The 54,098-nt window shown below is 43.2% G+C and overlaps 2 protein-coding genes across 2 annotated transcripts; one reads left to right on the forward strand and one right to left on the reverse strand.

Annotated features, from left to right (window-relative positions):
- Positions 1-5,528: 5,528 nt before the first annotated feature.
- Positions 5,529-39,553, forward strand: EIF2AK3 (eukaryotic translation initiation factor 2 alpha kinase 3). Its single transcript, XM_033169071.1, has 17 exons — positions 5,529-5,678; positions 12,174-12,303; positions 16,979-17,173; positions 19,651-19,781; positions 21,266-21,500; positions 21,718-21,880; positions 23,131-23,268; positions 24,633-24,755; positions 26,447-26,667; positions 27,778-27,890; positions 29,269-29,391; positions 29,782-29,931; positions 31,433-32,207; positions 33,833-34,000; positions 35,493-35,594; positions 37,324-37,386; positions 38,510-39,553. Exons 3-17 carry the CDS (start codon positions 16,994-16,996, stop codon positions 38,672-38,674), a joined length of 2,850 nt encoding a protein of 949 aa, XP_033024962.1. The 5' UTR covers positions 5,529-5,678; positions 12,174-12,303; positions 16,979-16,993; the 3' UTR covers positions 38,675-39,553.
- An 883-nt stretch (positions 39,554-40,436) lies between these two features.
- LOC117057982 (histamine H2 receptor-like) lies at positions 40,437-41,817 on the reverse strand. Its single transcript, XM_033168820.1, has 2 exons — positions 41,729-41,817; positions 40,437-41,161 (listed from the first exon to the last, which is right to left on the reverse strand). The coding sequence occupies exons 1-2, from the start codon at positions 41,815-41,817 to the stop codon at positions 40,498-40,500; spliced, it is 753 nt and encodes a 250-aa protein (XP_033024711.1). The 3' UTR covers positions 40,437-40,497.
- Positions 41,818-54,098: the final 12,281 nt, after the last annotated feature.

A 54,098-nucleotide genomic window follows, 5' to 3' on the forward strand; every position in this document is an offset into this window, starting at 1 on the left:
GCAGCAGTTGATGGGTTTTTAGGTTGGTTTTTTTTTACTGCCTCACTCCCGCAACATATATAACACTCTAAAAGTTTTTTTTTAATTCTTTCTTGTCAAATACAATGGGGAGAAAGGTTATTGCTCTACCCCATTCCCTGCAATCCTTCCTCCCCCCCACACGCCAATTGCAGGAAATGTTCCATTGTCTTATCAAAAATGTGAATACAGCCCCCGAAGTTGTAGTCACCCCCATTAATTTTTTTATTTAATAAAATTCCTCGGTTGTAATATCTATATTTATATACATCTCAAAACGATTTACAAAAAAAAACTCCCAATAAAAATCTTGGGGGGGGGGGAATCAGCAATTTTTTTGTGTTCAGTCGTTCAGTCGTGTCCGACTCTTCGTGACCCCATGGACCAGAGCACGCCAGGCACGCCTATCCTTCACTGCCTCCCGCAGTTTGGCCAAACTCATGTTAGTAGCTTCGAGAATACTGTCCAACCATCTCATCCTCTGTCGTCCCCTTCTCCTTGTGCCCTCAATCTTTCCCAACATCAGGGTCTTTTCTAAGGAGTCTTCTCTTCTCATGAGGTGGCCAAAGTACTGGAGCCTCAACTTCAGGATCTGTCCTTCTAGTGAGCACTCAGGGCCGATTTCCTTGAGAATGGATAGGTTTGATCTTCTTGCAGTCCATGGGACTCTCAAGAGTCTCCTCCAGCACCATAATTCAAAAGCATCAATTCCTCTCCCCCATGCTTTTTAATATCTATATGAAGCCGCTGGGAGAGATCATCAGGGGGTTTGGGCTGGGTGTTCATCAGTATGCGGATGATACCCAGCTCTACCTCTCTTTTAAATCAGAACCAGTGAAGGCCGTGAAGGTCCTGTGTGAGTGCCTGGAGGCGGTTGGAGGATGGATGGCGGCTAACAGATTGAGGTTGAATCCTGACAAGACAGAAGTACTGTTTTTGGGGGACAGGAGGAGGGCAGGTGTGGAGGATTCCCTGGTCCTGAATGGGGTAACTGTGCCCCTGAAGGACCAGGTGCGCAGCCTGGGAGTCATTTTGGACTCACAGCTGTCCATGGAAGCGCAGGTTAATTCTGTATCCAGGGCAGCTGTCTACCAGCTCCACCTGGTACGCAGGCTGAGACCCTACCTGCCCGCGGACTGTCTCACCAAAGTGGTGCATGCTCTGGTTATCTCCTGCTTGGACTACTGCAATGCGCTCTATGTGGGGCTACCTTTGAAGGTGACCCGGAAACTGCAATTAATCCAAAATGCGGCAGCTAGACTGGTGACTGGGAGTGGCCGCCGAGACCACATAACACCGGTCCTGAGAGATCTGCATTGGCTCCCAGTACGTTTCCGAGCACAATTCAAAGTGTTGGTGCTGACCTTTAAAGCCCTAAATGGCCTCGGTCCTGTATACCTGAAGGAGCGTCTCCACCCCCATCATTCAGCCCGGACACTGAGATCCAGCGCCGAGGGCCTTCTGTCGGTTCCCTCACTGCGAGAAGCAAAACTACAGGGAACCAGGCAGAGGGCCTTCTCGGTAGTGGCGCCCGCCCTGTGGAACGCCCTCCCATCACAGGTCAGGGAAATAAACAACTACCTGACATTCAGAAAAAACCTGAAGGCAGCCCTTTTTAGGGAAGTTTTTAATGTTTGATATTTTTGTATTTGGTTTCTGTTGGAAGCCGCCCAGAGTGGCTGGGGAAATCCAGCCAGATGGGCGGGGTACAAATAATAAATATTATTATTATTATTATTATTATTCGGCGATCAGCCTTCTTGATGGTCCAGCTCTCACTTCCGTACATTACTACTGGAAAAACCATAGCTTTAACTATACGGACCTTTGTCGGCAAGGTGATGTCTTTGCTTTTTAAGATGCTGTCTAGGTTTGTCATTGCTTTTCTCCCAAGAAGCAGGCGTCTTCTAATTTCGTGACTGCTGTCACCATCTGCAGTGATCATGGAACCCAAGAAAGTGAAATCTCTCACTGCCTCCATTTCTTCCCCTTCTATTTGCCAGGAGGTGATGGGACCAGTGGCCATGATCTTAGTTTTGTTGATGTTGAGCTTCAGACCATATTTTGCGCTTTCCTCTTTCACCCTCATTAAAAGGTTCTTCAATTCCTCCTCACTTTCTGCCATCAAGGTTGTATCATCAGCATATCTGAGGTTGTTGATATTTTTTCCGGCAATCTTAATTCCGGTTTGGGATTCATCCAGCCCAGCCTTTCGCATGATGAATTCTGCATATAAGTTAAATAAGCAGGGGGACAATATACAGCCTTGTCGTACTCCTTTCCCAATTTTGAACCAATCAGTTATTCCACATCCAGTTCTAACTGTAGCTTCTTGTCCCACATACAGATTTCTCAGGAGATGGATGAGGTGATCAGGCACTCCCATTTCTTTAAGAACTTGCCATAGTTTGCTGTGGTCGACACAGTCAAATGCTTTTGCGTAGTCAATGAAGCAGAAGTAGATGTTTTTCTGGAACTCTCTAGCTTTCTCCATAATCCAGCGCATGTTTGCAATTTGGTCTCTGGTTCCTCTGCCCCTTCGAAATCCAGCTTGCACTTCTGGGAGTTCTCGGTCCACGTACTGCTTAAGCCTGCCTTGTAGAATTTTAAGCATAACCTTGCTAGCGTGTGAAATGAGTGCAATTGTGCGGTAGTTAGAGCATTCTTTGGCACTGCCCTTCTTTGGGATTGGGATGTAAACTGATCTTCTCCAATCCTCTGGCCACCGCTGAGTTTTCCAAACTTGTTGGCATATTGAGTGTAGCACCTTAACAGCATCATCTTTTAGGATTTTAAATAGTTCAGCTGGAATATCATCACTTCCACTGGCCTTGTTGTTAGCAAGGCTTTCTAAGGCCCATTTGACTTCACTCTCCAGGATGTCTGGCTCAAGGTCAGCAACCACACTACCTGGGGTGTATGAGACCTCTATATCTTTCTGGTATAGTTCCTCTGTGTATTCTTGCCACCTCTTCTTGATGTCTTCTGCTTCTGTTAGGTCCTTTCCACTTTTGTCCTTAATTGTGGTAATCTTTGTACGAAATGTTCCTTTCATATCTCCAATTTTCTTGAACAGATCTCTGGTTTTTCCCATTCTGTTAGTTTCCTCTATTTCTTTGCATTGTTCGTTTAGAAAGGCCCTCTTGTCTCTCCTTGCTATTCTTTGGAAATCTGCATTCAATTTCCTGTATCTTTCACTATCTCCCTCGCATTTTGCTTGCCTTCTCTCCCCCGCTATTTTTAAGGCCTCATTGGACAGCCACTTTGCTTTCTTGCATTTCTTTTTCATTGGGATGGTTTTCGTTGCTGCCTCCTGTATAATGTTACGAGCCTCCATCCACAGTTCTTCAGGCACTCTATCCACCAAATCTAAGTCCTTAAACCTGTTTTTCACTTCAACTGTGTATTCATAAGGAATTTGATTTAGATTGTATCTTACTGGCCCAGTGGTTTTTCCTACTTTCTTCAGTTTAAGCTGGAATTTTGCTATAAGAAGCTGATGATCAGAGCCACAGTCAGCTCCAGGTCTTGTTTTTGCTGAGTGTATAGAGCTTCTCCATCTTTGGCTGCAGAGAATATAATCAATCTGATTTCGATGTTGCCCATCTGGTGATGTCCATGTGTAGAGTCGTCTCTTGTGTTGTTGGAAAAGAGTGTTTGTGATGACCAGCTTGTTCTCTTGACAGAACTCTATTAGCCTTTGCCCTGCTTCATTTTGAACTCCAAGGCCAAACTTGCCAGTTGTTCCTTTTATCTCTTGACTCCCTACTTTAGCATTCCAATCCCCTATAATGAGAAGAACATCCTTCTTTGGTGTCATTTCTATAAGGTGTTGTAAGTCTTCATAGAATTGGTCAATTTCAGTTTCTTCAGCACTGGAAGTTGGTGCATAAACTTGGATTACTGTGATGTTAAAAGGACTGCCTTGGATTCGTATCGAGATCAATCTATCATTTTTGAAATTGCATCCCAGTACAGCTTTCGCCACTCTTTTGTTGACTATGAGAGCCACTCCATTTCTTTTACGGGATTCCTGCCCGCAGTAGTAGATATGATAGTCATCTGAACTGAATTCGCCCATTCCCGTCCATTTTAGTTCACTGATGCCTAGGATGTCAATGTTTATTCTTGCCATCTCATTTTTGACCACATCCAGCTTACCAAGGTTCATGGTTCTTACATTCCAGGTTCCTATGCAATACTTTTCTTTACAGCATTGGACTTTCCTTTCGCTTCCTTTCGAATCAGCAATACCGGTACTTTAAAACATACACAAGTTAAAATACTAAAACGGATTAAAATTACAGTACCTAAGTATCTGGGCGTGCTTGCCTAAACAGGATTGTTTTCAGTAAGACTTGATCTCAATAGGCAGGGAGTTCCAAAGTGTAGGCCACCACCAAATTGTGCATTCAGGGAGTCCCCAAAGCCTGGCCTAATTATAAAACAGGGCACTTAATTTTTATATCTTTGCTGCTGGGATTAATGTTCATGTAATGTAGCACCTTATCATTGTTATTATTTATTATATATTCTGAGCTGCTGCCTTGGGCGCGTGCGAAAGAAGCATTCAGATTCCACACGGCACATTCGCGATGCTTTTACCCTTTGCAAAAACCAGCATGGCTAAGCGCTCTACTGCGGCGGCCCCTTTAAGACGCGAACTCCCTTGACGCCCTCTGCACTGGGGAGCGTGGTCCACATTCAGAATCGGCCACGTAGGAAGCATTGGCGTAGCCCAATCAGGAAGGGGCGGGAAAAAAGCAGCAGCCAGTCTCTGAGCTCCACCAACCGCCACCGCAGTCCAATCAGAGAGCGCAAACCCAATAGCAGAGGGGGCGGGGAGGGCAGGTTACTTAAACCAACCATTGGGAAACATGGGAAAGTGAGCTCTTTTAATTGGCGGGGGAGATTTGTGGTGTCGTCCCTGCCATTGGCTCGGATTGAACCGTGTTGACAAAACATCGCGCGTCGCTTCTCCTTTTTCCGGTTTGGGGGCGGGAACAAAATGCGTCCAGACCTCCGATTGGACGAGCGCGCAAAAACGATAGCTTTCCTCACTAATGAAACCGAAGGCTGCGGGGTTGGGGGGAAAGCGAGCTCGGTTTCTGTAAAACAAAGCGCGCTGGTAACGTGGCCGAGGAAGAGGCGGGGATTGGTTAAAGGCGGGCTCGCGGGTAGTGTGTATGTGTGTGTAGGCAAGTTGAGTTGCGTCGCTCGAGCTCGCGCGTGCGCAGTGGCGAGCTCCGACTTCTGTGGTAAAACCGACCGAGCCCTTCTCGGCGGTGGGTCTGGCTTCCTATCCCCGAAGCATAACGGTGTTGCTGAGGCGACCGGAGCGGGGAGGGCCGCTCCATGCCAGGGCCGCGAGGCCCGAGCGCTCGGCCTCTTCCTGCCGCCGCCGCCGCCGCCCTGGTGCTCCTGTGGCTGCTGCCGCTCTGCGTCCCCGTGAGGGGGGCGGCAGCAGCGGCGTTTCTGGATGAGGACAGCCGGCCAGGACTAGGGCTCGGCGGGGCTGCCGCCGCTGCGCTCCCGTTGGCGGCCGACGTGACGGTGGAGGACGATGAGACCGGCGGCGAAGTGGCTCAGGCGGCGGCCTTCACCTCCGGGGAGCAGGAGGATGAAGGGGCGGAAACGCCCGCTCGGGGCGGCAGCTGCAGGTGAGGCGCCGGAGTGGGTCGGGGACCTTGGCAGAGGCCTGGATCCGGTTGCCTTGCTTCCGCGATCCCTTCTCCATTGCTAGCCACGGACCAGTCTCCTGTTGTTGTTGTTGTTGTTGTTGTCAATCATCTCGCTCTTGTCCCAAGCGCCCTTCATGATGCAGGAATCCAGCTAGAAGAGAGGCTTTATAATGTCTTGGTTTTTTTTTTTTTTAAACCACCTCCCCTTCTCTTCCTCCAAGAATTATTATTATTATTTATTATAATTTATTAAATTTGTACGCAGCCCTTCATCCGCAGACCTCAGGGCGGTTCACAGCATAACAATAAAACACGAAATGCATAAGAACAACAAAAGGAAGCAAGAACCCCCCCCTGCCCCTCCCACACTTGGTTCTTCTGCAACCCTGCCCCCCAACCTCGTTTTTGTGTTCCTGCAGTTAACACACCATTGAGGTGGGCTAAGTGTGGAATGGGCTGGCCTGAGGTATTCATCTCAGTTACCCTTCCCTGGTTTGAAACTGGCCTGACTCTCCAGAAATCCAGTCACCCTGAGTATAAGAACAACCTGCTGCTACTCCACCATCCTTTTTATTATTTATTTGTTTTTAAGTTTTAAAACGACACATGAAAACCCCACCATCCTGTTCTCACTGCGCTGCAACTTGATAGGGTTTGGGGGCTTCATCGCCCCTCTTCTGTTGGTGGCCGTTTCTGTGTGCAAACCAGACTGCTGGAAAGTCACAGGTGGGCGTTTATTTGGCCCTTGATCAGTGGGATAGGTGCTTGGGGTTGCATGCCCGGTGGGTGTGGCCTGAGGTGAGGGTGAGCGTGTCTTGGACATGTACACAATTGCTCATACACACACACAAACCTGGTTTTTCCTTGCTGGGGTGGAGACTAGCAGGCCTATGGCCTCTCCAGCAGGAAAAGAAGTGCCCTTTGAATGCACTTTCCTTATTGCAGTCACACAAAATTTTGGCAGTTGGGGCAGCTTGGGTCCCTGCATGGGCTGTTACTTGCCCACATGCTGTGTTCAGGGATAGATATAATTTTCTCTAAGTATTGTAATCTCGAAGGGTGGTATTTTTCATCTTTCAGATTACCTACCTACCTCTGTGTGTGTTAGGAGACAAAGCTGCCTTCTTATGTCGACCTATTTGCAGAGATGCAAAAGTCTGTGTGATGCCTTACAGCATTCAATTCCTTCCTGTTTCTGAGAGCTTTATGTATAGTTTAGTGAGATTGTTCCTTCCTGCTCTGTATTGGTACATTCCTTATGTTCTGTGTTATATTTGGCAAACTATACATTTGATCACACCAGTAACAAAGTGTTAAGTGAATGGTTTCCCAGTAGATCCATTGAGGGTGATGAGTATGTTGAAGTTACAGGTAGGTAGCCGTGTTGGTCTGCCATAGTCAAAACAAAATAGAAAATAGAAAATTCCTTCCAGCAGCACCTTAGAGACCAACTAAGTTTGTTCTTGGTATGAGCTTTCGTGTGCATGCACACGAAAGCTCATACCAAGAACAAACTTAGTTGGTCTCTAAGGTACTACTGGAAGGTATTTTTTATTTTGAGTATGTTGAAGTTGAAGATAATATTATGTTAGGCATCACTTAGCCCAAAGGCAGATTTTGGAAAGTCCATGCTTGTGCTGAAACCTCCAGAGGCATTAAAATGTTTAAACCGTGATCACAGTCCTCTGTGACTGTAATTTTTGCTTGCCTCTGGTAGTGGTGTGATTTGAAGAATCTTGTGTATGCAAGCCACTGCACAGCCACTAAAAAGTCCTTATAGCTCATTCCTATGCAGACTTACTTTTGAAGAAACTACCATTAAATAGTCATCCCTCTGCTTTCAATACACCTCTCTGTCTCAGAATATTATTCATACAATCTGGCATTCGCATCTGCTTCTTTTGATCTGCTTGAATTCTTTGTCTTAAGTTCAGTACTGTATGTCCAAGAATCAAATTTACCCTTTTCCCATCCCAAAGCTCTCATTTCCTTATATTTGTACAACATCACCATCTACACCATTGAACACCCACAAAGCACTCTTTTTCTTTTCACACCTTTGAAAGTGAAAGACAGGACAGTGGGACAGACTGAAAAGCAGATGTGGCGAAAGCAATAGGGTGATTGAGAGAGGTTTAAGGGGACAAGGGGAAATGAGTGTTCTGGAGGCCTGACACATACATCCTGCCCCCAGTGCAATAATTGATTTTAAGGTACTTGAGATGTCTCAACCCAGGGGCCTCCGCCTCCTATGCATTAGCTTCTGTACCCCCAGCATGAACTCTGGGTCAGAGGCATCCCCTGGGCTTCTGAGCATGGTGACTCTGCTGGCTCCACAAGCCAGCTAAGGCTAGAGATATGACATTTTTATAAAATCTGAAGCCGCAGAAAAAGTGGTTTGTGAAAAATCAAAGTACCGGTACTGTACAAACAATACTTGCTGGTCAGACTTACCGGTAATCTTATTTTATGGCTTTAACAGCATTAAAATTATTTATAACTTAGCACATAAAACTGTACCATATTCATGAAAATTACAAAACAATCCTGTTGGCAAAACCATTGGTGCTGCCCACCACCTCCTGCCCCTTGCTGCTGCTCGGCTCCTGGCACTCATCACTGCCAGGCGCTCACTGTTGCTGGGTGCTTGCTGCCTCCCACTCCTCGGCCCTGTCTGCAGTGGCACACTCCTCAACTCACCCCGGGCTGTCCTGAAGAGGGCAAGGAGGAGGAAGATGACCCAGGGGGTGAGTAGCGGAGTGAACCACCACCCATAAGTGCTCTGCTGCAGCTGCTGCGATTGAGGAGAAGGAGGCAGCAAGTGTCCAGCAGTGGTGAGCAGTAAGCCCCTGGCAGTGGTGACTGCTGGGTGCTGAGCAGGAAGTGGCTGCGGGGGGCACCATCTCCACCTGTGTGGGGGGAGGCATGATGGTGTGGTGGGTGGTGGCTGCTGTTGGGAGTGAGGCAGTGGGAGATGCAGCCCCCAACCAACCTCACTTGTATTGCCGCTAGTTTCTCCTCCTTTCAGGGTGACGCCCCACATCAGCTTGCTTCATGGAATCCTGTGCATGTTTACTCATAAATATTATATCCTTTGTTTAGTGGAGCTTACTCTTGGGTAAGTAAGCATAGGATTGCAGCCTCAACCATATGAAAGGCTTAGGCTGCAACCCTGTACACATACAGTAAACCTTTTTGAATGCAATGGGACTTACTTCTGAGTAGATATGTATATAATGCTGTTTTGCAGCAGGATGATTGTGCTCTAGTCATCTGAGGTGAAAGGCTGACTATAAGGGAGGGGGCAGGTCAGTATCTCTTAATTGCATGAGAGGTCATAGAAAGAGGGCAGGCTGGAATTTATAATAAATGAAGGCCCTGTATAGTCCACTCATGAAGATGGCAGTACCCTCTAGGTGCAGAAATGCACACTGGATATGTGTGATGTGTTTAAATATTTATAAACGGCACTTACATAAGAAATACAAGGTGGTATACAAATAGTAAAAATATAATGGTACAGTGATAATATTAGAAAAAATGTCTGAAAACTGGTTGGTAACAAATGTCAAATGTCTTATAATGACATCCAAGTAGGCAAATATCTGCAAGTATTTGGAATCAGTAAATAAGATTATATATTCTCAAATCAGAAATACTTTGCTCACCCTGTTTGTTAACATCTGAGATGTGTACAGTCATGCCTTGTTACTCAAACGTTTTGGCTCCCGAACACCGCAAACCCGGAAGTGAGTGTTTCGGTTTGTGAACGTTTTTTGCAAGCCGAATGTCCGGCGCGGCTTCCGATTGAGTGCAGGAAGCTCCTGCAGCCAATCGGAAGCCACACCTTGGTTTTTGAATGTTTTCAGAAGTCGAATGGACTTCTGGAACAGATTCCATTCAAGAACCAAGGTACAACTGTACACAATACACAGTTTCGTAATTTTTTAGTATTATGGGGTCATGGTATAGAATCGCTATAATACAGCTATTAATGTGTTCCCGCTTCCTATATCTGTTTGACATTCTTTATATGAAACCAGTGTGCAATATATAGCAGTAATTAACTCCTGCTTGAGGTAGTTATTTCTGTTCTGAATAAACATGGCATCAGCCTTGTACATGATAAGGCTGGACTTGTCTTGTGACTATATAATTGTTCAAAAAAAAAAAGCACTACCTTTTGGCTCTGGAAAGAATTGTTTGTGTAAAGGTATGGCTTATGAAGACTATGAACACTGGAGTTCAGGGATATAATTAAGAGTTATCTTTAAAAATAAGAAACTTTGTTTAAAACTAAAATTTAGCTGAGACGAAACTCTGCTTGTGAGTTGGGCTCATTTGTTGAAGTGATGTCATGCAGCAGTGAGATTCAGGACGTGCTTTGCGTAAGGTACAATGCAACTGCTTAACAAATGTGAGGATCTGGATCTACTGTAGTTCCACTCACATTTGTACTGTACAGTGAAAGTGCAGTATATCCTACTTTGGCTGTAGCCCTGCTACTAATCTTGCTGTGCCTTTGCTCTTGTCCTCGCTCCCCAGGGGTTGAAAAGACAATAGATTATTCCAGTGCCAATACAGATAGGTGGCAAATGGGGAATGAAATGTTTACTTATTATTTGACCATTTAAGAATTGCTTCCTGTGAAATGTCCTAAGGCAATTTAACAAGAAAAACAATTTCTGATCCAGTGCTTGTGCAGGCTAGGATAAAAATCTCAATTTAAAAATCTTGTTAGAAGAAGGTCTGCAATAGCTGCTGAAAAGTCAGTAGAGACAGCAGCTGCCTGATATGCAACAGAAGAGAGTTCCAAAGGGTAGGTGTTGCCACATTAAACACCCCAAGTTCTACATGGTACATAGAATAAACCTCCTGATGTAAGAGTATCTGTAGGAGGTCTGGTAGCTAATTGGCAGCCAGCGGAGTTCTTTCAGCAGCAGCAGAACATGATGGCAATAGCTTCCCCAGTGAACAGTTGAACTGCTGCTTCCAGGCAAGCTTTGGAGGGAGCACCACATGAAGCATATTGTAGTGTCCAGGTTATTACAGTCCAGAAATGACCCAGCCAAAGCTGAAAAGGGCACTCCAAGGCGCTCTCATCACCTGGGACTCTGGTGATAGAAATGAAACCATGGGAACCCCCAGACTACCAACCTGCTCCTTCAGTGGGAGTACGACCCCATCTGAAGCAGGGACATGACCAATTATCAAGAATAGATTAAGAAACTGCTCGCCCACAGCTCCTATGTCTTGCCAGGATTCAAACTGCATTGGCCTTCATCTAGCCATCAGACTTCAGAAACTGACCCAGGTCTTGCACAGCTCCTCTCCTTGTTACAGAAAAATGGAAATCTAATGATTCCTCCCAATGGTTTTATTTAGGTACTAAATTGGCACCCCACAGCACAACTGTTAGGGGGCTGAATACCTATTCTATTACACCAACCCTGAAGATAGGGTTGAAATCATGGTAAAACTGTGCCCTCGGTGCCCATTGCAGAGCTGGTTCATCAAGATACCATGGGCAGTGGCTCAGCTATCATAATAATTTTATTTGTATGCTCCCTTTCCATGGTTAAAACCAGGCTTACAACATGACAATAGTTACCTAACTGCAAACATAACAAAAGCCACAGGCAGTAGATAAAACACATTAAAAAGTAGACAACCAAACTGAAACAATTTCCACATAAATCATAAGAAGATATAAAGATACAAAAATTAATATCAACAACAACACCCTCCCCTCCCCTCAGCAAAACACTCTAAAACAGCCCAAGAGTGTCCAACAGCTTTTGTAGCTGGAGTCAGTCCCAGGTTAGGTGGGGAAAGGCTAGCAAGACAGGGAGCAGATCTTCAAGGACTCGCAGCCAAGATGACATAATAGGGTCACATTCCTGCTGTCGTCCTGATAAAGGACATCTCTCAGAGAGACCAAACCTGATACAGTTCCATAACTAGACTTAAATTGGTCTGGGTAATCTGTTTCATCCAAGAGTGCTTGTAACTTTCCTGCCATGACCCTCTTCATTATCTTCCCCTCAAATTGGGTGTTTATGACTGGGCAATAGTTGCCACAAAGCAACGGCTCCAAGGTCGGTTTTTTCAGTAGTAGTCATATTGCTGTCTGTCCAAGATGCCTGAGACCAGTCCCTCACACAAGAATACATTGATCCCACATAGGACCCAACTAGTCATCACCAGCATGTTTTAATAAGCCAAGAGGGGATGGGTCAAGGGAGCGCATGGATGGGCACATCACCAGGCTGCAGGAAGTGAAAATGATCCCACATGTGTTATACCTCTATTAAGAGTGGGTCAAACTATTTTTGATTCTTATTTCTTGTTGTTGGGGTTGATGTTGGTTTCCTGTCACAAGTTGGCATTAAGTGGTTCTGGGGTCTTAAAAACACGAACCCTGGAATAGTGTAATTTCTAGTTCTGACCTGTGGATGTGTCTTCCATGTACAGATCATTAATAATCATAAGCACTTTGGATGGACGGATTGCTGCTCTAGACCCAGAGAACAGTGGTAGAAAGCAGTGGGATCTGGATGTGGGATCAGGTTCTCTTGTCTCATCTAGCCTCAGTAAACCAGAGGTAAGATAAATACATTGTTGCATGTTTCTAAAATGTTAGTTTGTTTATTACTAGTTTAATATCTTTTTTGTTTTCATTTAAGTTAAGATTTGTAAAAAGCTCTTTTGACTCTTGCATCTGTTGTAAGGACTCTTAAACCGGAAAAAAACGTTATCAACTTCACTAGTATTTACCTGGATATCAGTGTTCTAATTTTTAAAACTACTCTTTTCCACGCAAATGTGTCCATATAAACTCTTATATTAAATACATGCATTTTTTTCTGGTACCAAACACAAAATGTGGGGATATTATGGATTTGATCCTGTCCTAATCTGACTCTTTTATTTTCTATCCAATAAATTTATTACAAAAATACATGGAAGTAAGCACCAGTGAATTGTGTTGGACTTACTTCTGTGTAAGACTGTGAGGAACTCCAGGAGAGAGAGCCTGTTCCATCAATTCCTAAAGTTGACATGGGGAGGGGATATTATTTGTTGACTCTGGTACTTTAAATTGTAAATCTATTGGGTTTCTTGGCCAAAAGGCAGCGTCTAAATGAATAAAGAATACTTCTCTTCCTTATCATAGAATGCCATTGTGGCAATCCCTTCAGTTGCTTTTGCAAATCTTCCCTTTTCTGACCATTACTAGAACAAATAGAACAAATTAATGGCAGCATTAAAAAGGTCAAAGTGTTTTTACCTGTGCCTCTCTAGGGACCTGAACATTAAGAGACGGTCAGGACTGAAAGTCACACTGGTTGACAATCCTCCAATAAGCTAGATAGTAACTTAATTTTGAGTAGCATTGAGAGTCCATAACCCTATGGAAGAAAATATATTTAGGCTGCATTCCTATACCCATTTGACAGCAAAGAAACAGTCAAAATATGTACTCCTAAAACACTTCATGTCTTCGAGGGAGGCTCACTTGGCGCCTTCCTTACATCTTTAGGCACCAGAGGAAAACATTCCTCTTCTCCCAGGCCTTTGGCTAATGAAACAATCTATTGCCTTTTAAACTGGGGAGTGGGGTGTTATTCTTGTGGAGAAGCTGGTAAAATGTGGACTGGACGAGATAACTCTTAGGTGGATTTGTAGCTGGTTGACTGCCAAACCCAAAGAGTGCTCCGTAATGGTTCCTTATCATCCTGGGGAAAATGTGACACATGGGGTACTGCAGGGACCCATTGTTGTTCAACACCTTTATAAATGACACTGATGAAGGTATTGAGAGGATGCTCGTCAAATTTGCAGATGGCACCAAACTGGGAGGGGGTAGTCAATGCCACTGAAGACAGAATCAGGATTCAATATGACCATAATAGATTGGAGAACTGCTCTCAAACTAACAAAACAAATTTAAATAGGGACAAATATAGGTTCTGCACATAGGGAAGAAGAATCTTCTGCACAAATGTAACATGGAGGACACCTGGCTTGCCAGTAGACATGTGAAAAGGATCTAGGGGTCTTAGTAGACAACAAGCTTAAAACAAGTTAACAGTGTGATGCAGCAGCAACAACAAGAACCCAACAAAACAAAACTAATGCTATTCTAGGCTGCATCAACAGACGTATTGTGTATTGAACAAGGGAAGTAATAGTCCCGCTCTATTCTGCCATGGTCAGACCACACCTGGAGCACTGTGTCCAGTTCTGGGCAGCACTATTTTAGAAGGATATTGACAAACTAGAATGTGTGCAAAGGAGATAAACCAAAATGATCAAGGATCTGGAAATCAAGCCTTATGAGGCACGGTTGAGGGAAAAGAGGAGACTGAGCAGAGATAAGATAGTCATCAAATATCTAAAGGGCTATCACATGGAGGATGGAACATACTTGTTTTCTCCTGCTCTTGAGGCTAGCTAGGTTAGGGGGCTGTGACTGGCCGAATGTCGCCTATGATCTTCATGAGTGTGTGGGGATTTGAATGCTGATCTGCCAGGTTCTACTCTGACACACTAACCACTACACCACACTGCCTTCCTGGAGTCCTTATGCTGTGGGGCAGCTATGTAAATTTAGTAGGTAAATAAATATGGGGAAAGCAAAATCTCACTTAGAGAAGCACCTGAAATATTTTTCTTGAAGCTTGAATTTGTTTTGTATTTTATTTGATGTTTTAATGTATTGTAAACTGCTTTGAGATTTAATAATACATTCGCTGCAGTAAAGGCACCTAGACATTCCATTGTAGCGACTGTAACCTAGGTTGAAGGCACCATTTGCCGATCAGCTTATATATCAGTGTTTCTGGCGCTGATTTTGGCCTCTTCCAGCAATTGTTCCCTAGGGGAGAGAGTTGTTAACAGTGTCTAAAGCAGGGGTAGTCAAGGTGGTGCCCTCTTGAAGTTGCTGGACTACAGTTTCCATCATCCCTCTAAACTGGCCATGCTGCTTGGGACTGATGGGAGTTGGCTACCCCAGTCTAAAGGAACTGGGAAGTTCCATCTATCTTAGATAGTGGTGTGAGTGACTTCCATTTTAAAATCTCTGCTTAAACTGCCATCTACGTTCTTGGATGTTCAGATTTTTTAAAACCCCCAAAAACAAATATTTATCATTGCGCATGCACAAAGAATTCTCTGAGTATGTAGAACAGCTTTCTTATTTTGGGGCAGCCTCATTTCATATCAAAGCAGAAAGGCACTTGACTAAACCTGAATTAAATATAAGACGGAACTATAATGATTTCTGTTCAGTGAAGTTGAACAAATGATGACTTAAACTGACAGTTCACAAGGCATGTGTAAGTACCTTGTGTTACCCTACATCCTTTGTATCAAGATAATTGGACATGACTGCCTGGATGACTCATTCTTGCATTAGATGAGATAATGCTTTAAGCAAAAAGGAAGAGGGGGTGATGTCATTTCTTTACCTAACTTACATGCCTTTGCTGATTCTTACTGCCTCCCATGAAATCCCTTTCTACTTCCGCATGATAGTACACATTATTTGAACCTCTTCCTAACTCCACTGGGAGCCCATGCTCCCAATCTTTCTGGAGCATGTGGTGATCTCATCACTTGACTTATGCATACATCAACCAGAAGAGTCTGGTTTTAACTTCACTTTACTTCTTGAACTCTGAATTGTCTCCACTGGCATTGATTTCTGCTAGCACAATCCTTCCTCAAGACCTTTGAGCCCTCCAATTTATAGTCTGGGTTTTCAGCTGGGAGATTCCAGATGAACTTTTAAAATTATACATGGCAGGAATATCCCTACGTATTTACAATGTTCTAAAGCAGTATAACCAAAAATGGAATTCTGTAGATGAAACCAAGAAAGAAGAAGCTAAGGAGTTTCAGTTGGGATATGCCCATCTTGCACTATTTATAGAGTTTATGCCTAAAAGCAGTCAAGGACACACAGATTATACATACTCCATGTTAGGCTGCCTATGCATAGCGTGCACATAAAGACAGCAGTCTGCTTATAGTTTCCACTGCAGATCTTGTTCAAAGCTTCCTGTAGCACTCAGTAACAGGAAGTGCACCTGTATGGTATTCTGGGATGGCAGATACAAAACAGCTGTACAGATATTACAGTTAAGATTATATAAATAGAAATTAGTGAAAAATCACATTATGCATGAGAACGAAGAACCAACCATTTCTCCTACACTGCTTCTTTAGAAGATCTTGGTTTTCCCCCTTATAAACTTTGTCTAGTGCTGGAATGTTGATTTAGTTGGTTAATGTACACCTGCTGATTCATTGGTTTGTGGCCAAAAATACCAAATAAGTAAATCACCTGATACCTAGTTTGCAAAGGTACAGAAGATAAGTGGTCAGAACAACCCTAACTCCTGCTACCTTAGATTTTGAAAACTTAACCCTGTCTTGCCCACAGAGTACTCTGGTGAATTTGGTCACTTTTCTGTATAGTCATTTGCATTTATTTATAATCTACAAATTTAACTGTAATTAGGGTTCGCTCTTCCTGTCCACTGTCTACATTTCAGCCTGTTAATTCACTTAGGCTTGTTTTTTTGCAGCGCTGCACTTATGTTTGCAGGGAAGGAAGTGAGAGATGAGTGATTCCTTCAAGGAAAAGGCAGGCTGGTCATTTGCCTTTCAAAAGCCGCATGATATGACATTGGACTGCTGTTCCTAAGAAAATCTTTAGAGATTCTTCTTAAGCTGCCTCGAGTCCCTTCAGCGGGGAGAGGTGACATATAAATAAATATTCCCTCCTCCTCTGGGTGCTTCTGCAAAATGAATGTTGACAGAGAGGCTCACCTAGCACCTATTTCTAGTTTTACTTTGGGTTTATTCTGCTGCTTTTTTATTTGTTATGTTTTAAATTTTATGTTTGCTTTATCTGTTTGCTGAATAGTGTTAACTGTTACTGAAACTGCCTAAAGAACACTTGTTGAGTGGTATGTAAATAAATATTGAGAATAACTATGCATATAAAAGCTGTTGCAGATTCCAGTACACAACACACAAACTGGCATTTCCATCCATGCCAAGCTAAAGGTGGAGGAAGTAGCTAAAAATGAATATTCACTTTTTACAGTAGACATGTAAAATGTATAGTAGACATTTGCAGTAGACTTGTAAAAGACAAACTATGAGGATGAAGCTACAAGTATTATTGCATTGTGCCCCACATTTGATAAAAAATAAGTTTGTGTCCTGGTTGCCATTATATGTATTTATGTTCTAATGCTTTGTAGGTATTTGGGAATAAGATGATAATTCCCTCCTTGGATGGAGACCTTTTTCAATGGGATCGTGACAGAGAAAGCATGGAAGCCGTCCCTTTCACTGTGGAATCTCTTCTCGAATCATCATACAAATTTGGAGATGATGTTGTCCTGGTTGGAGGAAAGTCCTTGACAACATATGGGCTGAGCTCATATTCAGGAAAGGTAAAAAGGTTCTTACTGATGATAGGCTTTTTCTTACATATTTGCAAGAGAGCACATCAAAATACATCATGCGCTCAGCGCCAGATAGCACTGACCCATTTTACTTCTGGCTATCAGCTGCATACTCTAATAGAAGCTGTATGTATATGGAAATTTACCAATTTCCCAGAAAGACACTCTCACTTAGCCCAGATGGAGCAAGGTAAGCTTCACTGAAATCGATGAAGAAGAAGAGGAAGAGTTTGGATTTGATATCCCGCTTTATCACTACCCTAAGGAGTCTCAAAGCGGCTAACATTCTCCTTTCCCTTCCTCCCCCACAACAAACACTCTGTGAGGTGAGTGGGGCTGAGAGACTTCAGAGAAGTGTGACTAGCCCAAGGTCACCCAGCAGCTGCATGTGGAGGAGCGAAGATGCGAACCCGGTTCACCAGATTACGAGTCTACCACTCTTAACCATTACACTGGCTCTTATGCACTTGCTTAGTTACTGCTTAAAGATGATTGATTATATAATTCCTTATGGAATAACCCTTATGGAACCAGGGTTATTGTAGTAGCATTTCTTGTGGGGTTTCACATTTGTTTGCATGTGTGCAAGTGAGAAAGGAAGACAAAGAGCCAGCGCTTCAACCAGCAAGCCTCTTGGCAAGAGTCAGAAGGAGAGAAGAATCCTCTCCCCTGAACTCCCACTAGGGTATTTTATTAACCAAAGGAAAACACGTCACAGAATTCTAACCATCCAGTCAGATAAAACCAGCACACCTCAAGAAGTCTCCATGTGGTTGAGATCATGTTAACAAAGACCCATAAAAGAACCCAAGAAACTTCCTTGCATTCCCACACATCAAAGGGACAGGATAGATGGCCAGGAACAGGAAGTCATGAAACAGAAGGTAGCAGGGAGGTAGGATTTAGCATCTTAACCCCAGAACCAAGTTGTTTACCAACTCCTGGGTAGGATCAAAGATGCTATCTAAGTACAAAGAAATGCCTGGCAATTGAGGCTGCAGCATTTGGTTTGCCCTTGTGGCAAGATTCTTGCTTCATGGTAAAACGTGACTGCCAGGTTAGAAAACATGGATGCAACATTTTCTTGCCCTTGTGCTTCCCTAGTATCATACCAGGCAGGACTCCCACCAGAATCTTCTGAGCAGGAGAGGAGGGCTTGAGTGGCTGGATCTTGCTCGGGGATCTTGCACAAGGATGTGGAGCTTAGCGGTTTCTGTGTATCACGGCTCACTCCACTCAGCAGGAGTTGAGGGAGAAGGCAAGAGGAGGTGGGAAAGCCAGCTTACGCCTGCTCCTTTTGCTGGCAGATGTCTGGATCCAACTTTTTTCATATTTCACATAAGGCCTCAGTTTTAATCTCACATACTAGGTGGATTTAGGCAAGCTATTCTCTCTCTGAATTTCAGCGCTATGTGTAATATAGAGTAATAACATTGGCCCACCTTGCAAGTTTTCTAAGGCTTGCAGAAGTTGGCTTATTTTTACAAATTTCTGTTCTGCTTCCAAGCTGTATTATTATTATTATTATTATTATTATTATTATTATTACTAAAACTCTTTACAACCCTTTAATTCAATAGGCCACCAGGGGGCAGGGTGGTTGTTCACATTTATTACCTGCCTTTCATCCTGGGGCCTCAGGACAGGTTACAACAATTTAAAATACAACATTAAAAGCTGCTTAAAATGACCTACAGCCAGAAAAATAGAGTGACTCCTTAAAATTGACATCACTGGTTTCAAAGGCAAGGGAAAAGAGGTATGTCCTCTGCATTCATCGAAAACTGTACAGTGAAGTTGCCAGACACACCACTGTCGAGAGGGTTCTCCACAAGCTTGGGGCTGCCACAGAGAATGCAGTCTCCTAGACTACAACCACCCACTGCCAATCTTAACAGCCAAGAGGGTCTGTAGGGAAGGAGGCAGTTTTTCAATTATTTCGGGCCTAAATTATTTCGGGCTTTAAAAAGGTAGCTTGAGCACCTTGAATTGTGCTGGCAACCAATGCAGCTGTTTTAAAACAGGATTATGTGCAATCTAAAGGAACCCCAGCCAGTAATTGGCTGTTGCAGTTTGGACCAATTGAAATTTCTGAGTTGCCTTCAAGGGCAGCCCCATATAGAAGCACATTGCACATCCAGTACAATAGAAACCCAATGATAGCATTAAAATAGTAGGCCTCTCCAACTTCCGTGCATTAAAAACATAGCAGCAATAATTACCTGTGTGATGGGCATAGCATGTTTTTAATGCTAAGTATTATTTTAGTGAATTTTTATATTAGTTAGCGACTTTTCCTCAGTATCGTTGTGTGTATGGAATCCATTTTTACATCTCTGGGTACAAATGTAATGGGAAGGTGAAAGCAAAATGTAGTGGAGTCACACTTTTCACATGATTAGTAAATAGAAGGATATACTGAAAAAACTATGTCTGATCCTTTAAGACTTCTCTTTCTTGTCCAGGTGAAGTACATATGTTCTGCAATGGGCTGCCGTCGCTGGGATGAAGACGAGATGGAACAGGAAGATATTCTTCTTTTACATCGAACTCAGAAAACTGTTCGTGCTGTTGGGCCCCGCAGCGGCAATGAGAAGTACGGACACGCATAGTATATGAGATTTGTAAATAGTTTCTGCAGCAGAAGGTGCATTGTCAGATTGTTTCAGTTTGAAGAGTTCATGTTCCTTCTTACTCCAACAATTTAGAAGGCCGGAATCTGACATGTCTAGTTTTTATGAAGATGCTTGAATTTGCACTCTCTTTCCTTTACCCAGAAGACATTGAGCTCTGATAGATTTTACTATTTTCACAACAATGTAGTAACTAGGAAAAGGTTTGCCCAGTGTCCTGATGTATTTTGCAGATACTGGGTGTGATGGTTGTGTTTGCCCTTCGCAATAACCACCCTCTGCTCACTCAGAGAGATATTTACAAGTCTTTATTTACCTATGTGCAGACAGGACTGTGTAATTCATGCATCCGAATAATCAGATCCGGGGAGTAGTCTTCTTCGGCTCTTTCTCCAGCATAAGAGGCGGGGAAACTTCAAAGGACGCCTCTGATCCCTGCGTTTTAGCTCTCTCCTTTCCTGTGCTGACGGGACAGGCACAGCTTCTCCGTCAGTGCCTGAGCTTGCTGAGCGGTGCTGAGGCTCTGCTTCAGCATCGGAGAGCCTTGTCACCTCCTGGCTTCCCCCTGCCTGTTCTCCCGTCACTTCCTGACCATTGCCCTCTAGCTGTCCTGGCTCAGACTCTCCTCCTCCCCCTGCCTCAAGCTCATTCCCCGTCTGTTCCATCACACTGGGCTGGGAGGAACTGGAGGGATATGCTGCCTAAATGCATGCCCTAAGGCAGGGGTAGGGAACTGAATCTTGATGATGATGTCAGGTGACTGACACTTGTCAAAGTTCAAGGGAGGTTGCTGTAACTATTCACATTATAGCAAGTTGGTGAACAAAGCATTTTCCCCTCTGCAGAGAAGCTGTTTGTTTTCAAACGTGCTTTGGCCTTGGGCTTGCCGATCGGAAGGTCAGCGGTTCGAATCCCCGCGACGGGGTGAGCTCCTATTGTTCGGTTCCAGCTCCTGCCAACCTAGCAGTTCGAAAGCACGTCAAAGTGCAAGTAGATAAATAAGTATCGTTCCGGCGGGAAGTTAAACGGCATTTCCGTGCACTGCTCTGGTTTTGCCAGAAGCAGCTTTGTCATGGTGGCCACATGACCCGGAAGCTGTACACCGGCTCCCTCGGCCAGTAAAGCGAGATGAGCGCCGCAACCCCAGAGTCGTTCGCAACTGGACTTAACTGTCAGGGGTCCTTTACCTTTACCTTTAACTGTACCTTTGGCGCAAAAGTACTGCTTTTCCCTTCTTCCTTTATCAACTTTTCCAGTCTGGAAAAGATGTGTGTGAAGTCAAAAGCTTGTGTACTATGTTAGACGACAATGTGCTTTATTACTACAATGCAAAATAGGCTTACATTACTTTAGAAATACCATGTTGTCTCCTTTTACATATTTTAAAAACTAGATTGATTTGCAGTAACAGTCATCATCATCTCTCTTTTTTTTTTTTAACTTAAAGGTGGAATTTCAGTGTTGGTCACTTTGAACTGCGCTATGTTCCAGACACCGAAAAGAGAATGGGATTTCTTGAAGGCAATTTAAAACCAAATCTAAACAAAGAAGATTCCAAAATAATTTCAGATGTGGAAGAGCAGGAGGCTGTAATGAAGGATACAGTGATAAAGGTCTCAGTAGCCGACTGGAAGGTGATGGCATTTAATAAGCAGGGAGGACATCTGGAATGGGAATACCAGGTACTAAAGATAGTAACATTTTGACACTTTCTAGAAATTTTACAGCATTGCCAAAAATAACTTGCATCTTTCTGGAATTTGAGGCTTTTAAAAAAATGTTTTTCTTTTGTAATATGTTCACTTTTTGAGTTCACGAAAAGCTGTGTTCTTAAAAGATTTGGTATTACAGAGAAAATGGATTGAACTGATTTTCAAATATTCATACTTTTATCTGCAGTTTTGCACGCCTGTTGCTTCTGCCTGGCTGGTTAAGGATGGCAAGGTAATTCCAATTAGCCTCTTCGATGACACAAGCTACACCTCCAATAGTGATGTCTTAGAAGATGAAGAAGACATAGTGGAAGCTGCTCGAGGAGCTACAGAGTCCAGTGTCTATTTAGGTACAGCACCAGCTTTCAACACAAGACATAATCTTTGCATTGTCCAAACCTTAGTAGACAGATTCTTGATTTTTCTTTTCTTTTTAGGTGGGTATAATTAATTTAAGCGTTTCAGCGAAAGCCAAAGAACAACATGGTAGAAATCTAAATTATTGTGTGTTTTGCTTTGGCAGTGGAATTTTTTTTGCATCAGTGCATTATTCTTGACACAAAAGCCATGCATCAATATGAACAGTGCATTTTCATCCTGATCCTGTGCATATTTACTCAGAAGTAAATTCTGTTTACTTCAGTGGTATCTCATTTCTAGTAAGTGTTGGGGGTGAGGTACGACCTTAGCTTCTAATTGCAGCTGGAGTTACTAAGCAATGTAAAGTACTGTCCCATTACATACACAAATAGTACGATTTTAACTAAATCCACAAATAGAGAGTAGTTTGATTAGAATAGGCCTTTTCTCTGTTGTCAGTGAATTGCTGATAAGACTTAATGTTTGCCGTAGACTTGAAGTTGTATAAAGTATCTGTCCTTCACTGGCTCTTATTTTCCAGAGTTCCCCCTACTCCTACAGTGGGTGGCTTTCATTCTTTCTGGTGAATTGTGGTTTGTGGGTTATCCCTTTTCAGAAATATTTGTCTGTGCTTCCAACCTTCCACTACTATGTGCACATTCCTGAAAATCAATAAATGAGACTGCTAGATTTTGTTGTAAATAACTTCTTGACCATCATTTGGCCTTGGGCTGAAGCATGGAATATTGCAGTAGTCGTTACTTGTATTTTAAAGTTTTTATCTCTGGCTTTTCTTTTAATTAATTAACCAATACTCAGAGCTCATGAGTCATGAAGTTGTGAGCTCACCGATTGTCCTTCTTTGGAAGAGGATGACATCCTGAATAGGGTGGTTCCTTCCAGTTGGATTTTTGGGGGAGTTAACAACTAAGGCAAGTGGAATCTCCAGAGATTGCTTCAGTTTTATACTTCTGCAGATTTTCTTGCTTAAAAGCTGCATAGAGCAAGAATGTTAAATAGTTGCTGGGTTATGAAAAGATTCCATTTCTTAATTAGTTTAATGCACAGTACATGTTTCAGATTCCTAGGTAGGTAGATGTAATAATATCATCTTACAATCTTTTGCATTGCTCTAGAATTCACGGCTTAGGCATTTGTATTCTCTTCCTCTCTATTCTTAAAGGTGCACACAAATAAAATAATTCCTTAGATAAATAATGATCTGTGGTTTATTATGCAGGAATGTACAAGGGCCAGCTGTATCTTCAGTCATCAGTCAGAATTTCTGATAAGTTCCCAACCAACCCTAAAGCTTTGGAGTCCAGAAATGATAATGCTGTTATCCCATTGCCTGTAATCAAGTGGAAACCATTGATTCGTAAGTGATGTTCCTAGGATTATCTTTTTTTTCAGATTGGAAGGTGATAGGCCATAATACTGACAGAGAGTTTTATTACTGTTTTCAAACGTATATCTTGAACATAGTTGACTTGAGATGTCTGATACTGATGGTGGGGTGTCACGAAACTGCACTCCGAGTGGATTTAAGTGTTTCGTTGAAACCAATTCAAAGCTTTACATCAAGTGTGGGAACCTTTGGCCCTCCAGACATTGCTCTACTACGACAACTCCCATCAGCCCCAGCAAGCTTGGCCAATGGCCAAGAATAATGGGAGTTGTAGTCCAGCAACATCTAGAGGTTCACATGCTCCCCACTCTTGCTTTACATATAAGCTACATTTGTCAGAATACTTGTAAATATTTTAAGACACGACACACCATGGCATATTATTTTCTAACCTTGTTTATGTTTTGAGTGGTGGGAGGGAACGAAAGCACCGAAAAAGTACTGGGAATTTATTTATTTGTTAATTCATTCTAAGGATAGCCATCTGAAACAAGTTAATTGCAACTTTAATTTTTTTATATTAGACTGATCATTACTGATTCATTACTGATTACTGATCATTCCGAAGTGCCAGTTTAGCTGGCATTATATTTATTCATTTGTTTACTAATTCTAGTACATAAAGCATTTCTAAAAATGGAAGATTTTCCATGGAAAAGCTAAAAAAAAATTAAAAAAATTCTTCCAATAGCACCTTGGAGACCAACTAAGTATGAGCTTTTGTGTGCATGCACACTTCTTCAGATAGAAGAACTATCACTGCTTATTGAGTTTTCCAGCTGTGGCGTTTTAACAATTGTCCAGGTGCACATTTCCCCCCCAACAATAGAAGAACTTGAAATTTATAGAACAGGGGTAAGGAACCTCCAGCCTGCAGGCCAATATTTGTCTGCCAGGGGATCCAAATTTGGCCTGCAAGGCCCCCCCCCCAAAAGAAAACCCCAGCTACACCCACCTGTCAATCAGTCAGCTGACTGGTGGGGTTCAGTCCTGCTTGGTGCTGCTTCACTAGTATTTTCCCAGTGGGGAATGTGCTAGCAAAGTGGACTGTCTCTCTCCACCATCAGGTCACCTTTCCAGGGTGGGTAGGACCACCCACTTGTCTGTTACCTGTCAGTCATGATATGGTACCTGTCTAAGTTGGTCCTCAGTGTGGGGGGAGATGAAGATCTGGCCCACCAGGCCAAAAAGGCTCCTCACCCCTGCTCTAGATGATGGTAGCCATTTCTAGAAGTGCTATTTAGGATTTCCGAAAGGTTTTATGCATGCAGGAATGCTCATTCAAATGTAATGTGTGAAACAGACTCGCTCTGAAAATTATGTTTTGTTTCTAGATTCTCCTTCTAGAACTCCTGTGCTGGTGGGATCAGATGAGTTTGATAAATGTCTCAGCAATGACAAGTTTTCTCACGAAGAATACAGTAATGGTGCCCTTTCCGTACTGCAGTATCCCTATGGTGTGTGTGAGCTATGCTTTGTTTTCATCCATGGTTTTGATTAGAGATGTAAAATTTCTGGAAATTTTGAAGCTCAGAAAACTGTTTTTTCCCCCCAGGAGGAAATGGAAATTTTCGGAAAAATTGAAAAAATGCTGCATTAGCACTTCTTTTTTTCTTTCCAGATTGAAAGTCATTCTGTTACTTTAGAAACATAAAATATAACTATGGACAATTTTAATGGGCATAAAATTATCACAACTAGCATATTAAAAATACAGTGTATTTTATTATTACAAACATAATTTACTTTTAAAATAATATTTATTTGTATTTGTAACAAATGGAGCAACAATCTCCTGACCTGTTTACTAGTTTATGTGGAAGGGGAAAAAACTCCATAAAATAATTTTTAAAAATCCAGAAGTAACAATTATTCATATTTCCTCTCCACAGTATTTAAAAAAAACATTCTCATAAAAAGAACTGAAGAAGGAAGTGGGACTAAGTTTCGATGAATGGGCATGAAATTTAATCAGAATCATTTTCTGAGCTGTAATTAAGTATATACTTTCAGGCCTTTTTTGTTGCTCTATATTTTCTTCCAGTGCTTTGAGGCCTAGTGAAGAGGAACAGAACCAATGCATACCACACTGAAACCTTTTTCTTTTCTGGTGACAACAGCACCTCCTAAAGGAAGAAACATATCTTGTTCCTGTATTGGAGAGTTCAGTTTGTAACCTAGCACTTGCTTGTCCTCACATAAATTAGAATAATCTGATACCATACATATTTTTTAGAAATGATTTATAAAATATTTGAACCCCTTATCTTAAAATATTTTATTCATCATGTTAAAATAAAACATTCCATAATCTATTTTTTATTTTTCCAATTTTTCAGAAAAAAACAAAAAAGGCTTCCAGTTTTTTTCCGGGCCTTCACATCTCTAGTTTTGATGGGTGAAACCCCTAGCTCCTTTTTATACTTACAGTAACAAAACCTAGTTAAAATAAATCATGGTATCTGTGGAACCCTAATTGTTAGCCTCTAAATAAATTGAGATGGCTGTCTTCTGAATACTGGAAGAGTTTCTCTGCCCTATAGAGGACCTCAGCCCAAGGAGGCTTTCTGCATCGTTCTTGAAGAGCAGCCTCCATGCTGCATTGCAAAACCCATCTCGAAAGGAAGGAGACCCACGAGGAAAGTTCAATCCCTGGTATCTCCAGTTAGGGCTGGGAGAGACCTGAAATCCTGGAAAGTCTATGCCATTTCGCATAGACCAAGTGTGGGGAACCATTAGCCCTCCAGATGTTGCAGAACTACAATTCCCATCATGCTAACTGGTTGTAGCTCAGAAACATACAGAGGGCCAAAGATTCCCCACACTTGATGTAGACTGTACTGAGCCAGATGGACCAATGGTTTGACTTGCTAGCTTTCTATGAGATTTCAAAAATGTTATAGTATGGTATAGAGTCACTGTTCAGAGGACAAAATATCAAAATTCTCACTAGATTTGCCTAAAGTTGGCCATATTCTTTAGGTTCTAGCCACTTCTTTAGGTTCTTTGGCCGCCACATGGGTTTTTCACTGGTCAACAACATTTGAAAGGGGAAATTTTATTTATCGAAAGATTAGTACTACCTGATGGTTTTTAGATTTACAAAAGCATTCTTATACCCTTTGTTCATTTTTTTTAAAAAATACAGATAACGGATATTTTTTGCCCTACTACACTCGAGAGAGGCACAGACGAAGCACCCAGATCACCGTGAGATTTGCTGACATGAACTATCCACAAAACACCCGCAAAAAAGATCCAGTTCTACTTCTGCACTGGTGGAAAGAAATCATTAGCACCATCGTATTATGCATTGCGGCCACAACTTTTATTGTGCGTAGACTTTTCCATCCGCATGTTCGCAGCCGAGTAAGTAGAGTGAATCGATTCTTGGAAGTGTAACTGCATGTTTTCCCTTTTGAGGCTTTTCGTGTTTGAGATTACATTTATTCAAGTAATGAAATGCAGCTCTTACGAACTTGATACAGTGGTACCTCGGGTTACGTACCCGATCCGTTCCGGGGTGCTGTTCACACCCCTAAAAGTACGTAACCTGAGCGTCCATTTTGCGCATGCACAAATTGTGATATTGCGTTTCTGCGCATGCGCAGACCGCGCGGGCATGCGTAGAAGCATCCGCGTGCCGAAAAGCACTTCCAGGTTACCGGAGTACATAACCCGAAAATTCGTAAGCCGAAGCGGGCGTAACCCGAGGTACAATTGTACAAGCTTGCTTGAGTTTCATGTAAATCAATAGGTTGTCATAAGAACTGACTACTAGATCATCTCAGGCACTTGTCCTGATCATTACTTTTAATAGAAATTTATACAACCAGGTAGTTATATCTAGAGCAAGAACTTCCCTTTGAAGCTGTGCTTTGAAGCTTCCACGTTGCAGTTGAGTTGCAATGATCATGTTTTCGCAGTTCTAGATGCAGTGAACTTTTTAATCTTCCTCTTTTCTAATTATCTGACAAACGGTTGTACAGCATCTAGAGTTTGAGGCAGTTTATAAATGATAAAATGTTATTCCAGGTGTAAAGCACGTGGCGATTGCCATGTGCAGTTACGATTACCCAAGATGTGAATGATGACACCACTTCCTCGGTGCCTATCCCATCTTGCAGCTTAGGTATTTTTAATTATTTAAAGGTTTTCAAGGCTTCAACGATCCTCTGCTGTGTCACTCCAGAGTGGAAAAGCTCATCTAGTATTAGAAGGGTGTGGAAAAATGTTGTTGGCAAACTATTGCTCTGTCCTCAAAGCAACTCCCTGCCATGTCATGCAGGGAGTTACTGTTACCAAAAACAACCTCCAAATGTTAGCTTATGAAAATCATGTCCTTTCTCTCCCCCAACCCCCAATTTTTGTGTGTGGTGACCGGGATGTAGCACTACCTTTTACATTTTATTCTTCCATCCTTGTCAATAAAGTTAGTATTGAGCTGCCTCAATTATAAACAATCTGTTCCTATCTCAGCAGCGGAAGGAGTCCGAAACTCAGTGTCAGACAGACAGTAAATATGAACCTGCTATTGGACAGGTTAAAGATAACAGCTGTGGTGACTTTCAGAACTCTGGATATGTGTCAAGGTAAAAGCAATTATTTTCTATCCCTCTCTTCTGTGCGCCATTCAGAGTGTAATGGACTTGCATTCTTTCTGAGTCCCTCTTTCCAAAAGCAATTCTCCTTCTCCATAAAACTCAACAAGCCATCCCTCAAACTCAGGGGAGCTTTAAAAGGAGCCTCCTACATGGCACAAGGTACAGTTTTTAAGAGGAAATAAGTGGGGAAAGTGTATGTTCTCTGTTGTGGCTCTGAAATGTGGGGTGGGTGCTGTTAGAGGCATACTTACTTAAAAGATGCCATTTGCGTGGAAAGTGTTTCCTTAAATAAATAAAAAAATATGCTCTAGTTGCCAAAAGATGTTACATTGGAGTACAATGTGGTAGGTTGTAGCTCAGTGATAAGAGCACATGCATCTTCTGCAGAAGGCCCCAGATTCAATCCCTGGTATCCCCAGTTAGGGCTGGGGAGGACTCCTGTATGACACCCTGGAGAGGTGCTCCGAGTCATTGTTAACAGGTAAAGGTGAAGGACCCCTGGATGGTTAAGTCCACTCAAATGTGACTATGGGGTGCGGTGCTCATCTCGCTTCAACAATACCCAACTGGACATACTAATGGTCTGATAAGGTGTAAGGAATCTTCCTATGTTTTAAGAGGAGTATTTGGCTGAATGTACTTAAACCACTATGGATGCGGGTGGCGCTGTGGGTTAAACTACAGAGCCTAGGGCTTGCTGATCAGAAGTTGGCGGTTCAAATCCCTGCGACGGGGTGAGCTCCCGTTGCTCGGTCCCAGCTCCTGCCCACCTAGCAGTTCGAAAGCACGTCAAAGTGCAAGTAGATAAATAGGTACCACTCTGGCGGGAAGGTAAACGGCGTTTCCGTGCGCTGCTCTGGTTTTCCAGAAGCGGCTTTGTCATGCTGGCCACATGACCCGGAAGCTGTACGCCGGCTCCCTCGGCCAGTAATGCGAGATGAGCGGCGCAACCCCAGAGTTGGACATGACTGGACCTAATGGTCAGGGGTCCCTTACATTTACCTTTACTTAAACTACCGTTGTGTGCAAAAGTAAACCAAAATACGTCTCTAGTACAGTGGTACCTCTACTTATGGACGCGATCCATTCCGGGGTGCCGTCCGTAAGTAGAGCGCCGCTTCTGCGTGTGCGCGTGACGCGATACGAGTGCCTCTGTGCATGCACGAAGTGTGCAGATCGTTCCTGCGCATGCGCAAAGTGGCGAACCCGTAAGTTAACTATTCCAGGTTTGCCGCATTCGTAACCTGAAAAAACGCAACGTGAAGCAAACGCAACTCGGGGTATGACTGTATTTTAGATGAACTGCTGATCATCATCATCATAATCAGATCTTAATCACAAGCATTTTTCCTTCTTTCTTTTGCAGATATCTAACCGACTTTGAGCCAATTCAGTGTCTAGGTCGTGGAGGATTTGGAGTAGTGTTTGAAGCCAGAAATAAAGTGGATGACTGCAATTATGCTATTAAAAGAATTCGTCTTCCAAATAGGTGAGTAAATGTCTTTTTATTATCTAGTTTCCTTTATGTGATGCATCTCTAGGTGGCACTGTGGTCCACATGTCAGTCCTACTTGGTCTCATCCTAGGACATGTCTTGCATACCAAAAGAGTTCCCGGGGCATTGTTGAACATTTTCTTAGGTACTTTTTCTCATCCCAACAAAGCAGAAAAAACTGTGTTAATAATAAGTTGCTGCACTTACCTGTTGATTACAAAGTGTACCTCTAGTGTGGTGTCCACACACCAGAGCATGAGACTCAAAGCAGAATTTTTTCTTTTCTAAATTAAAATAACCATGACAGTTAAAAGTTGTCTCAGTTCATCACCCACAGAGAACTGACTTCTTATTTATTTGACATCATTACTCTTTCAATTTTAGGGAATTGGCTCGTGAGAAGGTGATGCGTGAAGTAAAAGCATTAGCAAAACTTGAGCATCCTTGTATTGTTCGGTATTTCAATGCATGGCTGGAAGCGCCACCTGAAAGCTGGCAGGAAAGAATGGACAAACTCTGGCTAAAAGATGAAAGGTATCACTTTCAGTTCCTGGAAAGTCTCGGGAAAGTATTATACTTCCCTGGAAAGTATTGTACTCCCAGCTGCAAGAAATGAGAAAGCTCTATATTTCTGCACTGCAACTTCTAGTTTGTATAAAAATTGTGTATTGTTCTATGAGTCCTTGTTTAGCGGTCTCTACTGGATTTGTTTTGCACTAGCTTTTAAAACAGAGCATGCATGTACTTGGACATCATCTTACTGCTTTGTTTCAGAACTTCTGTTTTTTTTCTTTATGGGCTTTATGCAAGTACACATACAGGACCTGCATCTGCACAGGAAACAGGACATGGTCTCAGGCAAATGATGGAACCACCCTGTAGAAGCTAAGCAGGCTTGGGTCTGGCTGGTGCCTGGGTGGGAGATATACCTGAGAACCTCCACTTTGAAATTCACGATGGAAGAAAAGTGAGATGTTAATACAATAATCAGACACTTCTAGAGCTTAAAAAGGTGGGAGAAAGTACACCCCCTCTCTTTAAGAGAAGTTTTGAAGGAGCATCATGGAGAATTTTCTCTCGAGCTTTTGTGGGCTCCCCCCCCCCCCGTACTGTAGTTATTTCTTAGGCCTTCAGTAGCCATGAGAACTGCCTGGCCTTGCATGTGCTATGACACCTTTTAAAACTCTCATTGCTGTGGGATGAAGGTCTCCAATCCCCAGGAACAAAAAGCCTTCTTGGGAGAGGAGCAGAAGGTGGTATTGTGCATTTTCTGCTTCAACGTTTACTAAGCAGGCTTGATGAAATAGTACTCTGCACTTTGTTACTTTGTGGGAATGGGCTTTAAAAGCCTGTAATGTGCTGTTTGCCAACCATCTTCTGGCTTTTGGATAGGGATTGTCTCCTGACCCTGATGCTGGCATTTCTGCTTTCTGAGGTTTGAGGCCTTCAGGTTCTGAGACTTCTTTAGTACAACCTTCATCGCAGCCTGGATTCTCAAATGGGATTCCATCTGCATCATTGACCCTTGTAATCTCCGTGCATTGTTTGGGCTTGAAGGAATATTGTAAAAACCATGCAGTCAAAGCCAAGGGACTTAGCTGTGACCTAGACAACTGACAGTGGCTTGGACACTGACTCAGAGGGAGAGGGGCAAACTGAGTCAGTTGCACAACGCACTATCTGAGCCTGAGCGCAGATGGAATGACAAGAAGAACAATCAGTGATGTGGTTTTCCAGAACATTTGGTGGTAGGAGTGCAACCTCACAGGAAAGTATCAAAAGCGTTCAGGGGGACATTCCTTGTTACACTGTCCATAGGTAAAAAGGTAAAACACTGATGGTTGAAAAAACAACGGCGAAAAAAATATTTGATGGTAGGTGGTGACAGTTTTCTTTATGTTAGTTTAACTTGTTTATACTTCTATTTTGAGAAAGAAAATCCAAAGCTGTCCTGATACTGTTCTTTAGGTAATGCATTTTAAAATGACCAAAAGTTTTGTAATGTTCTGTTCTCCTTTTTTTTTTTTTAATTAAGTACTGATTGGCCACTCAGTTCTCCCAGCCCAATGGAAGTGCCGTCATTTAAAATTAGAACTGAGCCGTTCTCTGCAAAGGAACACATTGAAGTTATTGCCACATCTGTAGAAAGGAAGACCTTGCTTTCTGTTGGGATACCTTGTGGCCAATCGGATTCATCAGAGAGCCAGTTCTCCCCTTTGGAATTCTCTGCCATTGATAACGGAGACTTGAGCCAGTTGGCAGATCCTGTGTCAAACATGCAAGACAGCTTCCTTGCCGACTGTGATATGGAGGGTAGTACTGTTGATGAAAATGATCCTGGACACTCCTTTGAACTTTGTCTTCCAGCCATGCCAGCAGTGAGAGTGAGGGAGAGGACCTCTTCGTCTATTGTCTTTGAAGACTCTGGTTGTGATAATACTTCTAGTAAAGAAAGCAACACGGATGACTCACTTGACGATAGCCACTGTGAGGATAAAGCAACAAGCCCAAAAGGATCCAGTAACAGGAAGTCATCCTCAGCAAGCCCTTTATCTGTTTCTCCACCAAGACCAACGTCCTTAAGTTTAGACTTCTCGAAGAACTCTGCACAAAAAGCCATGCCTACCACTCCAAAAGTGTACCTTTACATTCAGATGCAGCTCTGTAGGAAAGAAAACCTCAAAGACTGGATGAACAGAAGATGTACGATAGAGGAGAGAGACAGGACAGATTGCCTGCTGATCTTTCTACAGATAGCTGAAGCTGTTCAGTTTCTGCATGGGAAAGGGTTAATGCATCGGGACCTCAAGGTTTGTACCAAACAACAACAACACCATGACTATAAACTTTCAGTTCCTTAGCACAAGCTAGTTAGGAGTCTGCATGTGGATGCTTGGGAACCCCATGAATTGTGTTCGTTGCTCTTTGCCCTTTAGCAGAGTATCAAATGAGGGATTAGTGTGGCTGACCCAGCGTCCAAACTGGGAACTATAACACAATGCTCCCACAGGAGTTGCTACATCTTCCTTGTGCAACTTCACTGTTTGATTTAAGATGCAGCTTTTCAAGGAACTGACATGACATTAAGAAACCATTCTATTTGAAATGTACTTGATAGGATCTTAAGCAGTTGGTTACATCAATTCAGATTTCTTTCTCCATATGATTATTTCTTCTTGGGCATTCTACCTGCGTCAGAACATCCTACTTGTTCATTAGTTGTAGATGCGTGTTACACACACATGCGGATTAAGCTTTCAGTTGTTCCCCTTTGTATATCTCCGCATGCCCCTTCACCCTCTAGCATGTCTATAAACTGAAAAGAATCTGAGAAGGAGTATTTTCGAGGCAGTCTGATTTAAGAGGGAGCTTAGTCAAATTCAGAGTCGACCCATTCAACGCATTCCTTACTTAGTGGGCCTTCTCAGAGTAGAACTAAGTTGACTACAATCCCAAAATTTGTAATAACATGTTCCCCCATTTTATTGGGCACTAGAATGTTTATTTCTGTGAATGGCTTGTGCACTTACTAAGGCCTTAATCTAGTACTTGGGGAAAATACTAAGAATGTGTAAGGGTGATGATGAATACACCATGTCCTTGGTTTCTGTCCATTGGTCATGTGCCACTTTCAATGCAGCAGGTGCCAGAAGGTCCCTTGTGGCCAAGAAGCAAACCAAGGCAAAACACTTCTACCAAAAACACTGCAGCTTAAGAGTTGAGAGCATTGTTGATTCCTTTGGTTTCTGCAGCCTTTCCTCTTGCCTCCAAGGAACATTGCCCTCCGCTGAAGAGAAGGCTATGCAGTCTCAGAGGGATCAGCAATGGCTTTGGCAACTCAGATAACTTTTCCCCCTGATCTCCCCCATGCAGCTTCTTAATGTGAACCACCTTGGGGGTTGACATAAGGCAGAATGGTGGCGGATATGCTTTCAAAAGAGGGGGGGAAAGCTCCTTCAAAGAATTGGTTGCACTTCTGTGAGCTTTAGCGCAGGTACAATCTGGCCTATGAAACCAAGGAGTTTCAGTCACAGAGCAAACTGCAAGCAGGAGGAAGAGGGAGAAATGTGTGTGCTTCTCACATCACTTCCTCATCAAAATACTACCCTTGTTTGGCATAATGCGGCCACTGTGGGACACTCTGCCGCTGCTTTACACCAGTAAAGTGTGCCACCACTGCTTGTATTTTATTTTGAAGCTGTTGTCCTGCAGCAAAGCCAACAGAATCTTCAGGATGGCTTTTAGATCAGCACATGCGGGTTTGACATTTTGGGTAAACAAAGGCCATCTTCCACAAATGTTGTAGGGCTCAGCAGATTAGGAAAATGTATTGAAACAATTGAACAGCAACTACTAGATGTGGACAGTAAGCTAGGTCTTACTTAATATATTGACTTTGTCCTCCACGTGCTCACTGGATCTGTTTTTCTTCTAGCCCTCCAACATATTCTTCACAATGGATGACATAGTAAAAGTTGGGGATTTGGGGCTCGTGACGGAAATGGACCAAGACGAAGAAGACAACTCTGTTCTAACACCAATGCCAGCTTATGACAGGCACACGGGGCAAGTTGGGACCAAGCTCTACATGAGCCCAGAACAGGTGCGCTCTGTGCCTTGGTTTTAATCAGCAGAGCTAAATGCCACTTTAATTTTTAAAATCTAGATGCTAGAGCAGCTTATTGACTATAAATATGAACTGTGAACCAGGAAGCTGTTTTTTTTCTAAATCTAGTCTCGGGTACAAGCTGACTAAGTGACATTGGACAAACAACTCTTTTTTTCCCAGTCTCAGCACTCCTCTACAATATGGGAATAGGGACCTCCGGGTATAAGGCGGTAAATAAATTGAATAAATAATAATAATAATAATAATAATAATAATAATAATAATAATAATATTTCTGATCCATGTTACAAGGTTGTAGTGAGGAATGCTGAGAGTGTGTGTGGTGTGTGTGTAACTTTATATTATATTTATATTATATTAGCTTTCATTACATTCATTGGTGGCTGGTTTTTAAAAATCCTGTACACAGGAGAATCATATAACTTCAACTTTTTGTAGGTGTAGAACAATGTTTTAAAATATTTCTGGGTGTCATTACGTTTTTTCAGACAGTTGTTGTTGCTTAGTCGTGTCCAACTCTTCATGACCCCATGGACCTGAGCACGCCAGACACTCCTGTCTTCCACTGCCTCCCGCAGTTTGGCCAAACTCATGTTGGTAGCTTCGAGAACACTGTCCAGCCATCTCGTTCTCTGTCGTCCCCTTCTCCTTGTGCCCTCCATCTTCCCCAACATCAGGGTCTTTTCCAGGGAGTCTTCTCTTCTCATGAGGTGGCCTAAGTATTGGAGCCTCAGCTGCAGGATCTGTCCTTCCAGTGAGCACTTTAGACAGTATAGGGTGTCAAAGAACAGATATTTGCAAGTGTGGCCTGCAATAAAATGTTGCAGTGTGAAGTGCTCCTGTTTACTGTCCTGCCAGCCATGCCCTCTTACATGATATTCCATCCCGTCCCTGCTATCCGTTCACCCTTCAAGAGACTCATAGTGGTTGCTCTGTCCTCATTGGTCTGTTTTGAACTGGAGTCCGTTAGGGTTCTTTCTAAAGATGCTTCATAACTGCAGCTTCATGGTACCCCTGAACATCCCAATAACTACCTCTTCTCAGTTGGTGCCACTTGGGTTATAGTTTATTAGAGGGAGGAGTTATTGTTGTGAACAACATTTTATTCAAAAATACACACCATTCATGGGTTGGTGTATATGTTTCCCACATTCTTCAACTTTGTTGCATGTATTAGTTGGCTGCTGTTATGAAGTAGATTTTTTAGTTACAGGCATAGTAAGTCTATACCATTTTCAGGCTCTTCAAGTAATTGTGGTGTCGTACAATCAAATTATTATCCATTAATGTTTATTAAAACCAGCTAAAAATGATTAGATCTCGGCTGATACACAGTTCGCTCCAGTTCTGTATATTTTGTTGGGTTTGGGCAGAGACAGGTGTAGGAAGGAATAACTGTGGCTTATATGAGTCCAAAAGATCCAATTCCCTGACCACCACTTTTTTTTTGTCTTGAATTCTCTAGGTCTATGGAAACGCTTATTCACACAAAGTGGATATCTTTTCTTTGGGGCTGATCTTGTTTGAGCTCCTTTACCCTTTCAGCACTCAAATGGAGAGAGTCACGGTAGGTACCTCCTGCTGGAAGCTATCCTTCTCTCTTCCCGGTGAGAAAGTAGATTTTAGCTTAGCAATAAGATAAAAGTTGGGTGTGCAGGATACTACAGAATCATTGGCATGGAGTTGTGGGTTCATAATATCGCTGGAGAAGCAAACTAAATACAGCTCGGGTGTTCTGGAGACACCGTAGGCAGGGACACCTGTAAAAGTATGTTGCTATGTAGATTGCAGACTACCCCAAGTGCTCAAACTGAGCTCAAGTTGGGGCTGGTTTTCATATCATTTTTTGAAAGCTTGTGCAATATAAAGGGAATGATGGTTGCAATACCTATTTGGGGAAGCTTTCTTGCATCAGAGGCAAGATGTGACCTTTCATAATTATCCTTACGGTACATTTTAAATGTACTGTAAATTCTGGCGTATAAGACTACTTTTTAATCCAGGAAAATCTCAAAAGTTGGGGGTCGTCTTATACGCCGGGTGGAGAATCTGTGGTCGAGTATATCTCAAACTCTATATTTTAGCTGGAAAAGTTGGGGGTCGTCTTATACGCCCAGTTGTCTTATACCCCGGAATATACGCTATGTGTAATGATCTCTCCACCATTACCACCCCAAAATAAGGAGCCTTTGCTCTGGTAATTGCTGGTCTTGATTTTGTAAATTCTTCTTTTTAAAATATGTTCGTCCACTGAAGGGAAACCCCAAATGTTACATATAAAAAGGATTCGAGCTTCCATGGAACCTGAAATGTGTACTAAACCCAAAAGCATTAAATTGGGGTGGGGGGGGGGAGAGACTGGATCCCGCACAGTGCCTGCTCCCCCCTCCTTCATTAAACAGCTCTCCTGGGCTGGCTATCCATAGAATTGTACAGTTAGGGGGGGCACCCTAGGGTTAATCTGGTCCAACTCCCTATAATGCAGGAATCTGAACTACAGCATCCATGGCAGTTACTGTGACCACCTAATGGCAGTCAGATGAACTGCAAAGTGTGATGACACCTTACATTTTTATGTATCTAGGAAGACATAAAATAACTGGAGTATTTTAATACAACTATGCAGATAGAGATGTTCATGATTTCTATAATTTCTCCCTACTGTGAAATATTTGCTATTTCAGTAGCAGGGCAGACCCTTTTGTACACCGAATTACAAAATTGCAACTGACAGGCCCTACTCTGATGGTTTTCAATCTAAAACCCAATGTGTGATGGGATAAATAACAGAGGTAGTGCTATAATGATAATGATGATGATGATGATATAATTAATAAATGTATTACTTATACCCCACCCACCTGGCTGGGCCTCCCCACCCACTCTGGGAGGCATCCAACAGGATATTAAAAACACAATAAACATCAAACATTAAAAACTTCCCTAAACAGGGCTGTCTTCAGGTGTCTTCTAAAAGTCAGATAGTTGTTTATTTCCTTGACATCTGGTGGGAGGGCGTTCCACAGGGCGGGCGCCACTACCAAGAAGGCCCTTTGCCTGGTTCCCTGCAACTTCACTTCTCGCAGGGAGGGAACCGCCAGAAGGCCCTTGGCACTGCTTGAAATGCGTGGCAGCTTACGTAGTTTAGGATCTGCATGATTCTGTGCACTCTGGAAAATGTGATTTCTGCTTTTGTTACCTAAAGAATTGCAGTTCAGGGCTTAAAGCTAAAGCAAGTGTATGAACAATGTTTCAAATGACAATACAAAGGCTTTAAAAAAAAATTCTTGTTACAGACACTGAGTGAAGTAAGGAACTTGACATTCCCTCCACTTTTCATTCAGAAATATCCACAGGAGGTGAGTTTTAATATAACTTGTGGTCTGGTTGTGTGGTTTATTTTGTGTGGGTTATAGTTTTAAGCTGTGGAATTTTTTTTTATCTTGGGGGATAACATTTTAACAAGCTGAAATAAATAATGGTGGTGCATAACTTCATTAGAAAATTCACATGGACTTACTTTGATTTCAAAGTACTTACCTGGCAGGGGAGACACCTTGATCAAAGGGGAACATTTTTTATCATGATGTAAATAGATGTTAATGAAAGAAGCCCATAAGATAATTAATGTTGAAAGGGATTCCATTGCATCTTATTTGTGCTTCATTTCTGGTTTATGCTTGCTCTCCTAACACTAGTACTGTATGTCGTTAAATCATTCATTTAAGACTGGCACCACATTAAAAGAAATGTATTTTGCCCACCCTTTTATTTGCTATGCACAAGCAATCCAGTCCTTTTAATGACCGATTAAGTATTCCCAGTCACATGCTTATGTAGTCAAAACTGCACCAGCCACACACAAGAGAGGAATTATCAGTAGACTCAGGTTGACCTTAAGGTACAAAACCTCTGCAGGAAAAAAGTAAGTGGGCATATAATAAAATATTTTTAAATGCTGCCTATAGAAATAAGTGGAGAAATCCACGATATTAATTTAACTGGGGCTAGGCACCACTGTGTCCACAAAACACTCAAATAACCCAAAAATTAGAAGCATGAGCTCTCCTTAATATTAATTAAATCAGTTTGTATGAGTTCCACAAGCAGTTTTCTATTTTAGCTTCAGAGATAGAAATATCAGATACCTCCCTACCGTTCTGTTGGGCAAAAACTTGGGTTAATAATTCATTTCATTGATAAAATTCTTCATTAAAAAAAATCTCTTAGAGTTTTGTAAAGGAAAAAAGTCTTAAGTCCTTCAAGAGAAGTAAGTAATAAGTAAAATATGTATTTAATCACTGGAATTTTAAAATAAAAGATTGGGGTTACAATGAGCCCAAATTGCTTCTCAAATGCAGTGCAAAGAGAGTCTTTGCATTTCTTTTGTAGCTGGGAGGCAGACTAGAGCTGGGCACTGAGGATAACTGAAAGCACCACCACTGCCTGAAATCTCACATATTTCCCCTATTTTCCATTTAGTATGCAATGGTAAAGCACATGCTGTCTCCAAGCCCCACGGAAAGACCAGAGGCTGCAGACATCATCGAAAACCCTTTATTTGAAGACGTCGAGTTCCCAGCAACGCCAGTTCTCAGGCAAAGGTCACGGACAATGAGTACATCCGGAATGAAGCATTCAAGATAGCTGAGTAAACAAGATGGCACAATTATTATGAGCACACTGGACAGATCTCCGAGTGGTCTCCCGGCAGGATAATCCAGCATCAAGCAGTGTCACCGGAATATTCCTGCTCAGAGCTTTATTTTCTCATTTCAGTTTTATGCACAAAATTATCATGGGATGAAGCTAATAGTTTCTGTTTAACGCTTTTCAGACGACTTTCACACCATAACTTGGCCTACCTTAGCTGCGATACACCCTTTGGTGTTTGGATCGTGTTAATATTTTCTAGGGAATTTGGAAAAGATGCCTGTGATGTAAATAGAATTAAATTCTGTATTTTTATAGAACCAAGTGGTCTCTCTAACTCTGATATCTAGGTCCTGATTACATTCATTTAAGACATGAAGACCTTTAAAACAAGCTTAAAATATTTAAAAAAAACCCTCTATATTTTGTCCCTGGAGGATAAAGTAAGAGTCGTTTTACTATTGGTAGCCAGTTCTAGAGCAAATTGTGATTTGTTTCTACACAGTAGAAGTTATTGAAAAGTGTTTAGATGAAGATGGAAGAAGATTTAGTAATAAAAAATCTGGTTGAACCTGGGTTCAAATTACAACAATAACAAATTAAGCATTTATTCATTTTTTGTATTTCCTGGATGTAGCATCCACTGTAATCTTGCGGGCTTGTAGTAATCATTCTGACACATTTCTTTACTAGGATGTTATTGCTTAATAGCACCCTTTTCTCACTGTAAATATGTTAATTTTATTTATAAAATGGCAAGATCAATCCATTTGGGTTGGCGGTGTACAGTATGCACTTGGAACAATTGTTAGGTGCATTTAATTACTGTGACTTCTTTCAAGTCTGATTTAATAAAGTCTTTTTTTATTTAGATGCAGTTGTTTTCCCCCCTTAAATAATAACCAGTGTAACTCCTTTTGCCGTTTTCCATTGGCTGCAATCGAAAGAGCCATGCATCTTTGCCAAATATTTCTCAGTCTCACAGATGGATCACATCCCTCACATTGTACCTAACTCTGGATGGTTAACCAACCCATACTTAACCTCTTTTTTGCAGGCTGCAATAGGAAAAAGAACTGAAAACACCCCGTAGCACACATGACCTTTTGGATCCTAGACAGTATATTCTGATTTCTGCTGCCATTTACGAAGTATAATGCAATTTATATAGTCTCTGCTGAACATCAACATGCCTACTAAGACCAGGGGGTTGACCAGAAAGGTCTTGATTTTGTGGTTAATCCTAGACCATCGATTCTCAAAGTTTACTGCAGTTGTCCCTTCAGAGGTTTAAGAAGGACACTAGTGAGGAACAAAAACAGACAAAAGGAATATCAGCCCTACCTAGCCATTGATTCAAGTGGTGATTCAAGCTGGAGACAGCATCGGAAATAGCGGTGGAGAAACCGAGCCAAAGGGAATAACGGCAGTCGTGGCAAAGGCCGTTGCAGACAACCTGCCAGAATGGCCGTGTCTTATATAGAAAGCTAAAACCCAGGTCTGTAGCTTAATGGATCTAACTCGTGCTCTGCTACATTTGGCACTGAAAGGGCTTGAATCCAGCCCCGGCTAGAATAATCAATGGCTTCTTTTGTTGGCATATTCTAGCTATTTCCCCTTGTAGCTATTCGCCTGCTGCACAAGAAAAAAAACTTCACCATGCTTACGTTTTGCAATACAAGTTCAGCCCAAAATCCGTTTTATATCTAGGGTTCCCATACTGGATGGTGAAGGATTCCAGTGACCCTCCTCCTACCTGCACGCGCGAAGACTTGCAGAGGTTGCAGCAGGGGGCGCGACCGTCGTGTCTGCCCTTGTTATTCAGAGCCGCAGAACACGGATCTCCTTTCCCCTTGCACTCTGGGGTCTTGAGCCGTCTTTGTGAACGTAACTATCGAAACGATATCCTCGACCATGTCCACTTGAGACCTGCGCCTGCAGGCCAGCAGTTTCTTCAGAGCGCGCTGAAAGTCCCGGTTGAGGAAAGCGTAGAGCATTGGGTTGATTGTGGAATTGCAATAGCCCAGCCAGGTGATGATCTTGAAGGTGCCGACAAGAACTTTGCTGGTGGAATTTGACCCTTTGGTGGCTAACCATACGTTGAGGACAAAATACGGCAGCCAACACAGTATGAAGACGGAAATGAGGATGCTGATTGTGCAAGTTGCCTTGTTTTCCAGCTGCAAGCTGTTCTGGCGTTTACTCTGTGGGTGGTAGTGAAGGTCCAGGGTCTGAGACACGATCCGGGAGGCCTTGAGCCTCGATGCGCGGTAGATGAAGAAGTACATGCTGCACATGATGGCGAAGGGGATGAAGAAGGCCAGAGCTGAAGCTACGATGGCAAAAACCCAGTTGGTGACAAAGACGCACTCTCTGCTGGCGTCAAAATCCACGCCGGGTATCTCATTCCAGCCTTTCATGACGGGCAAGAAGGAAATCAGGGAAGAATATATCCAGACAGCGCAGGTCATTAGGATGCACCTGCGAATGAAAAGAAAAGGATACTTGGAACATCTGCTGCTACAACCCTCTTGCTGTAACTGGTGTGCAGGTGGCTGAAGGTGAGCCCATGCTTCGGGCCACGTTGCGGATGGAAAATGAGGAAAGGATCAGGATTTTAGATGCATGCTTCTGCTCCAGGATTGCCAAAAAGAAAATATGTTGCTTTATCGTCATTAGAATACTTGTCATATTCAGACTGATTTCAAGGATGTTCACATTATCTTAGTAAAGTTGTCGCTGTCTTTACTTATCCTATACAGGCGTCCCCCCCACTTAGATGGGGGTCGTGTTCTGGGCCCCTGCACACATAAGCGGAAATCTTGAGTGGGGAGCACCCTCTAAAAAGCCTCTAAACTCGCATTCCCCTCCCCCCCCGGCTTTCCCACTCTCCACATAACACTTTTCAACTAGCCTGAAGGCCATGCAGAAAAAGTGACTGCTTCTGTCGTCTCACCCCGCACATTGCTTGCTAGGCAGGGAGGCTGAGCAGCGTAAACTAAAGCCCTGCGGCGCTTCTGGTCTCTTTGGGGCTTCCTCCACCCTCACTGAGGTCCTCTTTGGGCTCCGGGGGAGGAGGGGTCGTCTCCTTGCGAGCCACAAAGACTGCAGCTTTCCCAGCATTTCCTGGTTTGCATCTATATATTTCCTGCACATAGACGCGGTTGCACACGAGTCAGTTTTGCGTGAGTATAGCAGAAGGGAGACTGAGGCTTAGTAGTTTGTCTGAAGCCACCTGTTTGTTACTCGGAAGAGAAAAGATTCGAAGCGCAAACCTCTTGGGATGCGGATCGCTCAGTAGCTTTAGGATTCAATTTTTATGGAATGTTTTTGAACCAGTTAAGTAATATGCAGCCTTTTCTCAACTACAGAACCCTTTTAAGATCCCATGGCTGGCCATACAAGTTTTCAGCTGGCAATGAAGGTAATACTGTATATACTTGAGTATAAGCCTAGTTTTTCAGCACATTTTCTGTGCTGAAAAAGCTGCCCTCGGCTTATACTCAAGTGAGGCGGGCAGTGGGGGTGGCGAGAAAGAAGCCCTTTCCACTCGAGCCGCCGCTGCCACCCGCTTACCCCAGTCAACCATTCCTTAAGTGTAAAAGAACGGCGGTTCTTGTTCCATTCCTGAACTGCTCACATAAATGCAAACTTTAGACCCCAGAAAGCAGCCTATCAGTTAAGGAAGTATTAAAACCCCACAGGTGCTCACTTTCCCTGGCTCCTGCTTAAACAGGACAGGACCCCAGCCTTCTCTGTATAACACAAGGGAACATTGCGCTGTGGGTTAAACCACAGAGCCCTAGGGCTTGCTGATCAGAAGAATGGCGGTTCGAAACCCCGCGATGGGGTGAGCTCCACAGCGGCAAAGGAGGAAGAGGAAGGAGCAGCCCGAAGGGTTGCTTTCGGGCTGCTTGTTCCTCCTCCTCCACAGCAGCAAAGGTGAACCGGCTTATACTTGAGTCAATAAGCTTTCTCGGGTTTTTGTAGGGAAATTAGGTGCCTCGGCTTATATTCAGGTCGGCTTCTACTCGAGTATATAGGTATATATGCAATTCACTTTCAGACATAAGACTGCACGTTGTTGTTTGTTGTTGTTGTTATTAATCCCATGAGGAATCCTGAAGCTATTTACAATATCATACATAAAACAGTTACATATATGTATATTTGATGACAGCTTATATTTTGAGGCCGAAAGGTATTGATGAAATGGCTCTTAGGTTTTCACTTCCTCCTGAGTTGGAAGAGCAACAATGGCATTTTCATTTCTCAATCCTTAAAACCTGCACATCAGGTTTTGCCACGGAACCTTTGACCGTGTTCCAAAGAGGCTTCGGCAGCTCTGCTCCAACAAGGGGGACGAAACATACTTGCCTTTGCCGCGACATCCTCTTTGAATAGCGATAGGGTGTTACGACAGAGCAGTATCTGTCTAGGCTGATGAAACACAAGGTGACGATGGAAGCCGTGCAGAACATGACGTCAAATGAGATCCAGACTTTGCAGAACTCTCTCCCGAACATCCACATGCCGGTCACTTCATAAACGATGCTGAAATAATAATAATTTATTATTTATACCCTGCCCATCTGGATGGGTTTCCCCAGCCACTCTGACCGGCTCCCAACAGAATATTAAAAACACGATAAAACATCAAACACTAAAAACCTCCCTAAACAGGGCTGCCTTCAGGTGTCTTCTGAAAGTCAAAACAAAATAAATCCTTCCAGTAGCACCTTAGAGACCAACTAAGTTTGTTCTTGGTATGAGCTTTCGTGTGCATGCACACTTCTTCAGATAGTTGTTTACAGTCGTACCTTGGATCTCGAACGCCTTAGCTTCCGAACAAATCAACTCCTTAACAATGAAACCTGGAAGTGAGTGTTCCGGTTTTTGAACGATTTTTGGAAGCTGAACATCCGACGGGGCTTCCGCGGCTTCCGATTGGCTGCAGGAGCTTCCTACAGCCAATCTGAAGCCATGCTTTGGTTTTCGAATGTTTTGGAAACCAAACGGACTTCCGGAACGGATTCCTTTAGACTTCCAAGTTACGACTGAATTTCCTTGACATCTGATGGGAGGGCGTTCCACAGAGAGGGCACCACTATCAAGAAGGCCCTCTGCCTGGTTCCCTGCAACCTCACCTCGCATGGAGGGAACGCCAAAAGGCCCTCGGAGCTGGACCTCAGTCGGCTGAACGATGGAGGTGGAGACACTCCAGGAATACTAGCATCAGGGCTCTACAATCAGTTAAATGTTGAGGGTTTGTTTTTTTTTTTAAGACAATGATTTTCAAGCTTTCCATCTCCAGGGAAAACATTCCACCATGGTTTGTCTGCAAAGAAATGACTTGCATGCCAGCTGTGGATTCTGAAATATGGTCAATGACACCCAGGGACGTGGCCAGATTTATTGTTGACCTTGCATGAACTGGAGGCATTCTAGAAGATGCCCAGCCCTTTCCTGATGCTGGTTGATGATAATAAATAATAATAAATAAATAATTTTTTTATTTATACCCCGCCCTTCCCAGCCAAAAAAAACGGGCTCAGGGCGGCTAACACCAATTAAAATCACAGCAAAAAAACATAAACACAATCAATTTAAAATAACAGATTAAAATACAAATTTAAAAATTCAATATTAAAACTGCAGTCTCATTTTCAAATAACCCACCAATAAAAGAATGAAGCATAAATATTAAACAGAAATGCATTTCCAGCTGATTTCTAACCATCTGTTCTATGTTTTCACTATCAATGGCACAGGGAATAGCAACGTGCAACTAGATTAAACCCCAAACCCCAGGAAGTTGCTTACCTTTGTCAGATTTCTTACCTAAATGGCATCACCAGGCAAGCCACAAGAAAATCTGCCATTGCTAAGGACATGATAAACATATAGGTGACTGTCCGGAGCCTCTTCTCCATCAAGGGGCAGATAAACACCACTGTATTTCCCAAAAGAGTCGCCAAATCTATAAAAGCGAGTATCAGTCCGATTGCCACCTGCTGGAATCCAATGCCTGCTTCTGTCTGATTGGTTCCTGCTTTTACCAAGGACAAGGTGGCTGAACAGATATTGGATAGCAAAGAGATATTTATATCCATCTCTTTTAGTTGGGCTTAAAGCTGAAGAAACCAAGGGCATCGAAGCCAAGTCTGTGAAAAGAGGGCGGGGGGGAGGGATTTTAGTCACTAACAGGTGATTCAATACATTGAGCAACTTGCCGTTATAGGAATAGGAATAATTTACTATTGGCCAAGTACATTTTCCAACATAGCGTATTTTTCGCTCCATAGGGCGCACCGGACCATAGGGTACACCTCGTTTTTAGAGGAGGAAACAAAGGAAAAAAATATTTTTCTGGTTTTCCTCTTCTAAAAGCCCTGTTGTTGTTTTTTGAGGATCAGCTAAAAGTTTTGCAGCTTTTTTTCAAAGGGGGAAAAGCAAAGCTTTTGCAAAGGGGGAAAAGCAAAGAGGAAAAGCCCCATTTTTATGGGGCTCAACTCACATTTCTGCAGCTTCTAAAGGAAAGGGAGCCTTTTCTACAGTTTCCAGACAGATAATCTAATCAGCCAGTCACATGTCGCTGGGGAAACAAACAACCTCCCTCTGCAGCACATTCAACAATGGAGGGCAGGGCTGAAAGGGAGCCGGGACTCTTATCTCTCTCCCGATCTCTTGCTGATCAGCTGCTGAGCAGGGTCCTTTCAACACCCCCTTTTCTCTTTGTAAAATAAAAAGCATGATCCTCTTTTGGCCCCTGGGCAATTCAGCTCCAGGGACAACCATTCACTCCATAAGACGCACAGATATTTCCCCTTACATTTTAGGAGGAAAAAAGTGCGTCTTATGGAGCGAAAAATACGGTACTTGGAATTTGTTTCGGCTACATTGCAATGTAAACATACAGACACTGTTCCCCTCACAATACAAAGAAGCAAAGAAACCCCACCCCTAATTTACCTCCCCTTCAGCTATACAACTACGAATTTAACAATTTAATGGCACAAGGGAAAAAACTATTCTTGTGCCTGGCCGATTTTGTATATGAAGTCCTGTAGCGACGTCCAGATGGAAGTAAATCAAGCAGATGATGGCCGGGATGTAAAGGATCTGCTACAATTCTCTCTGCTTTCTTCCTAACTCGGGTAGCATAAATTGTCTCTATTGAAGGCACGCTAACACCAATTACCCTTTCATAGAAAGGGGGACACGGGTGGCACTGTGGTCTAAACCACTGAGCCTCTTGGGCTTGCCGATCAGGAGGTCGGCAGTTCGAATCCCCACGACGGGGTGAGCTCCCATTGCTTTGTCCCAGCTCCTGCCAACCTTGCAGTTCGAAAGCACACAAAAAATGCAAGTAGCTAAATAACTGCTGTGGCAGGAAGGTAAACGGCGTTTCCGTGTGCTGCTCTGGTTTCGCCAGAAGCGGCTCAGTCATGCTGGCCACATGACCCGGAAAAACTGTCTGCGGACAAACACCAGCTCCCTGGGCCTGTAAAGCGAGACAAGTGCCGCAACTCCAGAGTCATCTGCGACTGGACTTAACAGTCAGGAGTCCTTTACCTTTACCTTTTTGTTCATAGAAATCTATTCATTTGACCAAACTGCAGGAGGCAGTGGAACACAGGAGTGCCTGGCATGCTCTGGTCCATGGGATCACAAAGATTTGGGCACAACTAAACAACAACATTCATAGTGTGCACAGGATAACGGATGGAAGACTTTTGTGGTGAATGAGCCGCTTCATTCATTAGTTAAAGGTGCAAGCTAGCGTTTAAAGGTGCCGGTAAGGAAGGCCAAATAAAAAGCTTCAAATGACAGCAATCAGTCAACAGTATGTGGCACACCTCCTCAGTAGGAACTGGTCACGATGAGCAAGGAAACCCCTGTTTTCCCATTTTGTTGCTATTGTAATGGGTAAGGCGCTGTGGTCTAAACCACAGAACCTAGGGCGTGCTGATCAGAAGGTCAGCGGTTCGAATCCCCACGACGGGGTGAGCTCCCGTTGCTCAGTCCCTGCTCCTGGCCACCTGGCAGTTTGAAAGCACGTCAAAGTGCAAGTAGATAAATAGGTACCGCTCTGGCGGGAAGGTAAACGGCGTTTCTGTGCGCTGCTCTGGTTCACCAGCAGCAGCTTAGTCATGCTGGCCACATGACCCGGAAGCTATACGCCGGCTCCCTCAGCCAATAAAGCGAGATGAGCGCCACAGCCCCAGTCGTCTGCGACTGGACTTAACGGTCAGGGGTCCCTTTACCTTTACCTTTAAGGAGATGATGCTAGAATACTGCTGTCTCTGAGTCTCTGATGCCTATGGCACCATGAATGTTCCACTTTGAGGACAGCATCACCAGAGTGGGGAGAGCACTGAATAATACTTGAAAATAATAATGGAACCAAATTCCCCCCCCCCCAAAAAAATCCCCAATTTGGCTATCAAAATGGGTGTTTCTAGGCAGTAGATGGTTGATTATCCTTCAGATCAGGGGAGCGTGGAGGATTGACTCCCATGATTTGGATGGAAGAGAAAGACACAATTCTGTCCTTAGAATGAAATACTGCTGGCTACATTAGTGACAGAGAGCGATGCAAAAAAAATAAAATAAATTACCACCCACCAAACCTGCTGGACTTTTTTGTTGTTCTTTTCTGACTCATATGGAAGCCTTTGAAGTTGCATATTTGCAAAACTTCCATATACCGGTACTTTAGAAGCGGTCAAAATGCCCAATATTTTTGGATATTTGATTAAAAAATGCACAGCTCTGGTCATCTTCTGTTTTTCAGTACATAAATCAAAACAACGTATACACAAATTTCTGTAATGTACAATGTTCCTGTTACAAACTGGCTTCCTCCTTTGCCATTAAGCTGTATGGAAAAAAATCAGACGGAATTTGAAAGAAAAAAAATGCACATCAACAATTCACTTCCAGATAAAATCAGCACTGGGTGCAGCAACACAGTGACAATGAAGGAAGCTTCATGCAAAGATACTCACCTTCCCCTTGTCTTTCTTTGGTGATGATGGTATTACATTTTATAAAAACTGATTTCAGCACTAGGCTATTCTCTGGCTTGCTGGGGAAAAAAACCGGAGTCTCTTTCAGCGAGTGTGCATGATTAATCCACCTCCTCTGCAACAGAGTTGGTTATAATCTGATATTTCTCCCAGCGCTCATTTGAAAAAAGGATGGGAAAAAAGCTTCCACTGCCTACACTTCCTATGCTGGCAACTGAATCGAAGAGATGAAGAGTTGGGAGGTATAAATACCAGCATCTTTTTCAAGTGACTCACATCGGATCATCTCAAGAGGGCCTGCTTCCCTCAAAGGTACGAGCCAGTGTGGTGTAGTGGTTAAGAGTGGTAGACTCGTAATCTGGGGAACCGGGTTCGCGTCTCCGCTCCTCCACATGCAGCTGCTGGGTGACCTTGGGCTAGTCACACTTCTCTGAAGTCTCTCAGCCCCACTCACCTCACAGAGTGTTTGTTGTGGGGGAGGAAGGGAAAGGAGAATGTTAGCCGCTTTGAGACTCCTTCGGGTAGTGATAAAGCGGGATATCAAATCCAAACTCTTCTTCTTCTTCTCTTGCCACAAAAGGTTTCCCTGAATTCAAATGCACAAACGCTGTCTTTCTGTCAACATTGGAAGTTTAGTTTGAAACAACGGCTCGTACTTTTAATAGACCATACAGGTAAAACTCGAAAAATTAAAATATCGTGGAAAGGTTCATTTCTTTCAGTAATTCAACTTAAAAGGTGAAACTAATACATGAGATAGTCTCATGACATGCAAAGCGAGATATGTCAAGCCTTTGCTTGTTATAATTGTGATGATTATGGCGTACAGCTGATGAGAACCCCAAATTAACAATCTCAACTTTGGGGTTTTCATCAGCTGTGTGCCATAATCATCACAATTATAACAAGCAAAGACTTGACATATCTCGCTTTGCATGTCATGAGTCTATCTCATATGTTAAACTCCAGTAGCTAATGAAAACAATTGCTTACATAAATGGACTTTCCCACGATATTCTGATTTTTCGAGTTTCACCTGTATATCTAAAAAGAATGGGAAGAGAGGAGAATTAGGAATTTCACGTGCTGGCTTTCTGCTACTGAGTCCGAAGATCTCTCCTGAAGGCCGTATCCTGTCCACTCCGATAGAAACTGGAGTCAGACCTGGAGCGAGCAAGAATGGGGTCTCCTCCCCATCACTTGTAGCCTGGGGTGTCTGGGCATTTGGTGGAGGAGCTGTTGATGGGAAGGAATGAACCCCTTTTCTCTGCTGCACCTTCCCAAATGCCCCTGTTCCTCTAGAAATTCAAGGAAATTAGGAGGAAAAGCTGCACACTGCACTGTTAGTATATAGCTTGTAGTTTGGCCCTTGAATATAGACCACCTGGTGCTCTACTTCCATAAGGAGGGGGCATGATTTTGGGTTTTTTTGGGAGGGGGATGAAAAATATAAAGAAAAAATGTGTCCACTTACTGAGACACTCCTTGCAAATTGGGAAAATATGAGAAAATAATAAATAATAATAATAATAAAAAAATTTATTTATACCCCGCCCTTCCCAGCCAAAAAAAAAAAAAAAAAAAAACGGGCTCAGGGCAGCTAACACCAATTAAAATCACAGCAAAAAACATAAACACAATCAATTTAAAATAACAGATTAAAATACAAATTTAAAAATTCTATATTAAAACTGCAGTCTCAATTTCAATAACCCACCAATAAAAGAATGAAGCATAAATATTAAACAGAAACCAACCCAAAGGCCAGGTGGAACAGCTCCGTCTTGCAGTCGGGGCCAATACTGAGAAGGCCCTGGCCCTAGTTGAGGCCAACCTAGCATCTTCATATTTGGCGCCTTTAATGTCTGTTTCTTATAACAAATTTAAACTAAACCCACTACTAGGAAATAAGTTGCTGATGCTCCAGTCCTTTGCAGTTATCTAGAAGCAAGACCCACTGAAAACAATCGATAATTTAGAATCAGAAAACTACCTACTTTCATCCTGTTACTGGAAACCCTACTAGTATAAAATCAAGCCCAACATTCCTTTTTTATCATTTACATAACTGTTCTCTTCCCTATTTAACAGACTGTTCTCCATCTGGCTTATCCTCACACTCATTTGCTCTGGCAATGGATTTGCCTGTCCTCTTCATTTTTTTATTTTTTAAAAAGATCCCGTTTGTGGCCATTTCCCAACTGAATTGCAACGCCATCCTTTGTTGTGGCACCTGGCCAATTGCCATTGATGCCCCTGGGCAGCTGAATGGTCCATGAGACGGTTTGTAAACTGAGTGCGCAGGGATCTTTTACTTTAAAATACGGTTGTCATGGCTCGTTCAGGGATAGACTGCAACCACATATGTAAAGATCAGTACAGAGAAAGAAATCAAGGACATGTTGCCCGCAAAGCCGTCAGAAACGATAGGATGCAGAAATTTTCATTGGGGAATTCAAACAGAATACTTTTAGCTGCAATTGTATGGCCTCCCTGGGATGATGTCCCATGGATCAGAGGATCTATCAGATCACACCTCATAGAAACACCTGGTGCTCTTGCTGAACCAGCATCACTTCACTGACATCAAAAGGCCATGGCAGCAAAGGGAAAACCAGTTATTTCATGTGAAGACAGACTGTAGCCTCCAGGGGATTGAGAAGAAGAGACCAATAGCGGGTTCAACGGTCAAGAAAGTGGTTTCTGCATGTATTGTAATGGAAGAAGAAGAAGAGTTTGGATTCGATATCCCGCTTTATCACTACCCGAAGGAGTCTCAAAGCAGCTAACATTCTCCTTTCCCTTCCTCCCCCACAACAAACACTCTGTGAGGTGAGTGGGGCTGGGAGACTTCAGAGAAGTGTGACTAGCCCAAGGTCACCCAGCAGCTGCATGTGGAGGAGCGGAGACGCGAACCCGGTTCACCAGATTATGAGTCTACCGCTCTTAACCACTACACCACACTGGCTGGGGCTCATCAACCTGGGAAGGTGACTCATGTAGGAGAAGGAAAGCTCGATTCTAAACCTCCACTGCCTTGTGGGACATCTTCAGGACAAGAAAAGGCTCAGGAGTAAACCTGACACAAATCCAGAATGGAGTCCCTAAGATGGTTGATGGCGCCTTGTAGGCCTCCTTCAGGCCTTGTTGCCAAGCTGGTGCCAAAGTATTGCTCTGCTTTCCTTTGGACCACATTGATGAGGCCAAGGGTCAGCAGGGCAGGTCTTGCTTGTATGGGTGGCCCAAGACCTCCATACGCAGCGGTTTGACTTCACCCCTGGAGGCGCACTCCATTGTCTCTGAAGACGGACAGATGGCAACAACAACAATAAATAAATGGAGGAGAACATGAGCGTTCCTCCACACTCACTCCTGCCTTGCCAGGAAGAACTCAACAGGACTTTCAGTTCCTTCCCCAGTAAGATTTGTTATTTATTTCTACCCTGCTTTTCAATGAATTTTCAAAAACCGCTTAAATGAAATATGTTGTTGTTGTTTAGTCATTTAGTCGTGTCCGACTCTTCGTGACCCCATGGACCAGAGCACGGCAGGCACTCCTGTCTTCCACTGCCTCCCGCAGTTTGGTCAGACTCATGTTAGTAGTTTCGAGAACACTGTCCAACCATCTCGTCTCCTGTTGTCCCCTTCTCCTTGTGCCCTCAATCTTTCCCAACATCAGGGTCTTTTCCAGGGAGTCTTCTCTTCTCATGAGGTGGCCAAAGTATTGGAGCCTCAGCTTCAGGATCTGTCCTTCCAGTGAGTACTCAGAGCTGATTTCCTTCAGAATGGATAGGTTTGATCTTCTTGCAGTCCATGGGACTCTCAAGAGTCTCCTCCAGCACCATAATTCAAAAGCTTCAATTCTTCGGCAACCAGCCTTCTTAATACAGTGGTACCTCTGGTTATGTACTTAATTCGTTCCGGAGGTCCGTTCTTAACCTGAAACTGTTCTTAACCTGAAGCACCACTTTAGCTAATGGGACCTCCTGCTGCCGCTGTGCCGCCAGAGCACGATTTCTGTTCTTAACCTGAAGCGTTATTTCTGGGTTAGCAGAGTATGTAACCTGAAGCGTATGTAACCCGAGGTACCACTGTGTAGCCAATAAAATACATTTTAAAAATGGAATTAGCTGCTTGCCAAAAATATTGTGTATGTTGTTGGCAAGGGGTGAACAGAGTGGGGGAAGCCAGTATGATATACTCCAGATATTGTGGACTTTAGCTCCCATCAGTCCTAACCAAGGATGATGGGAATTGTAGTCCAACAAAGCCTGGAAGATGACATGTCGGCGACGTTTGCATTTAAGGAAAGCAGGGCTTGGAAACGAGCGAGACAGAAACAAACCCCACCTGCTCCTTAGAGATAATATTGGAGACTTGGGTTTGTTTGGTTGAGCTGCATGAACTCTATGTAGAACAGGGGGTGGCTCACCTGCCACCTTCCAGGTATTGTTGGACTACAACTCCCATCATATAGCGGGCCACTCTCCGGGAATGATGGGAAATGGGGAGCCAACATTACTTGGAAATCTGCAAGTTAGCTCCCCCTGATGTGGAAGGAAGACCAAGAGAACTAAAGGAAGAAAGCTGTTAGCTTGGCACAGAGCTTTCGTAAACTGTAGCACAATAATTTAAAGGCCACTTTGAAGCAGCAGGAGCAGAAATATGGGCATGGTGGAGGAGAAGAACCTTCACCGAACCAAGAATAGCAGAAATGCCAGTATGTCTGAGGAATAATAGCATGAACTCGAAAGAGATGCAACAGGAAATTGAACTAGAGCAGGCAAGACAGGATATTTGGAGCAAAAGAAATCTAATAGACAGGACGGCTTCCAAACCTGGTTTCTCTCAAGGTTCATAATTTTAAAAGATGAAAGCTGAGAGCATCTGGCATTGCAGAATGAACCAGACAGCTGAAACCATGATGGGGTTTTAAAAGGCAAAACATTTCCCCCCTCTTTCATTCCTGTATTGCAGGGAATTGAACCAGATGATTCTTGGGGTGCCTCCCAACACTGCACTTCTATGATTTCTGAAGGGTGGTCTCTTCCTAAACATTGCTTGACATAGCTCCATCCTAAGCACATTTCTGCAAGAAGTAGCATCAAAAAAACATAGTGGGACTCCCATCCTGGTAAACGTGGCAAGATCGGCGGCTGCCGTGTTGCTGCAATTTCGTTGTTGGCGAAGTTAAATCACGGAGTTCTTTTGTGACGTTGGAACTGATTATGGCTGAATGCTGACATCTGAAAATAGTCCCATGTTTAAAAGATGGTAAAACGAATGGCCTGAACGTTCTCCCCTGCTGAGATTGCGGCAATACTGAAAACAGACCTGGCCTTCCTAGTATAGTTGCGGCTTCTGTTGTCCTTCCCTTTCCTTGCCAGGCAGAATGATTTATCCCTCTCCCCCTGCGAGAGAGCTTTGAACCTTTGTCACACCACAGAGTTCCCTTCACAAATTCGAGACTGAGTGATGGTCGGCCATAGTTGCCAGGTCCAAAGATGCTTTTTTTAAAAAAAGCGGTTGGATAATTGCCTCTTGAGGCTTCAGTACTTTGGCCACCTCATGAAAAGAGAAGACTCCCTGGAAAAGACCCTGATGTTGGGAAAGATGGAGGGCACAAGGAGAAGGGAACGACAGAGGATGAGATGGTTGGACAGTGTTCTCGAAGCGACTGGCATGAGTTTGGCCAAACTGCGGGAGGCAGTGGAGGATAGGGGTGCCTGGTGTGCTCTGGTCCATGCGGTCATGAAGAGTCGGACATGACGGAACAACTGAACAACAACAAAATTGCCTCTTTTAGTGGCCCTGGGAAGACTCCCTCACAGGGGGAAGCGTTCACCTTGCAGAGCCCATTGCCCAGCCCTTCCCGGCTCGCTTTTATGAGCCAGGATGGGCAAGGAGACAGGTTTCACTCGTCCAAGAAGACTGTCCACATCCTCGGAGGTAGTTGTATGAATCTTTGCTCTTCACAAAAAACACCTCAAGGCCAAAGGACCAAACCATGCGAGATACCACAAATCCATGGCTGTCTCCTCCACAAATAAAAAAATAATAAAAAATTACACTGGGCTGCATTGTGACTGTGGGGGGACTGTGGGGGGCAGTTTAACCCTTTCACCCCATTCAATTTTTCCAGTGAAGGCTGCTGCCAAAACAGCTACTATTTGCGTTGTTAAGGACTGTGCATTCAGAATGGTACACAAACACTTTCTCTAAACGGCCAAATAGCAGCGGGGGGGGGGGGGACTGTGTGGCAGCAAGCTCTTGCCCCAATGATCTGTTCCTGATCCAAATGGCTCCCGCTCTGCAATTGCTAAATCTGAAAGAGATGGGAATTTCAGTCTGTGCCCAATGAGCCTCTGTTAATTCCCTGTCTTAGC

The sequence above is a fragment of the Lacerta agilis genome, chromosome 14, assembly GCF_009819535.1.
Source record: "Lacerta agilis isolate rLacAgi1 chromosome 14, rLacAgi1.pri, whole genome shotgun sequence".
Lineage (NCBI taxonomy): Eukaryota > Metazoa > Chordata > Lepidosauria > Squamata > Lacertidae > Lacerta > Lacerta agilis.

Excerpts from the sequence above, each read along its gene's own strand:
- EIF2AK3 (XM_033169071.1), top strand. The coding sequence starts at position 16,994 with ATGATAATTCCCTCCTTGGATGGAGACCTTTTTCAATGGGATCGTGAC. Across the intron at positions 21,881-23,130 it reads AGAGTCCAGTGTCTATTTAG|GAATGTACAAGGGCCAGCTG; the intron begins GTACAGCACCAG and ends TTTATTATGCAG. Across the intron at positions 32,208-33,832 it reads TAATGCATCGGGACCTCAAG|CCCTCCAACATATTCTTCAC; the intron begins GTTTGTACCAAA and ends TTTTTCTTCTAG.
- LOC117057982 (XM_033168820.1), bottom strand. The coding sequence starts at position 41,817 with ATGCAAACCAGGAAATGCTGGGAAAGCTGCAGTCTTTGTGGCTCGCAA. Across the intron at positions 41,162-41,728 it reads GGAGCCCAAAGAGGACCTCA|GTGCATCCTAATGACCTGCG; the intron begins GTGAGGGTGGAG and ends TTTCATTCGCAG.